This window comes from Gorilla gorilla, chromosome 10 (genome assembly GCF_029281585.2).
Source record: "Gorilla gorilla gorilla isolate KB3781 chromosome 10, NHGRI_mGorGor1-v2.1_pri, whole genome shotgun sequence".
In the NCBI taxonomy this organism is placed as follows: Eukaryota; Metazoa; Chordata; class Mammalia; order Primates; family Hominidae; genus Gorilla; species Gorilla gorilla.
Genome location: NC_073234.2, coordinates 142,302,674 through 142,374,762, shown reverse-complemented (window position 1 = coordinate 142,374,762; position 72,089 = coordinate 142,302,674). Strand labels below are relative to the sequence as shown.

Sequence of the window (72,089 nt, the reverse complement as noted above, 5' to 3'; positions counted from 1 at the left end):
GGGTTCCCAAGACCACTACCAGGTTCAGTAATTTATAAGAAGAATTCACAGGACTCAGCATAGAATCAACCCCTGAATATGACTGATTATTGAAAAAGCAAAGCATAATTAGACAATGGAAAATGTGCATGAGACGAAGTCAGGAGGAAGCCAGGTACAAACTTTCAGAGTCCTCTTCCAGTGAAGCCATATGGGAAGCACTCAATTCCTTCTGGAACATGTCTCAGCATGTCCACAATGTTGTCTTTCAGGGAAGCTCATCAGATAATCAGCACCTGGAGTTTCTATTGAGGGCTGGTTACATTAGGAGTCTCTGCCTGGCACATATCAAAATTCTAGACTTCCTCCCAAAATACAGGAGGTCACCATAAACCACATTGTTTGCATAAATAATCTTGATGCAGTGAGTCATTCTTATTAGGAAATGGCAAGAACTCTCTTGACATCCAAGTTCCAAGATGGCAGCCAAGCACCAACCTTGTAAACAAGGCATTCCAAGGACAGCAGTCTTAGGACAGTTAGCTTAACTCTCTTCTGCACACCCCAGATGTATGAGACTTCTGGGGGAAATAATAACTTTCATTTTTGCTAGATTTAAATTTAGAGGAACTACAGGTGGCCCTTATTGCCTTCACAAAAGAAGTGTGTCTTGGATTTGACACAACAGAAGACTAAACTTAGAGATGAAAAAAGATAAACCATGTCCTTCTGAGCCCCTGAATGCAGCCGCAGCTGAAACTCAAATGTACCCTGGATGTTTGTTTTGTAAACCAATAAATTCCCTCTCTTCTATCTAGAAATAATGTGATGTTTTTTCACGTGCTAAAGAAAGAGACCTAATTCTAACATTTTATACAGTTAGAACCACATATTGTTTACCATTGGACAATGTGGTTCTTAGAAAACACAATAAGATATTGAAAAAAGGTTTGAAGAAAGTAAAGAAGGAAGGCAGGAGTAAAATAATGGCGGGGGTAAGAGGGAGAGTGAAATGTAGGTTTTGTTCGTTTTGTTTTGAGACAGAGTCTCACTCTATCACCCAGGGTGGAGTGCAGTAGCGCAATCTCAGATCACTGCAATCTTCGCCTCCTGGGTTCATGCGATTCTCGTGCCTCAGCCTCCTGAGTAGCTGGGACTACATGTGCGCGCCACCAACGCCCAGATAATTTGTGTATTTTTAGTAGAGATAGGGTTTCGCCGTGCCTAGGCTGGTCTCGAACTCCTGAGCTCAAGCAATACACCCGCCTTGGCCTCTCAAAGTGCTGGGATTACAGGTGTGAACCATCGAGCCTAGCCAAATGTAGGTTTTAGTTAAATAGCCAATCTGAGAAAGCAGGAGAGCCTAAATAAAGAGCTGAAAATTTCCACAGAAATCTTATTCTTCTGCCCCCAAAGGATGCCACCCGTGAAATAAAATATGCTGTGGATTTCACTGCTGTCTCTGAAAGGAAAACACAACCTTTAAAAGATCATTAGTGTGAAAAGAAAGTAATTGGATTGTTGAATGATACAAAGAAGTAGGTTTTGATAAGGAAAATTGTTCTAAGTTGACACCCTAGGGAAATCATTTCTAAAAACAGTTAATAATGAGACGGATTTCATGCTTCAAGAGAACCCTTAATAGAGGTTTCACTGGATGAGAGACAGAGAATATTTATAACCTTAATACAAATTATCCATTTGTTAGATACTGGCGCTGTATAGTTTTTTGTTGGTTTGTTTGCTTTTTCTATCTTGGCACACAGGAGAAAAAGGAAAGAAGTGCTATAGGCCTGTATTTCAGTGAAACATCTCTTAGAAAAATAATTTGAACAGTGGAATCATTCCTTGCTTTTGAACAAGCCAGTGTTCAGAAATGCAGACATGGAAAGGAGATGAATAAAGAACGAAATCCATATTTCCTAAACTGACAAACATGCACATCTTCTAAAAGGTAAAATAATATTTTGATATACCAGTAACATTTCTCAAGTTGCTAGTGTGGAAAATCCTGAATTAGTAGTTATTCACCGTCAGTCTATGGTGGATGTCACACAGTCGGAAGGGAAAGAAGGTGACACTAGTGAGTGAGGGTGGCCTGGTGTAGCAGATGGGAAATTTAGTGTTTTAGAGACTACCTATTACTCTCCTTCAGTCCTTTCATAAGAGAGGAATACGAGCCCAACAGTGCCATTTTTTTTTCAGAATACTGGAAGTTCAGATTTTTAATAAAATTTCTGGATTTTATAAATTTTGTAACTAATTTGAAATCTTTATCACACTGACAAACTAAAGAGAATTCTACTGAGGTTCAGCCTGGCTGCTGAGAAATGGCTTTAGGACATCTTCAACACTATTGGGATTCTGAATAAAAATGCCAACTTCGACACTGAAACCATGTAACATTACTCAGTCACGGAGGTCTGTATTATCTCACTGGCTTAAATCAAGAAGGTTTTGATTCTTGTTACATCATGGCTCAGTGAGGGTGAATGGGAGTTTCTACTCCACGCAGTCATGCAGGAATCCAGGTTTTTTCCATACATGTTAAAAAAAAAGGATAAATTTCACAAACAAGTTAATAAATTATGTTTGAATGATTACTTGAACCAGAGTTTAAAACAAGTTAATAAATTATGTTTGAATGATTACTTGGACTAGAGTTTAAAACAAGTTAATAAATTATGTTTGAATGATTACTTGGACTAGAGTTTAAAACAAGTTAATAAATTATGTTTGAATGATTACTTGGATTAGAGTTTAAAACAAGTTAATAAATTATGTTTGAATGATTACTTGGACTAGAGTTTAAAACAAGTTAATAAATTATATTTGAATGATTACTTGGACTGAATGATCATTCTAAGTGTCCAGTTTATTGTTTCAAGTGAATTTGCAAAGTATAGGGACACTTTGAAAACAACAACAGATTCATCTTTATAGGCAAAATGCCTCCAAATAATTGAAGAGTATGTGATTTCTCAGCTCTACAAGATCATCATCAAAATAGTCTCACTCCAACAAAACAAAACTCCCTCAGTTCCTAAGGCAGTGGTCCTCAGTGAGGGGGCAGCTTTCCTCCCAGGAGAATCAGGGATGGTCTGGAGTCATTTTGGTTGTCATAACTGGGTAGGGAGTGCTTCTTACATCTAGTGGGTGTTGGGCAGGGATAACTGTAAACATTTTATGACGCACAGAACAAGCAACCAGGAGAAAGAATTGTGCCACCCAAAACATCAATAGTGTTGAGATTGAAAAACTCTATTTCATGCCAAACGGCAGGACCCAGAACCTGTGCACTTCGAAAGCTGTTATATCTGAATTTCCTTTTTTTTTAACTTTGCTACTTTTATTTTTGCTCTGAGTCATGAATTTTTTTTTTTTTTTATACTTTACGTTCTGGGATACATATGCAGAACGTGCAGGTTTGTTACAAAGGTATCCGTTTGCCATGATGGTTTGCTGCACCTATCAACCTGTCATCTAGGTTTTAAGCCCCGCATGCATTAGGTATTTGTCCCAATGCTCTCCCTCCTTTTGCTCCCCACCCCCACAGGCCCTGGTATGTGATGTTCCCCTCCCTGTGTCCATGTGTTCTCATTGTTCAACCCCCACTTATGAGTGAGAACATGCAAACACATTCCCTTAACACCAGGAGATACCTCTTCTAAAGAGGAAAATGGGGCTCCTGTCACCTGGAACTTCTGTTACCCAGTGATCCCCCTGCCCCATCCCCCAGTGGTTAAGATTATTGAGACTGATTATTTCAAAGGACAAGAGCAATTCAATTACTATCAAGTCATTTCATGGAGCTCTATGAAATAGCCCACTGAAAATGACCAAAAGTGAAATGCACAAATCTGAATGCTGCTGATTCAGTTTCAGAAAGGAAAATGATGCATCTCTATTTCCACAGCACAGTCTCTCCTTGCGAAACCTATTTGGTCTTCAAGGCTCAGGAATCCACCAATTGATATCCATTTCCATCAAGACGTTATTGATTATCTCACAAGAAGAGTAAACACTCATGCCTGTATCAGATAATAAAACCTGACCAAAAGAAAATACCCTAGAAGTTGTTTTCTGTCTTTTACAAAGGTTTAGTAAATCATAAGCATTCAAAAAATGTTGGCTGCATTAATGAGTGAAGATTTCCTTATATCTATTCTCAAATATGTCAAATCTTTCCACTTATTAAAAAAATCAGATCTCATGGTTTAGAGATAAAATCCTATAATTTTAAATGTTAGCACTAGTATATTGTGTGGCTTAAACAGAACTCTCTTGCTTGTCAAGGGAAGCCAAGGTGAAACCTCAGAATTAAAGATTGTGTGTTTTGTTGTCTTTGTTTTTCTGTTTTTCCAAAACAAAGGGCTATTACATTCAGCATCTTTAATTTCAGAAAACAAAATCCACTCTTGTTAATTTTAGCAGGAAAGAGCACATTAAGAAATATTAGGAAGCTCATGCATTGTCAAAGCAAGGGTAGCAGAGGTTTGCCTGAGATTCCAGAAACAACTCCAAGAGACACTTCAAACAGCCAGCCAGCATGGTAAAGAGAAATTAAAAGTGGGAAGACCAGGAAACCAGAGCAGCCATACGATGGAGGGAGCCAGGGAGATGAGGGACTGTGGAATGGGAGGGGCCATTAGTGGGAGGGGCCTTGGATGGGAGGAGCCATGAAGGAGAGGGACTATGAAATGGGAGGGGACATGGATGGGAGGAGCCATGGATGGGAGGAGCCTTGAAGTAGGAGGAGTCATAATGGCTGTAACACTTGAGAAGATGAGACCACCACTCTTGATCCAGGAATCGTGCTACCACATCTGTGACCATCTTTCACAATACTGACGCCCTGTGTCACAGTTATTTCCTAATGTAGCTTCCGTATCAAAATCTCACATAAAAGTGTCGAATTGCCAGAGCCCAAGTCGCGTTCCTTCCCAACTGTAACAATGAGGTTAAAAAATACAGCTTTTGGTGTTTGTATTCTATGTTTGGAAGCTGGATTTGCAATTGAAGAGGGCTATCAAAATGTAATGAGTGTATGTTAGGGCTTGCTATATGCCCACAATATCTGATTCCCTTTCTTCCTGGACATACAGGTAAATTTCCTGGCCTCTATTGCAGCGAGCAGAGTATGTGATTTATGATTTGGTCCCTGTTAATGAACTATCTGGCACATTCCTATGTGGAGTTCCAAGTGTGTCTCTAATATCCTCCCATGCAATATTTCTAATACTCTTTCTTCATCTATTGGCCCAAGGTGCAACGAAGCCAGACACTGCCTTTGAGACATTAGGGGCTTCCACAGTCACTGGAAGGGAGAAGCCTCGATCCCTAAGTGACTGTGTGGAGCAGAGCCTCTCACATTCCAGCAGCCGATTGGACTCTAAAGACACTTTAGCGGGCTGACTGGTAGTACAAGTTTATCTGTTACTATTGCTAGGTTTGCTTTAATTGATACAGAGTACAATGATTAAAAATAGTAATACACAAAGCTATAACCTCCAAAGGAGTAGGACAAATTCTGACATCATTGAAAGAGTAATCTCAAACCGAATTATTAACGTTTCATGAAATCTTTGGGGTTTATTTTCTGCCAACATACCCTGTAACATTTGTGATAATGTTATTACTGAAATAGTGGGAATCATCAGAAACACAGAATATATGATCTAATAGAACAAAATGTTAACCATTTTAAATAATCAGTCTGCCTATGAAAGCTTTGTAAAACTTCCATCAAGAAAATGCAGCTAACTCCTTTTTATACATGCTCTGATATGGATAATATTGTTTGCATATTTAAAATCTTATGATTGAAAAATTACTCTTTTCTTCTTTATGGGCCATTTATTTTTCTGTATTATATCAAGAAGATGCAAAACAAATGTCTAAGATGTAATTTACTCTAATATGTTACTTAATGCTGTAAATGGTTTTCTAATAAGTGCAGTAGGTGTGAACTCAAAAATGTTTTTGCCTTAAGGTCCAGAAAATGTTCTTAGAATATTTTGATAATTGACCTTTTCCTGTGATTGACATTTCTAGTTCAATTGTCCTATTGTTCTCTAGATAGTAATCACTCACCACTTTTTTTGCACTGAGGAAATGTCACAAGAGGTTGCAGAAAATATTAAATGTCACCCATGCAGATGATAATGATGTTTTCTAGAATGAGAGCCTTCTACAACCAAAAATAAATAAATAAATAAATAAATAATCATTAATGCTGCTTGGCCCTTAATTTTGATTCCCTGACCTTTTTGTATTTATTGTAAGAGTGATGAAAGGTCGCATTTTGGAATTATTTTAATTGATATCACAATTAACATATTCTTCTGGCAAAGAGCCAAGTTCTGGACACAGATGGCTTGGGTGTGATTTGAGGTTTCAACTCTTGCTTATTTCTTATACTTTGTCCATGGGTAAATGAATCATAAACCTGGCCCACATGTGAGGAAATGCATCTTAGATCTCATCTCTCCATGGAAGTTGTGGGGAAAAAAAATGTGGCTGTCTTTAATCTAACACAGGGTGTGAGGGCTAAATGTCATCCCTGACTTACTCTGTCTCCATGGGGCCCTTATTCAGTGACCAACCTGAACAACTGCACAGGGCAGCCCTGCCCATGGGAGTCCCAAAAGAGAACACTTGATCTTCTTCTCAAAGTAGTTATTCTTTGCAAGTGATTTCTCCCTGACTGACCAGGAAAGAGAACTGCACATCTTAATTTTCTGATTCCAAGTGTAGCAAGGTTACAAGATATTTGTTATTATTATAGTTTCACACTCAAATAATTATTATATAATTAATTATATAATATATTATTATATAATTAATTATATAATATATCATTATATAATTAATTATATAATATATCATTATATAATTAATTATATAATATATCATTATATAATTAATTATATAATATATCATTATATAATTAATTATATAATATATCATTATATAATTAATTATATAATATATCATTATATAATTAATTATATAATATATCATTATATAATTAATTATATAATATATCATTATATAATTAATTATATAATATATCATTATATAATTAATTATATAATATATCATTATATAATTAATTATATAATATATCATTATATAATTAATTATATAATATATCATTATATAATTAATTATATAATATATCATTATATAATTAATTATATAATATATCATTATATAATTAATTATATAATATATCATTATATAATTAATTATATAATATATCATTATATAATTTGTATTATATAAAACAAATTATTATATAATTTGTATTATATATATTATATAATATATAATATATATATTATATATTATATAATATAATTATATATTATTTAATATATAATAATATATTATATTATATAATTATATATATTATATAATATATTATATAATAATATACTATATAATTATTATATAATATATTATATAATATAAACATAGTTTCACACTCAAATAATTATTATATAATTATTATTATATAATATGTTATTATATATTATATAATAATTATATAATATGTTATTATATATTATATAATAATTATATAATATGTTATTATATATTATATAATAATTATATAATATGTTATTATATATTATATAATAATTATATAATATGTTATTATATATTATATAATAATTATATAATATGTTATTATATATTATATAATAATTATATAATATGTTATTATATATTATATAATAATTATATAATATGTTATTATATATTATATAATAATTATATAATATGTTATTATATATTATATAATAATTATATAATATGTTATTATATATTATATAATAATTATATAATATGTTATTATATATTATATAATAATTATATAATATGTTATTATATATTATATAATAATTATATAATATATAATAATATATTATATAATAATTATATAATTATTATATATTATATAATAATTATATAATATGTTATTATATATTATATAATTATTATATAATATATAATAACATATTATATAATAATTATATAATTATTATATATTATATAATAATTATATAATATGTTATTATATATTATATAATAATTATATAATATATTATATATTATATAATAATTATATAATATATTATATATTATATAATAATTATATATATATTATATATTATATAATAATTATATATATTATATATTATATAATAATTATATATTATATAATAATTATATAATAATTATATATTATATAATAATTATATAATATATTATATATTATATAATAATTATATAATATATTATATATTATATAATAATTATATAATATAAACTTATTATAGTTTCACACTCAAATAATTATTATATTATAAGAATTATTATAATAATATTATTATAGTTATATATTATTTAATAATATATTATGTATATATTATATATAATAATATATATAATGATATTATTATAGTTTCACACTCAAATAATTCTTCTGTGCTCTAGTAAATCATTTCAGAAAATGGCATCTAATGAAGCTAGTAAAAGTCCCCAGTTACTGGCCACTCCATTTTATCTTCCCCCACGAGTTAATGCCAATTTTAACTCGTGTTTAAATCAGTCAGGTGAGATGAACAAGCAAAGTCTACTTAGATAAAACTATCCAATAGATAGTATTTTATGGCTGTACTTAAGGGCAGGAATATAAATCCAACACTAACAGATGCAGTGCCTGTAAGTGGTCTGGGTCTCCGCTCCCTCATTCTGAATTACAGGGAGTTTTATAGTTCTTAATATTCTTTCTTCACCTAAAATAAAAGCCATGTCCTTTCACCAGTAGGCGATAAACACATTAGATTTCTGAGGAAGGCACAGTGCAAAATTATAATTGCCTTAGAATGGATGCCTTTGGATGACAGTCACTGAAGGGGTGGAGCAAGTCCATCTGTAAAGTTCCTTTAGCTGAACCTGATGTTTAGCCTGGTGGTCATGTCTTGGAATATAAACATCCATTTGGGCATCACATTGTCTCTGAGCTGTGTGAAATTCTCAAGCAAGCCTGGTCCCTATTGCTTTAGGGAATAGATGACCCTCTCAAGGTTCTTTGTGACATAAACATCCAAGGTCACCTCCATCACATGCATATCCTCAGAAAGAAAAGCCTTGGGGCAGACAGCACAGAAGCCATCAGATGTGAATGGGTAGAGCTGACCCCCAGTATAAAGTTTGGAGGTGAATCAACGTATCATTCTCATCTAATGTCCATGACTTGTTAAGGTGATAACCCAAGAAATCAGTGCATAGCATCTCCCTAACCACAGAGACAAATTCAAGGGTGCAAATAACCTAAACTAAGTCCGTCAGTGAAATCAAAACTTTCCTGTGCCAGGAGAGGGAATTTCAAAAGAGTTTGTTGGAAGGAGGACTGGAATTGCAGCAGACATGAGGATCAATATGACATAAGGAGGACAGAGCTCAGAGAATCAGCTTAGAGCATTACCTTGAACCAGACTCCTGATCAACCATCATCTCTGCAATCCTCATTTTTCCCCATCTGAAAAATAGGTAGAATAATTATGTTAGCCAAAATAGGAAAATTGGTACAACACATAACCACAGAACTCAGTGGCTTATCACAAAAAAGGTTTATTTTTCAGTCACAGTCTAACATGAGTCAATGATGGGGCTCTTCTCCATGCAGTCACTCAAGGGCCCAGGTTTCTCTCACTTTAGGGATTCTTCTTCTCCTGTGGGCTTCTCAGGGTCCTGCACTGGATCATCTGTGGCCATCCAATGGAAGGAGTAAGGGAGAGAATAGGAAGAACTGAGCAGGAGGTTTTGTAAACCCAAAATAGAGGTGACAACACCACTTTCACCCACTTCCCATTGACCAGAAATCAGTTTTATCAGTAGGAGATGTTGGCTAGGTGGAGGTCCAAGAAGAGAGAAATAGTTTGGTGGACTTGATGCCTCTCCGTGCTATAATAATATCCCCTACCCCATGGGGTGGATGAGAAGATCAAAGGGGAGAATGCAAGGCAGGAGTCCTTAGTCACAGCACTACTGATATTTAGGGCCAGCTAATTCTTTGTCGGGGAGAGCTGTGCTGTGCATTGTAGCATGTTAAAAGCATCCCTGGGCTCTACCCACTAGTTGCCAGTAATGTCTCTCCTGTTGTGCCAACAAAAATTGTCTTCAGACAATGCCAAATATCCTCTTAGAGTAGAAATGGACCTTTATTGAGAACCACTGACATATGGCCTAATAAATATGTTTATTTTTATTGTGTTATTTGTATTAAGTATGAGAATTACATTTGAATTTTTTTTAGGACTACTCGCCACCAAATTGGTGCTTATCAATATTAGCTATTACAATGTTGTTTTTGCTACTGATATCACCATAGTGGTTTCCACACCATGTCATTTATTTAGAAACCTTTATATAAGCCACTTATTGAAGTGTCAGGAAGGTATAAGTAACGTGTATATATCTATATATTGACTTAGTTATTTTGTAAATTTGGTAGTTTATTCACTTGGTATTGATTCAAAGCTGTTTGACATTATTTTCTGGAGAGATTATTTAACACAGATAATAAAATATTTCATGGCAATAAAGATTCTTCCTTTATAGTGATATCTGCTCTCTGATCATGTAACAGAGTCCAGTGCTGTAATATTCTATCTTCCCCAAATCCCTAAATTATTCCTGTAGGGTTAATGTATAGATAGATAATAGACAAATAGCAGATAGTTATATGAGACAAATAGATGTTTATTTTTAAGGGTAACTAACAGATCCAGTACATCAGAACAAAGAGGGTTCATTTCAAATACTGTAGAATATACATATTTTTATTTATTTTTGGCAGCACAACTCCCCTGTCTTCAACACTAGCTGGTATTAGGATATAATCTGAGGAATTGTTTATGCAAGACTTGGACCTCGAAACCAAGGACCAGTATTCTATCAGTTGCAATAGAAAAACACAGATGATTCCACCCAGCCTTTAAAGACCCCAGGTATATACCAATAGAAGCCAAATCAATCAAAGGTGATCCAGTGTATCCCAAAGCCATCAGGAAACCTCCCCTGCTTCATCATACTCTAGGAGAAAAACTCATTCCCAAAGGACACTTGCCAATCAAGGACTGTCTTAAAACTTCAGGCTCCTTTGATTCTATAAAACTCTTTTAAAACCCCTGGGAGTCTCTGCCAAAAATGAAAAGCTTTGTAAGTCCCTTATTGGTAAGATCTGAATAAACAAACTGATGACCTTTACAGGTGGTCCTCCTTCTATGGGTGGATCTTACAGAATAAACCATCACAAAAGCCAAAGAAAGGTTGGGGGCTGGGCAGAGTAAGTAGGAAATTTTCTTCAGATCCCAAAGGAGAGAAAAAAAACATGCCTAAATGTGCAGAATTATTTTCAAAAGATTTTGTTTTTAAGAGTTTCAACTCATTGGCTTCGGCCCTAAAGCTTCAATATAACAAATGGTGTTTATTAGGTAAAGATGCCTCATGTATCTCTCCTGAAAAAAGCAGCGACTCTTTCATTGCATTTCATCTAGCTGAGTTGCCTAGAGATTAAATGCCTTTTAATAATATCTGTTGAACTTTTTCTATATCTCTGTGCTGCCTTAGCCACAAAATCCATTTAGTCATTATTTGCTGCCAGACTAGAAAGAGGTTTCCCGGAGAAGAAGAAATTCTACCTGTGGACCACAGCTCTCGGCCCTTAGAGTTTCTTGCCTGCCCTTTCTGACAGCCTGCCCTGCAGATTTCAGATTTGCTTAGCCAGCCCCTAACACATGAGCCAATTCCTTGGTACCTTTCTCTCTCTTTTTCTTTCTTTCTCTCTCTCTCCTTTTCCCTGCCCCATGTCCTACTGCTTCTATTTCTCTGGAGAACCTTGACTGCCTACTAATAGGTCTGTTAGTTAGAGTCACTAGGCTGTGATCAAATTCTCATTCTGCTAAAATCTTCCTCCAAATTTGTTAAGTCACCAATTCCTGCTTAGACAGGTAAATGGGGAGTAAAAAGGGTAGGTGCCTGCTGGGCGAGGTGTCAGATCTCAGGCAACAAAAAGTGATTTACTCATGGGTAGTAAGAAGAATTTACCAACAACAGTATAGGTTTGAAAAGGAAAGGGCTTTTTTAAACTTTTATTTTAAGTTCTGGGGTACAAGTACAGGTTTGTTACATAGTTTAGTTTGCTAGGGAGAATGGCCTCCAGCTCCATCTATGTCCCTGGGAAGGACACGTTATCTTTCTTTTTTATGGCTGCATAGTATTCCATAGTGGTGATTCCTCAAAGACCTAAAGACAGAAATACCATTTGACCCAGCAATCCCATTACTGGGTATATACCCAAAGGAATATAAGTAATTCAATTATAAACATACATACGTGCATATATTCATTGCAGTACTATTCACAAGAGCAAAGACATGGAATCAACCTAAATGCCCATCAATGATAGACTGGATGAAAAGGAAAGTTTTATTAGAAAGAAATAATGCTGCAGAGGAGTTCAGCGGGAGCCTCAGCAAGAGAGAACTGAGTCCACCGCAGTGGATGTTCCTTAGGGGTGTGTATGGACCTTAGAGCAGGAGCTTAAGGGTAAGTTGGGACCATATTAACTATGTAGGTCATGATAGATGATTACATTTTTAGGCATTCTGGTGCCTTGATGTCATCAAGGGGTGCAAAATGAATTTTGATGTATATGCATTCTGGAGCTGTATAGAAATTGTAGTTACTTATAAATTTTGGGGAAAGAAGGCTGGTACCAGATGCCTGCTTTGGATAATAGGGAAGTCTAATTACTTCTGAATTCCTCAGTTAAGGAGCTTTGCCTCTGGAAGTCCGGCTTGATGAGCACCAGGTGATCTTTGCTCTCCTCAGTATCCACTCCTGGTCAAAACTCTCACTCTGAAACGAACAAGCAAACTAAGTAATGAAAATCCCGAAAACTGTGCAGCTACAACTTTTCTAAAGTTCACAATTTGTAAAATTATTCAATCAAAATTACAAACCTCACGCATTGCTACAAAAATGTAATGTATATAAATGAATTATTGTGGGGTGAGGTGTATGTGATAACATTATAAACTCTTCCTTCTCAAGCAATATATTTCACTGATTACAGGATGGTGTGGTTTTTTTTTTCATGAAAGAATAACCTACTGCTGGAAATATGAAAACTGATTTTAAAGATTCCCACTGTCCTTCATAATTCATCATTGTATATAACAAGGTGAAATTTGTGTTATCTAACTGGATTTGGTAGTGCAATTTGGCAGTTAATTATTGTAAAATTGTGTTTGTAACCAATAGTGACTGTAATTGGATGTCAAGTTTAATTGTGGCTTGAAACCTAAATGGCATGTCCTGGGAGACACCACGTCCTAGACAAGGTGCCTCAATGTTAGCCAAATACCTCCTCACATGGGCTGTGTTTTTGTTCACAAGATTGGGAAAACATATGCTATGGTTGATATCATCAATATGTAATCAACACAAAATAAGGCAGCTCCCAAAAAAAAGACGTGACCAGCCAGACCATAACATTCCAACGTGGAAATGAAAGACATCATTTTTTGCCTGCCATTAAAAGAAACCAGATCTACAGAAAGAAAGGGAAATGCAGGGGGGCAGAGAAAAATAAATGTGAGAAAAAGCCTCAGAGCTTTTTGGTTCCCTGTTACAGAGACCCCATTCCAGCTTAACTTTTGTATTCAATGTGACATCTTACTTCTCATAATAAATTGTCCTTTTAAGCTCTGCTGACTTGAGAAGGTCTCTTTTACATACAGCTGTATGTAAGTATCTTACTTAAGTAAGTATCTGGTGGACACTAGACTCATAGAATGGCTAAAACCAGATGGACCTGGTCAATTAACAATAAAAGCTCAGAAGTCATAAATGTGTCATACAGTAGTAGAGTTTGTTATCCCTGAAAATTGGAAAATTTGTACATATTTTTCCCATGGGTTCTTATTTTAACATACTTGTTACTTATAAAATGTTAGACATAGAAGGAGATTTTTTAGATTATCTAGTTCTGTAAATCACACTATCCAGAATAACTCTTGCTTTGGGGGATATTTGACCCATTTTGGAGGGGAAGACAGCCTCCCATCTAATCAGCCTTTCATTTACTGAGTGGTCCCCACTGTGTGACTCCTGATAAGGGCTGAGTTTTAGATCCCTTTGAAGATGTCAAATGAGGCCACAAATCTTCCTGCTTTCTGCCAGCTCAGACACAGGAAGGACAGCTAGACTTGACCCACTGAATTCCTGCCCTGAGATTTGCATCCAGAAGCAGGCACATGAGAACAGAGCCAGCAGGGACACGAGAACAGAGCCAGCTGGCAGCCCCAGCGTCCAGTTCACAACTGCATTGCTCCTTGGCTACGTGGTCTGCCCAGCCCCCAGCAATTCCAGCTGGCTTCCTCTTTGCTGTTAGTGGATTTGGGGAACTACCCATTAATTTTCAATAAATTCATTTTCTGTTTAAGTTACATCAACTCTGTTACCGTTATTTGCAGCCAAGTTCCCTGGCTGATACCATAACAGAGGGTCATTCAGCTCCCCTGTGTCCTGCCTGAAACACAACTCATTATCCAGGGTAATCCAGTTCACTTTTGCGTAGCTGTTGTTATGAAGCCTTTTCCCTAATGCTTTTACCCATTGTTTATAGTTTTGACTTTTGCAAACATAAATCTATGCCTTCATTCTTTGGTTACAAGTAGCATAGGTTTCTTGGAGGTTACATAAATTAGGATATTTATATGCATGAAAGAGAGAAGAAACAAGAAAAAAAAGAGAAAGGGAGAAATGACAAAGGAAATAATAAAGAAAGGTAATCTAAATGGTTCAAACGTACTATCCACACTGTGAGCAAATGCCCCAGAATGAACCCAAAATGCATGCAGTGATCCTGTTGTCCCCTCTGTCTTGGTCCTGTGCTGTCTCTGAGTCTGAGCGTCACAACATCCTGAACATGACCCTTGTGTTTTCATACTACATGGTCCTGAAGTGCCAGGCACCCTCTCCCTTTGGAGATCAGCTGAAGATCAGCCATTCAGCCCCAACACTGGAGGGAAATTGGCTGTGCTGGACATGCAGAGAGATTCCCTTGTCGTATACTTTTAAGTATCTTAAGGGATGCCCAAGGGTAATTCTGATTGCTTTTGCCATCAAGACTGAAGCAGTATTTTTCTCTGTATAGCCATGTGACTTACTTACTCCCTATCTCTCTGAAGTCTTCTCCAGTGGCAGTTTATCCAAAAAGGGTCTGTGGACCATTACGTTGAAACAGTAAACCCTGTTCCTGACCACTGACTTCAAATGTACTTTCCCTGTATACTTTTCTCAATACCATGATTTTCTGTCTGCCTTGCCATATTCATTTACTTGTGACATATGAAAATTTTTTTTTCCTCTACAAAAATATAAACTCCTTGGCTGGGCACGGTGGCTCATGCCTGTAATCCCAGCACTTGGGGAGGCCAAGGTGGGTCGATCATGAGGTCAGGAGATCGAGAGTATCCTGGCCAACATGGTGAAACCCCATCTCTATTACAAATACAAAAATTACCTGGGCATTGCGGTGCGTGCCTGTAATCCCAGCTGCTCGGGAGGCTGAGGCAGGAAAATCTCTTGAACCCAGGAGGCAGAGGTTGCAGTGAGCCGAGACCGTGCCACTGCACTCCAGCCTGGCAACACAGCGAGACTCTGTCTCAAAAAAAAAAAAAAATATATATATATATATATATGTATATATGAAGGACAGAAAACACATCATTCTTTGTATTCTATAACCTCTGCAGGTAGAGTGATGGCTGTCACAGAGCAAGTGTACGATAAACACTAAATGAGCACGTGCGTAGATACCCATTATATAAACTCAACTCACAGGCAGCCTGGGAGAGCCATCCTCTCATTCTCTCTCTTGCTTTCAGAAAAGTCTCCAATACAATATTTATTTCTTCCTGTGAATTCTGTTACCTTTCCCACTGGATTAATTGGTGAAAACATTCAACACAGACTGAACAAATTGCGCTTCCATGAGAAGGGAGAGCTGTGTATATGTGGGTGGGGAGGGCGTCAGCTAGAAAGTGGTTGCTGGAAAACCACAAACAATGTTCCATTGAGTTGCAATGATAACAGAGATGTCAGACTGACTTTACAGTTAGAGCTGCATCTTAGAGGACCTAGAAGAAGCCGGGCACGAATGTCTAGGTTGTCTTTGGAGAGTTCTATTGATGTAAACAGATCCGTCTGCTGAAATCCCAACTCTCTCACGGGCTGTGTGATAATGAACAATTTTATCATAGTTCCGTGCCTCTGTTTCTGTATCTCTAAAATAGGAATGAGGGAAGTTTCTAGAATACCTGAGGGGGCTAATGTGAGAATTACATTCATTCATGTATTCACAGATATCTATTTAGAAACTCCTATGTTGCAAACGTTGCTTTATTTATCAGAGATACAGTGGAGAATAAAATAGGAAGAACCGCTAACCTTAAAGTGCATAAATACATAAATAACAAGGGTGTTTCAGGTAGTGAGAGGTGCTGTGTAGAAGACAAATAGGGGCCGGTTTAAATCCATGTGCGTTTGTTAACCGTGGCTGTGATGGTGCTGCCACCAACCACAGCACCTTAGAGCCCAAGCAGTCATCATGTGTGGCTCATGCCTTTGTGGATTACCTGGGCACTGGGTGATCTATGCTGGGCCTGGCTGGGGTACCTTGGCTTCAAATAGTTGTGCTCTGTATGGCTGTCACGTTTCTCTTCAAACCAATCAGCCCAGGCATGTTGTGGCACAGGAATGGCAGAGGTTTGTGAGAGACCGTGGAAAATTCAAGGCCCTTTAAACATACATTAGCGCAGGCACTCTGCCCCTTGCACCTCATTCTATTGCAACACAGTTGACATGGCGGAACAGAAATTCAAGGGATGAATAAATACACTCTGCTGTTTTGTTGACAGGAATTTGAGGCTCACAATGGAACATGGCATGCGCAAAGGGATGGCTTAAGGAATTAGCACCAATGATGCAACTGATCCCAGGGGCCCTTCTGAATAGTCATGCTCAGCAAAAGCCTGAATTGCTGGAAGAATCTGAGCTAGAAAATATCTGTGTTACAAATGTCCAGGCTGAGAAAAATCCTCCAGCAGAGGAACTAATTTAGGGAAAAGGTTAGACAGTAAATGGAATACAAAATGGCCGGCAAGTCCCAAGTGTCTTGAGCCAGGGAAAGACCAGGGTTTGGTGGCAGCTGGCTGCACCCTGGGCTGGGGGTCCGGGGCCATGCTACTTCTGCATGCTTAGAGGACATGTAAACCACAGACAGGGAACCTGGTCCCGAAAAGTTCATTTTTCCCTGCTTGCTCTACTGAAAATAAAGACAGTGTATAAAATATCATGTGTATATTATATAGAGACCTCTTGAAAAGGTGATAAATTCTTGTGATTTGGGGCACAAAGGTGGGAAGCAAATCTTATTTTATTGCTCAGTAATCCATCCTGCTCAGCCTATCTCCCTTCTTAATTTCTGACAATCCAGGGGATCTTCCCAAGTCTCTGCCTGGGGCTGTGTTTGGAAAAACAAGGTCACATGAACCATTGGGTAAAAGTGAGGCAGGAATCTCTCAGCATTGCTGACTCTGTCCTTAATGGCAGAGAGAGTCTCTTCTGTAGGGGTGTAGGGTCTTGGGTGCAAACAGGTTCCTGCTCAGTCGCAGGGACGGCATTACTCTCTTTTGTATCGGTACAGATGCCCCTTGTGTGGGGCATTCTTAGGCATTCAAATTCCAACTGATGTGGTAGCTCAATTGTATCTGTTAAGAATTTGCTCAAATGTTATTTCATTGCTTGTCTAATGTTATAGCTGCTTCCTTTGCCTACTGTGCTTTGCCACATGTTGTGTGTCTCGCTCCTGTAAGAGGAACTTGTCACTGAAATTTACCTCACCACTTCCTACCGAGATCTCCGTTTTCAAAGTTATTGTGCTTATGTTGATTAGCCATTTTATTTTCTTATTGTTAACATGAGAGTAACATATGCAGGCAGCTTTCATTTTTCTAAGGAAAAACCAAACTTCATAATTTTTTGAATGGAATTAATAAAAACCAATTAATCATGGCTTTGCCTACAGTGCCATGTTCAACAACAGATGCTTCCCATAGTAATTAGGTTGGAATAATAACAGGAGAGGAAATGCCCAGTCATTCGTACTGCTAAGAGTGCTGACAAGACTGTTTCATCAATAAAACCACTGGGAGAGGAGTTCTTAGCATCCAGGGCTGGCAATGATTTACCGTGTGCCTTTAGTGGAGCCATTCCAACTTCCTGCCTCAGTTTCCTCAACAAAACATAAAGAAATAATATAGTTCCTTCTTTTTTTTTTTTTTTTTTTTTTTGAGATGGAGTTTCGCTCTTTTTGCCCAGGCTGGAGTGCAATGGCATGATCTCGGCTCACCGCAACCTCCGCCTCCCGGGTTCAAGTGATTCTCCTGCCTCAGCCTCCGGAGTAGCTGGGATTATAGGCATGCACCACCATGCCCGGCTAATTTTGTATTTTTAGTAGAGACGGGGTTTCTCCACTTTGGTCAGGCTGCTCTCGGACTCCCTACCTCAGGTGATCCACCTGCCCCAGCCTCCCAAAGTGCTAGGATTACAGGCGTGAGCCACCGCACCCGGCCCATAGTGCCATTTTTAATTTGACCACAAAACAACTATTTGGGAAAAATTGGTCTGCAAAAGGGTGGAGACAATGTGACAGTTCCCTTGTAATGGCCTGCATTTTCCTTATTTAACTGTTATCCTTTGGATTCTAGATATACAAATCCGTCCCCTGAGCAACCTCGGGTTATTTATACACATTTTGGCTGCTGTCTGTAGTTCATTGAGCTCCTTTGTGTTTCCATCTTTTATCACATAGAGACAGTATATCCTGATACAGAGATGATTTCAAATCCTTACTTCCCCACTGTCTCAATAAGAAAGTGTTATGCAGCTTTTTGCATTTAGCCGGCCCATGTAGGGAGAGTTATGTAGCATCACGCTCGTAAAACACTTAGCAGACCATCTGATGCATTGTGCATGGGGGCGCTCACCAAATAAGTTGATGTTACCATCATTATTTTGAGGCTTCCTGGTGTGTGCAGGGGCACATAACAAAAGTTGTGGCTGCCTCACCAGATGCAAGAGACAGGCCCCAAATTCTCCTGCTGTTTTCGTTTGTTTGCTTTTATGTCTTTATATATCGTGTCAGAGTGTGTGAGCAGAGTTTAAACTCAAGCCCACAATAATAACAACCAGCAGGGGATAGATCTGGATCCATCAGACTGGTGAGAGGGACCCTGTTATGGGCTGGGTCAGAGGGGCTGGAGACTGGGGTGGGCTTACCTTCAGTACTGGGTGGAAGAAATTTCAGCTCTTGCCATTCACAAGAAAGCCTTGTGCTTTGGAGGACTTACAAATGCTTCAGTGACCTTCCCATTCTGGCTGGTGGGAATTGGCACCTGTGTGAGCTCTGAGTACTTTTCCCTCACTCCCTTTGAGGTGGTTCTTCCTTGGCTAACCTCACATGCGTGTGTGAATCAGAATCCTGCTGAGAACTTCACCTGGGCTCTCTGTACAGCCCAAGAGTTTCTTCTAGGTGCAACTTTCCTCATCTTTGTTAACTCTGCTTGCAAATATCAGCTGCCATGGCCCCCCCCCCAGAATCCCTACTCCATGGCACCAGCTCAGGAAGTTCACCAGGCTTCAACTGGGTCCTCGCTCATCCAAAAGCTTCTCTAGACAATGGATGGGGGGATCCACCTTGTAGGATCCACCTTGATCATTTCCCATCTCTTAGGAATCAGTGTCCTACATTGGCTGATGCCTAATGTCTTGAAAACCATTATTTTATATAATTTTGGTTTTTTTCCAGGTGAGGTCATGAATCTAGTCTTGATTACTCCACCTTGGTCAGAAGGAGAATTTCCATCTGTGTCGTTTGCTGAGGTGAAAATCCAGATTTTTGCCGTGGCATTGGGCCACCACTGGGGCTCATTTGATACAGTTTCCATTCTGCCCAGTTCTCAGGACAGTTTTGAGGCACCACACTGTCACCTCTCTGTACCCTGTTTACCCACCCCCTCACCCACCTGATTATTCTGCCTGTCCATCATTGCTTCTCCTTTTTTCTGGTAACTTCTTTCCATGTTGTCCTTTGAGGAACTGTCATTTGACCACTCTCCTGTCATGTGGAAATCCTTTGGAATTGGCGTGATCATCAGAATGTGTCCTGCCCTTCCTATAAGGATGGCTTCAGAAATACATATGTGACTGAACACATGTAACTACCAGTCCTCCAAGAGAAGAATGTGGTCCCTAATGGTTCCTGTGGAGGGAACTTTTGTGGAGGGTTCTTATTGCAGGCATTCAATTACGTGCCTCTTTCTGAAGTGACCACTGTGGTCAGGAATAGGAAGCTCCACTTCACCTGTGTATGTGTGGGGTCTGAGTATGATTTGCTAAACTGGTAGAATAAAAGCATGGCACTGTCACATTCATTACTAAATGGAGAGAGAATACGGCCAATGCAGGAGAGAGAGAGAGACAGAGAGAGAGAGAGAATTTGGGAAAAGAAGGCAAATTCCTTAGGAGACTGTTGAGGACATTGAGGGCCTGGCTCAAGATATACCAGCAGTCAGCTAGTCCAAATTTTCCAGGTAAATTTTATTTCCTTTTTTTTTTTTGAGAAGGAGTTTCGCTCTTGTTGCCCAGGCTGGAGTGCAATGGCGCTATCTTGGCTCACTGCAACCTCTGCCTCCCAGGTTCAAGCGATTCTCCTGCCTCAGCCTCCTGAGTGGCTGGGATTACAGGCGCCCACCGCCACACCCAGTTAATTTGGTATTTTTAGTAGAGACAGGGTTTCTCCATGTTGGTCAGGCTGGTTTCAAACTCCCGACCTCAGGTGATCTACCCACCTAGGCTTCCCAAACTGCTGGAATTACAGGCATGAGCCACCGTGCCCGGCCTTACTTCCATTTCTTATTGTAAACTTTGTATGTGTGTTTTTAAGCCAGAATGGTTGGGATTTAGTTATTGGTATATAAAATAATCCTAATACGACATTCACCGTGAAGCTGTTCACACTGCCCTTTGTTAGTTAGCCCTGCTTGTACAGGCATAGTGTGGGTTGCGGATTGTGCCAGCTCCCAGAATACCCAGTCTAAAGCAGGAGTGAGGCCCCAGCCATCTCCGGAAGGGATGGCCTGTACAATTATTGCTTTTTTTTCTAAGAGTCCTGAAGCACAGCATGGAGTGTTTGGAAGTTAGGTATGCCCTTTACTTCACAAACAACAGCAATTATATTGGCCCCAAACTGCCTCCTTGTTTTTATTTGTTGAAACTGGATGAATTGAGGGGTGAGAGTGAAGGGCTCTCAAATCCTTAGGTTATGCAGAATGTGTACACTAAGACCTACTCTTAAATATCTTTTTTCCCTGCTTCCCTCTTGCTACAGAGAGAAAGCACAAAAGATTTTTAGAAAAGGTGATACTGTTGGCACAGGAGGTGGGGGAAAAAACCAGTTTTCCAACTTAGTGACTATCTGTTGCTAGTTCTCTTTCCTTCTCCCGGATCTGGTTATCGGTGGATCACTGTGTCCTCTGAAGGCTCTCCCAGAGCTGTATTGGGGATTGCAGGGATATAAGGACCACTTCATAAAAGCTCACTTTATTATTTTTTTTTTTTTAAAACGGCGTCTCGCTCAGCCGCCCTGGCTGGAGTACAGTGGTGCGATCTCAGCTCGCTGCAACCTCCGCCTCTTAGGTTCAAGTGATTGTCCTGTCTCAGCCTCCCAAGTAGCTGGGATTACAGGCACCCGCCATCATGCCCAACTAAGTTTTGTATTTTTTTTTTTTTTAGCAGAGACAGGGTTTCACCGTGTTGGCCAGGCTGGTCTTGAACTCCTGACCTCGGGTGATCCACCCGCCTCGGCCTCCCAGAGTGCTAGGATTACAGGCGTGAGCCACTGTGCCTGGCCAAAAGCTCACCTTTAATTCAGCTCTATCTAACTTGTGTTTGTCCTGTGCATTTTCTTTTCTCAAGGCATTGAGCTTTCTCCAGTGGCCGGAGCAGCTAATTAGTTATCGCAAGCTTCTTTCCTTAGGGGAGATAAAAAGGTTTTGATAAAATCAAAGTGCTTCTAATTCGGATTCAATTCCCTTGTTCTTGTTTCTTAAGTCTCCAGCTTAGAAGGGGGCTGGTTGATGCTTCCTTTTACTTCAAGCTGTTTCTTCTCTAATGTTAAATGGTAAATCCATACCTGATGTGTCTGTTATTGATAAAGTTCAGATGGTATTTCAAGTTTCTGCAGAAGCTTTCTCACTTTCTGTGTGAGCATTTTCTAAATGGAAAGATTCTTCCTTCCATAGGATACTTTCAATTTGAGTTCTAAGAAATTTATTTATTAGATTTTTCTTTTTCTTTCTTTTTCTTTTATTTTTGGTTTACTATCTGTCTTCTAGTTTTTTTTCCTCTAGGAGAAAGTGCTTACTTTAAAAGCACAGATAGGTTTCTCAAAAGGGACTTTGCCTAATGGATAATGCGGTCTTCCTTTTATAATCCACTCTTTATATTTAATTTCAGATTTCCACCTTCTACATTATTTTCTATTGGCTGGTAGATATGTGATATTCAGAAAGGTTTCCATCAGACACTGAAACTAAATCTATCATTTAGGATTTGTGTTCTGTATTCATTAGAATTCCAATAATTTCCTTCTTTCTATTCAAGTCCTTCTCCCTTTCTTTCCAGTCTTCAATTTCTTGTGAAAGAAATTTTCAATGTTTTTAAAGACCAGAAAGTGCTTTCTTAGGTTGTGAATTATTCTTCTGCCAGGCTCGTAAGCTGTTTTCACTCAAGTGACTTAGAATGGCCAGGCTTCATCTTACAGAAACCATACCTAACTTTGAAAGCGACCCATATACACACTTCACCATGGAGAGAGGGGGCTCCCTTTTGGCTTATTTTCAACAAGGCCTCTTTTATCATTACACAAAGAGATAGACCTATTCAGATTAGTATTAACTGATGACAAACCCAGTGTATCTAACTCACTCAAAGAGCTGGCCTGTCTTGAAGGAAGCTCAAGGATTTCCTGGGTTTATTATCTAGTTAAACGTGTTAAAAATTTTACAATATTTTTCACTGTCAGATAGCCTTTTGATTACTTGCTTTGTCCATGTTAAATTATGTATTTTTTAAAGACTGTTAAGAAGGATTACTTACCATCATCTCCCCAGGAACCTAGAGGACCTGTGTATCCCCCGAGCCTTCAGACACCCCCACTGCTAAGGCAGAGCTGGGACTAAAGGCTTGTGGCCATCAGCAGACCTAGCGCAGTAGCCAAGGCCCTGCACGCCTGCCTTTGGAGGCCAGACACCAGCTTAGACACAAGACTACACTGGACCCTGGGGAATGTGGAGCTTGGAATGCAAACAAGCACCTGGCGACCAGGACAGGCTACCAGGGACTAGAGAACCAGGAGGCTTCATTGGGTAACAAAGTTCTACCCAAGCATTCTCTTGCATTCCACCCGGGGAACAAGACAGCACCGGGTTTCACACTGGCAAGGCAGGAGGCTGTGTGCTGCCAGAATGACCAGCAGGGGGCGCAAAGGCCACGCCAGGCACCTGCTGGCCTCAGAGAAAACAGAAAGGGAACCAGGAAGCCCACTCCTGCTGTCCTTTCTCTGCAAGAAAATGTGCCAGGGCACTGCAGCCCAGACAGTCGGCAGTAGAGGACCCATGAAGGTCATTATCACTGCTTTTCCCTCCTCTTATTGAAGCTCTTCCCTCTGCAGCCCTGGAAGCCTGATCCTACCTACAGATGTCAGAGAAATCTCCCTCCCTCAGGGTCCCTGTCTAGTTTGTTTTTGACCCGGCCACAAATACTAGGGCAGAAAAATAATGGATGGTACAAAGGTCTTTATTGTCTTTTGTTGGTCTGTTTTTATTTTTTTGAGGTGTTTTCCCATGATAACGAGTGTAATGGAAGCATAATGTATTTCACGTTGTAAACCAAAAAGTATCTGAGACAAGACTCAATCAATTTAGAAGTTTATTCTGTCAAGGTTAAGGACATGCCCGTGACACGGCCTCAGGAGGTCGTGAGAGCACGTGCCCATGGTGGTCAGCCCACGGTTTGGCTTTGTACATTCCAGGGAGACCGAAGACATCAGTGGTCCAGAAAGGCGGGACAACTCAAAGTAGAAGCTTCCAGATCATAGGCGGATTCAAAGATTGTCCGATTGGCAGTTGGTTGAAAGAGGTTATCTAAAGACCAGATATCCATAGAAGGGAAGGTCTGGGCTCAGATAAAGAAAGGGTTGTGGAGATCAAGATTCTTATCATGCAGATGAACCCTCCAGGTAGCAGGCTCAGAGAAGATAAATTGTAAATGTTTCTTATCAGACTTTAAAAGGTGTCAGACTCTTAAGTCAATTCTCTCCTGGATCAGGAAAAGTATTTTTAAAAATGTTTATAAGCTCAATTGTTTTATTAATTTATTGTTAGTAACTTTGAGATCTGATTAAGAAATCTTTGCTAAACCCAATACAGCAAGAGCTTTATCTTAGAAGCTTTATTCTTTTAATTGGAACACCTGGGCCTACAGTCTCTCTCAAAATCAAGTAATGGGTCACTTCAGTTCCAAGTGCAACAATGAAAAGTGAAAACCATGAATTACCTCTTTCTCTATATTTTCACAGTATCTTTGTGCAAAGAAAGCAGCAAAGAGAATTAAGAGAACTGCATCATATAAAGAGTGAATTAAACCATCTAAAAGAGCAAAAAGTCATCATCACATGGACAAGAAATTAAGATGTAACATCCATCTCACTATTTGCAAAGTGGCTTATTCCTACAGACAATGCAGATATGTAAAAAGGTTTTTCTATAGTTTCATCCTTGGTAGAACCTAAAGAGATAACCCTATATTTTGAAATGAAATTTTTAAAAATCATGTAAAAAATGACCTACTGTAGCAATGACATTTTGAAGACATCTCATAGAACATGAAGACCCCCCAGTATTATGAATTGATAACATGATTGCTTTCTTGGACTGGAAGGATAATTTCCCTAATGGACATTAAAGCATTTGGATCGTTATTTTCCATCTGGAAAGTGATAGTGTCCTGATTGTCTCAAGTAAGGGCACCCCATGAAACACAGGCCCAGGTCATGTCCTTCTCCAAATTTTCCTCCATTAAAAAAATCTAAAAAATAAACACAGCAAATATGACACCATAACTTACCTAATTTTGCAAATTCATAAAGAGATCATTGATGCATACTAACGATGTGAATTTAAAAAATCTGATATGTAGTGTATGCACTTTGCAAACAAAAGTCAAAGAAAAGGTGTACTTTTCTTCATGAATGCCATTTTTCATTTTCAAATTCCACTTTTTCTTCTTTTATTGCAACCACATTTATTACATGGCATACATGCATAGTGAGATCTGGAGAGAAAACGCTGGGATCTGCGGCTCAGACTTTCTATATTCTAGGGGGAACAAGTTTCCCCTAAATTACCTAAATTATCTTTACATATATAATTATGTAAATTCCGATTTTTTGTTTGTTTTTTAGAGACAGGGTCTTACTATGTCACCCAGGCTGGAGTACAGTGGCATGATCTTGGCTCACTGCAACCTCCATTTCCTGGGTTCAAGAGATCTTCATGCCTCAGCCTCTCAAGTAGCTGGGACTACAGGTGTGTGCCACCGCACCTGCTAATTTTTGTATTTTTTTTTTTAGTAGAGATGTTATTTCACCACGCTAGCCAGGCTGGTCTCGAACTCCTACCTTGAAGTGATCTGCCCACCTTGGCCTCCCAAAGTGCTGAGATTACAGACGTAAGCCACCACGCCCAGTGAGATAGATAGATAGATAGATAGATATGTATTTGATTAAATATTAAATATTTTATATATTTAAATATATATACATTTTTTGAGACAGAGTCTCACTCTGTCACTCAGGCAGGAGTGCAGTGGTGCAATCTCGGCTCATTGCAACCTCCGCCTCCCAGGATCAAGTGATTCTCCTGCCTCAGCCTCCCAAGTAGCTGGGATTACAGGGGCCTGCCACCACACCAGGCTAATTTTTGTATTTTTAGAAGAGATGGGGTTTCATCATATTGGCCAGGCTGGTCTCAAACTCCTGACCTCGTGATCTGCCCACCTCAGCCTCCCAAAGTGCCACCACTCCCAGCCTTTTAGGATCATTTTCTGCCAGCTTTTTAGACTCATAAAAGCATGCAGCTTCACAGATTAGTTTCATAAAGATAATTTTTAAGTCGTATGCCTATTATTATACAATGCCTGTGACGTTTGGAGACAGGGGAGCCATTGATCATTAAGACACATCCAACTGAGACTTCCCTTTCCATACCAATGACAAAGGATGGCATTTGCCAAAATGGCAAAGATGATGCTGACAGTTTCATGAAGTGTCCGCATAGCCAACAGGATGGCTTGTAAAAGATTTAGTAAATAACTCACCCCCAATCCTGAAACATCTGCAGCAATCTTCAGGGATCCAAGTAACTCCTCAGTGGTCTTGAGTCTTTCTTATGGCTCCAGAACTCTGCATGTCTGAGCCAGTAGCATCTTTCACTGTTGGCCCCATGCAAAACTCTTGCCCCTACGCATATACATAATCAAGCTATTAATGCAAAAGAGCAAAATGGGAGCCATGGCCTCAGCCACTAAAATGCTAAGTTTTTAGGTAGTTTGCGCTCCTGATTAGAAAGTGAGAAATATTTGTCCTGTTTGTCTTATTATCAAATGGGGACAATCTGGAAAAAAGCTTTTACTCAGGTTCATAGGAAAAAGGAAAGTTAATTTTTTAGAGATTCAACTTCTTTATGCCTTTTCAGATTAAACTTTTTTTGTGTGTGTGTGAGATGGAGTTTCAGTCTGTTGTAGCTGTAGTGCAATAGCACAGTCTCGGCTCACTGCAACCTCCCCCTCCCAAGTTCAAGCGATTCTCCTGCCTCAGCTTCCCGAGTAGCTGGGATTACAGGGGTGCACCACCACACCTGGATAATTTTCGCATTTTTAGTAGAGATGGGTTTCACCATGCTGGCCAGGCTGGTCTCGAACTCCTGACCTCAGGCGATTGGCCCTCCTCAGCCTCCCAAAGTGTTGGGATTACAGGTGTGAGCCACTGCAAGCGGACGATTAATCACTTTTTAAAATTGTTTATCTTACTTTCAATTTCTGCAAAAAGAGCATTAAGTGTGTGGAAGAAAGTTAATGCATGTCTATAAATCTAAATGTCAAATTACACAGATATTTACTTTTTCTTGTTTTCAGCAGCTGGAAACCTGGGAGCAGAAGCCCAGCATAAAGATCTCTGAAAGCCGGGATGCGTGGATTCCTCTCATTTCCCAAAACCGTGGGGTGGAAATGTGAATATCAGCATGATGCACAGATCTCTGCAGATGTCCAGCGAACTGAATTTCTAGACGCTATAATCTACGTTCTTTCCCAACCCCCACTTCATTTTACATATCGCAGGCCATAGATCCTGTGTGTTGAAAAGCAATCAGCTAGAATACAAGAGTGGTTATAACCTGTGCTGCCCAGCGATCAGGAAAAGAGAGCGGATGAAACTTCCATGACTTTCTGTTAGTCTGATTGATATCCATGCCAAATGTAAGATTAGTTAAAAGGCCTTATTGCTTCCCACCAAAATGTTCCTTCACTAGCTATATACTACACTGAAATGTAAAGTTATGGGTATGTTTAACAGTTTAATTTGTCAGTGGGCATCCAGCTCTTCTATTTGTGTTTTTACTTTGAGCTTAATTGGAGCAGACAAATAGAGGTGACCTCTAACTGTTTTCTTCCTGAAGCCATTTTCAGGGCAGAAGTGCTTTACCCACTTCGTTGAGAAACCACCTTTGCATGCAGTACCCTGAGTTGTCTTCAGCACACCAAGCATCCACAACATGGGAAATACCGTGCTTTAAATGTTGCTTTAATCACAGTGCCCATGAGTAAGGGCATGTCCTGTCTCTTATCCATGAAAATACTCCCACAAAACGAAGTCACACCCAGTATCTGTTAACGGAGATACTGAGTGGGTGAAGAAGACTCATTCCCTAATGCAATTCAGGTCACACAGGGTAAAAAAGAAAAACAAATCCTTTTCTGTTGAGGATAGAGATGGAGAGAAAATGGAAAATGCCTTTCAGAACGCACAAGCCTAGTTTTCTAATTGTGTTTCAGTGAACATGCAGGTGAACTTACCTGTGTGGCTTGGTATTATGGTGGGTTTTCAGCTTCTTCTCCACCAAATCCTTTGAAAAGCAGCAGTGGCAGAGACAAATAACCCAATTAAAAACAATAATAGCAACAATACAAAAAGAAAAGATAAAGAAGAAAGCAGTGGTTTTCTTTGGCTAGCTAAGGAACTTTCTACTAGGTGTTAGCAATCTCTTTGTAAACTTTTTTCTTTACAGCAAATGCTTCATTCTCTAGACAAATGTCAAGAATTTTCAACCATCGCCAGACTCAATTCTTCACCCCTATTTTAACAATTAAAGAATCAGCCGAATGCCTGTGTTTGAGAGTCAAGCCCCTGAAACCTGTGATTTGTACGTTACTCACACCCTCTAGTCCTATTAGCAAGAGATGCTGGGAGAACTTCTTGGTCATCAATTTGATGAGTTCCAAGGGGAATGTGGGTTTTGGTTGTGATGTTCATACACATAGAAATCTGGCTGAACACACGTACCTAAGAATCCTCCATCTTTCCTTGCTTGCTCTACAGAAAATAAAGACAGAGGGTGTGTAAAATATCATGTATATATTATACAAAGACCTCTTGAAAAGGTAATAAATTCTGGTGATTTGGGGCACAAAGGCGGGAAGCAAATCTTGTTTTATTGCTCAATAATCCATCCTGCTCAGCCTGTCTCCCTTGGTAATTTCTAATCCAGGGGATCTTCCCAAGTCTCTGCCTGGGGCTGTGTTTGGAAAATCAAGGTCACATGAACCATTGGGTAAAAGCGAGGCAGGGATTTTTCAGCATCATTGAGGATGGGTGACTCCTATTCAACATAGTATTGGAAGTCCAGGCCAGAGCAACAGGCAAGAGAAAGAAATAAAGGGTATCCAAATAAGAAGAGAGGAAGTCAAACAATCCTTGTTTGCAGATGACATGATCCTATATCGCAAAAACCCTATAGTCGAGACCCAAAAGCTCAATAAGCTGATAAACAACTTCCGCATGTCTCATTTATAAATGGGAACTAAATGCTGAGAACTCATGGACCCATAGAGGGGAACAATCACACTCGGTCCTATTGGAGGGTGGAAGGTGGGAGGAGGGAGAGGACTGGAAAAATAACTAATGGGTTACAGTAGGCTTAATACCTGGGTGACAAAATAATCTGCACAACAAACTCCCATGACACAGGTTACCTAATAACAAACCTGCACATGTACCCCTGAACTTGAAATGAAAGTTATATTTAAAAAATAACAATACAATAGATGACCTGAACACTTCTGTTTTGAATAGCTCAATCATCAGCCATCTGTGGTCATGAAAATGTCCCAGGTAATTCCTCTATGTCCTTCCAGGTCTATTTATTAAATATGCCAATGTCTCGATAGAACACACACTGAGGCCTTACTAGCCCAATATCTGCTCTTCTAGCCATCCCATCTTAATAAATTAAAATACTGTCTTATTTTCTTATTCTAAAAATCTTGATTTGCTTAATATTATATGTGCTTAATATCAACAATATAATACTATTATTTCAACAATAATTTCTATTTTAAAAACTTTTGGGATTTGAGTAATTTCTTTTTTTTTGACAATTATTTTTCCAGTCCCCTGTGTTCTTGACAACTGCCTCTTGAGCTTGAGAGCTCATTCGTATTTTTCCTGATCCACTCATTTGCATGACTTTATTGAGCATAGTTGTTGCTTTTCAATCTCCGTACATGTCCTATGAAAGTTTCAACTTTGCTAGGATTATGGATGTGAATGCTTTTATAGTCACTGAAGAGATGGATTTTCTCACTGCTAAGTTGAAACAGCATTTTGCTCATTTCTTTTTTTTTTATTTTTTAAATGGCAGTTTTAATCTGCAGCTGTTTCCTAGGGGATTTTCTTTTTGTACTTATTAATCCTGGTTTTATATTTGAGCCTGGGTGGCCAAATATGTTTTTCAGAAAATACTCGTATGAATACAGGTGTTTTCTTTGAGACTTTTTTTTCATACTTTTCCAATGAATGTTCAGCCACCAGATAACAAAATACAGGAATTGCATGTGACTTACAGATATTCCCCCACCTTTGCAAAATTCATGTCGAAAATTGACCTTTTCTCACTGTTTGTTAATATTGTTAAGTAAGATCTCTTATGCAATGCCAACATAAGATGTCACTGACAAAAGGAAGGAAACAGAAAGTGAGGATAAGTTGTTCAGTTTCTATTAATAGGCAGTAGAGTATGGAAAAGTAGAGAAAACCTGAAATTCAATATGGATTCCATTAATTAAAATAAAATGGCTAATCTCTTAGAGCTGGAGGCTATTATTCTTAGCAAACTAAGGCAGGATCAGAAAACCAAATATCACATGTGCTCAGTTATAAGTGGGAGCTAAATCATAAGAACTTATGAACACAAAGAAGGAAACAACAGACACTGGGGTCTACTTCAGGGACGAGAATGGGAGAAGGGAGAGGAGCAGAAAAGATAAATATTGGGGCCAGCACCCTGGCTCAGGCCTGTCATCCGAGCACTTTGAGAGGCCAAGGTGGGCAGATCACCTGAGTTCAGGAGTTCAAGACCAGCCTGGCCAACATGGTGAAACCTCATTTCTACTAAAAATACAAGAAAATTAGCTGGGTGTGGTGGCACACACCTGTAATCCCAGTTACTCAGGAGGCTGAGGCAGGAGAATCGCTTGAACTCGGGAGGCGGAGGTTGCAATGAGCTGAGATGCGCCACTGCATTCCAACCTGTGCAACAGAGTGAGGCTCTGTCTGAAGAAAAAAAAAAAAAGAAAAGATAACTATTGGGTACTGGGCTTAATACCTGGGTGATGAATGTACAACAAACCCCCATGACATATGTTTACCTATGTAAAAAACCTTCACAAGTACCCCAAAACCTAAAAAAAAGTTAAACAAAAATAAAAGAATAAAATTTTAAAATTTAAAAAATAAGTAAAATTTAAAACTAAAAAAAGCAATGGCTAATCTCAGTGAATTAAACTTCTATGTAAAGAAAGCATCCCTTAAATAAAACATAACATTTTTACAAATAAAAAATATTTTTACATGTTTTGAAAAGACTTCTAGAAGTCAAAAACAACAGAAAAAAACCACAAGAACAAAAAACAAAAAAGCAAACAACAGTAAAACCAACAACAAGCAGATGTTATTATAAATGTCTATAAAAACAATGAGCAGTGTTTATTACAGATAAGGGCAGCTACATTCTTATTTCCTTCCATGGGAGACTGGGGGGTTGTGCTATTTTTGGTACTTTCCTCTTGGCCAACAGGAGCGTCATGTTGGAATCATTCCTGAACCACTCTCTCCTGGCTTCCTTCATGCTCTGTGGGATCACTGAGGTGGTCTTTATAGTCTCAATTTCTACCCTCGATATAAGGGCATCAATTTCACACAAGCCTAGTCTCACACCAAAGGCAATAACTGTCCACCGTACCTTACCAATATCAAAGAATTAAACATCTGTCCAATTCTTTCTAATTGCAAACAGCTATTTGTCATGAGATGGGTATCAAGGCCCTTGGCTGAATTTATTTCTATGAATTAGCACTGAGCCAGTACCAGGCTGTATATAAAACCGTTCCTAATACTTCAGCAATGCCTATGTGGGCTGTGTTAAAAGCATACCCTGTCTTATTACATATTTGCATTTGATTTTCAGGCCTCTGCCACCAGAGATCTTATTAATAATCCCCTGACAAATTATTCGGTGCTGAATTACCCTCTATTGCTGAGCAAACTCACAGCTCCAACTCTCTGAAAAACAGAAAACATGTAGGAGAATTCAAACATAAGGAAGTTTTGTTCGTTTGTTTGTTTGGTTTTGAGACAGGGTCTTGCTCTGTCGCCCAGGCTGGAGTGCACTGCTGTGATCATAACTCACTGCAACCTCTGCTTCCCAGGCTCAAGCAATTCTCCTGCCTTAGCCTCCTGAGTAGCTGGGAATACAGGTTTAGACCATCACACCTGGCTTGGTGGTCCAAAAAATTAAAAAAATTGTTTTAGTTTTTTGTAGAAATGGAGTCTTACTATATTGCCCAGGCTGGTCTCAAACTCCTGGGCTCAAAAGATCCTCCCACCTTGGTCTCCCAAAGTGTTGGGATTACAGGCATGAACCACCATACCAGGCCCATATGAAAACATTTTATATATGCAAGTCCCCCAGCCCCATATCTTCACAGACCCACTTGATGTTATCTCTGTCAAACAGGATGGAGTTGGTGTATGGGCCGCCGTCCTCTGGGAGGATGGTGATGTAGGAAGTGAACTTGACTCTCTTCCTCTTTGGGCCTGAAGAATTCGTAAGTTCATTTTTAATTTCTTTCTCATAGACGTAGTCAACAAGTCTAAATAGTTGACTATGAAAAGTCTTCTGGAAACTGCCGTTCAGAAGGAAGTTCCTTTCCTCGAACTGCAGGCCCCGTCTATCATGGTTGTGCACTCCTCCGATGGCAGTGTAATGTCAACAGGGTTCTCCAAAAGTCCCACTTCATTCCCAAGCCAGACCCAGTCGTGGGAATGGGGGACGTTGCCCTGCTGACTCATAGCAAACCTTTTGTGTCTGTATTTCCAGGAAAACGCCACGCAGTTGATCAAGAAGACCAGAATGGCCGGGAAGAAGACGTAGAGCAGGGCATACATGCCAATCTCCAAGTCCCTTAGCCCCCTTGAGGTCACTAAGATTATTGGGCTCCAATGACTTGTCTTGAGTGGGGAAGCTTGTGAAGCTGTCTGGACCACCATTTTTGAGTCATTTATTGTTTTCTTCCATGGGAGACTGGGGGCTTATGATTTTGTTGGTACTTTCCTCTTTCAACATGACCAACAGGTGACCATGTTGAAATCATTCCTGAACTGCTCTCTCCTGGTTTCCTTCACACTCTATGGAATCATTGAAGTGGTCTTTACAGTTTCAATTTGTGCCCTTGATATCATTGCCGTGTCTTTGGTATTCATTGTTACTTGGTTCAAATTTGACCTCGGCATTTCCTTTACTCATGGCAAGGACACTCTTCCTCTTGGTCTTCAAACAAGGTCACTAATCATCATGTTTACCTTAATCAAAAGCCCTTGGCTTTCACCCTCCACAACCACAAAGCATCATCTGAACTCAGGACAGACACCACCACTTCATGTAATAATGAGACAGTAACCATCTCATTGGACCTTAAAGGTGACATTGAAACATCACCATACAAAAATTCAAAAAGAAAGAAACCAAAGCTTTTTGTTATGATAAATATATTTCATATTTGCAAAATTTATCCACATAAATGTTGATGCCAAAAATTATTTCAATATACAGAATTAGAAAAATAACCTCTAGTGCTCTGTAAACTTAAACAGTTCTTGACATGCATTGGACGGTCATTAGTGATGCTCTCTATCCCACTGATGTGAAGAACAATACATTTTAATAATTGCATGGAATTAGGAAGTACATATTGACTTATTTCATGTTCTATGACTGAATTTTATTTTGTCCCTTCTTAAAACGTTTTGAAGATTAGGAAATACATCCAAATTATTTTAAAGTGCAACTAATTTAGACCACTACTCAAGATAATGTGATTTATACAGATTGAAAACCAATGCAGATAAGGCAATACAGTCCTAGCCTGAGCTGTTTGGCAAAAGGATGCATTATAATTCCATCCTGCTTGAAAGACATAATGCTCCTGATACCTTTTTTAAATGATCTGCTAAAACTCTAAAGATGTGGGAGCATTTTAGAATTGGCAATAATTATAGTGAATGGGTAGCAATTTGGTATCTACTTATAGTACCTGAAATGGAATTTCTAAGTGTCAAAAACTGCCTGCTTTGGTAAAAGTGGAAAAATAGAATCCTTTTGCCACGGTCTAACAGTAGACTGTCAGCTGCACAGATAAACTTGCTGCAAAGTAAATGGCATTTGGACCTGTGATGGGCATATAAAAAACATCTGAGAGGAAACTTTTTCCATGTCATGGAGCATGGCTGTAAAGGACAGGACAGACTGAACAAAAAGCAGAGAGAAGCTTCAAGAATTTCCATCTCAGCTGCAAGTACTTGATGCTGATCTTCCTTGCAGGATATGAAAACTGAGAGGGACAAGTTATCCTCTGATATAATTTGGCTGTGTCCCCACCCAAATCTCATCTTGAATTGTAGCTCCCATAATTCCTACGTGTTGTGGGAGGGACCTGGTGGGAGATAATTGAATCGTGGGGGTGGTTTCCCCCATACTGTTCTCCGGGTAATGAATAAGTCTCATGAGATCTGATGGTTTGATAAGGGGTAAATCCTTTTGCTTAGTTCTTATTCTCTCTTTTCTGCCACCATGTAGGAAGTGCCTTTCACCTTCCACCATGATTGTGAGGCCTCCCCAGACACACGGAACTGTGAATCCATTAAACCTCTTTTTCTTTATAAATTACCCAGTCTTGGCTGAAAGCGGTGGTTCATGCCTGTAATCCCAGCACTTTGGGGGACCGAGGTGGGCAGATCACAAGGTTAGGAGTTTGAGACCAGCCTGGCCAATATGGTGAAACCCCATCTCTACTAAAAATACAAAAATTAGCCAGGCATGGTGGCGGGCGCCTGTAGTCCCAGCTACTCGGGAGGCTGAGGCAGGAGAATCGCTTGAACTCAGGAGGCAGAGGTTGCAGTGAGCTGAGATAGTGCCACTGCACTCCAGCCTGGCTGACAGAGTGAGACTCCATCTCAAAAAGAAAAAAAATATTACCCAGTCTTGGGTAAGTCTTTATCAGTAGCATAAAAATGGACTAACACACCCTCACCAACCGAAATCTCAAGAGTTTCTGGGAGTCACTCATCTTTAGGAACTTGAAGGATATCCTAGGAAACCACTCTACTGTATCTTTAGATAAGTCAGACAAGAGCCACACGCCCAGCTCTGTGTTGATGACCAGTCACACAGGAAAATCCCCGTCCCTTAGCCAAGAGGGAGCTAAGAGAGGGGAAAGAGGATATTCAAAAATAAAAGTGAAAACTTGTGTCTCTGCTCCATACGGTCTAACAAACAAAAAGTACCAAATTTGAAATATGTACAGAAAATATGTATATATGTATACACATATATATGTATATGTGTACTGTATAGGAAAACAAATCATAATGACAAGGATGTTTTATTTTTAATCACAACTTTATAACAAAACACTTAAAATTTTGTAATTGATGTTTATACCAAAATATGTTCCTAATTTACTGCCAAAAGTATGCATTTGCTGAAATAGTTTATTAAAGCATTTTGTAATTGTTTGATTTCACCTGCCAATAGAAAGATTTCTAAAGAGAACAGCTTACTGCATTTTATTTCTTTGATTCAAATGGTAATAATTTCATACATTTATAAAAGGGCATGAATTAGTTTCTTGGTAATAATTTAAAATTTCAAAAAGAATGCACATCTTGTTGCTGAATATTCAAAGTGCATGAATCATCACATTAAAAAATTAATATGTATGCTGATAAAATGGAGTAAGTGTAGGCCGGGTGTGGTGGCTCACGCCTGTAATACCAGCACTTTGGGAGGCCAAGGCAGGTGGATCACCTGAGGTCAGGAGTTCGAGACTAGCCTGGACAACATGGTGAAACCCCATCTCTACTAAAAATACAAAAATTAGCCAGATGTGGTGGCAGGCTCCTGTAATCCCAGCTACTTGGGAGGTTGAGGCAGGAGAATTGCTTGAACCTGGGAGGCGGAGGCTGCAGTGAGCCGAGATTGCACCTGGGCAACAGAGCGAGATTCCATCTCAAAAGAAAAAAAAAAGGAATGGAGCAAGTGTAATAAAACAGTTTAAATGATAGTGTTTAGTTGTCCCTCCCTACTTCATTACCTTCAAGTTTAACATAGATATTTATGGAATGATAATGAGTAGACTCTGGAGAGATTCCTAGGTACCCCAGGAAGGCACAATGGAAAAAGGAATTTAAAAATTTTAATGGCCTAAAGGCATCAGTCTAACCAATTCAATATCCACTTGAAATTTAGTTCTAGAATGGAATGTACCATCAATAAAGCAGCTATGGAGAAAATGAATGTTAGGCAACTAACTTGTTGGACTAACACTTTAGAGTAACAATTTAGTTTCATTAAGAGTATCTATTGATCAGTCTCCAAAATATTACTCTATATACGTTAGCTAGAAAATATTTTCAGTAGTCGTATAAGAAATAGTAGGGCACAAAACTCTAGTAATTTTATATTTTGTGCCAAAAATGGAATTTTAAATATTTTTAAATGTTTTTATTCACTGTCCAACACCAAGTACAACAAACAGTTCAACTCCAAAATTAGACAATAAAGACGACCAAAGGTTCCTTGTCTTCCATAGGTAATACACAGAAAGTGAGGGTTATGTTTGAAGAAAAATATTGTTTTTATTTATGTTTTCACTGAGCTTTTCCTGCCAAATTAGGTTACATTGGTGATGTTAGTTTGTTTTTGCTCACCAAAATCTTGTGATGTGGAACTGGCTTGTATGTTTATTCTCATTTCACTGATAATAAAAGGCTCAGAGAATTTAGAAGGTTTGCCTACTCACCCATCTCACAAATGACCCTGGAAAAACCTGATCCCCAAAATCTCTTGGGCCCAAGCCTTAAGTCTGCAGAGGCATCACATGGCCGTGATATGAATTTTGCTCCTTAGAGCTACCTTCTTCATCAAGGCCACTAGATTCCTTGAAGTCAGACATGCCTGAACTGTGAATGTGTCTAAATGTCCCGGTCCACACTTTATGAGTAGCCAAGTGCAGCCAATGTCTTATTAACAGACAGCTGCACTCCCTGGGCTCAAGGGATCCTCCCACCTCAGCCGCCTGAGTAGCTGCTCTTCACTCTTAAAGACTCTTTGACTACATCAGGTCAGGTCAGCCTGGAATCCAGGATAATCTCCCGATTTTAAAATCAACTGATTAGCAACATTAATCCCATCTTCAACCTTAATACCTCTTTGCCATGTAATGTAACACATTCACAAGTTCTGGGTATTGGGATGTGTACATCTTTGGGGGGATTTTTATTTTGTTTACCACAGGAGATAACTAAAACTTTCTGTCAGTCATTTCATTTTGCTGCTTGGCAGTGGAGCACTGCTTATTTCATCCAGGGCCAGTCCTGTCCCTCAGTGACAAGCCCTGTGCATTGACCAGTCTCAGGCCCAAGGCAGGGGGGTCATGCAGCCATCCTCCTAGCTGCAGTGTTTGTGGAAGGATGAACACATAATCTAAGCAGAGGTTCCTGAGTTCTTCCTTGGGATTTTCCAATCTGGAGCTGACAGGAATGACCCCTTCTTCCTCCCTGATAGAATGTACTGCTACAGTATGAGTTCAGGGCTTCCTGTACTCAATTTTCCTTTGGCTTAGAAAGAACATCTCTGCAGTGCAGAGAATGGAATCAAATTATAGAAACAAAATAGAAGAAAGATCAGGAGAAAGAAGAAGAATGTTGTCTGGTGATGCTGACATCCCAGAGTCCAAGGGAGTCTGTTCTCTTGGTAGATCCATTTGTGCATAGCATGGCTTCATGACAAAATGAATTACCCAGTATTGCTTAAACTAGATTACGGTGAGCTTTCCTGATTTTCAACCACAGTCCTGAGAAATCCAGACAGAACATCAAGTTTATTTGTTGGGGAACATCAGAGTTGCCAGGAAAAGCCAGAGAAATACTGTTCCGGGGCATGATGAAAAAAACAAATCTCAATGGAGGATTTCATTGTCTTCTAAGACTAGGGAGGCAGGGATTAAATCCTTCTCACTCAAACTCTTGAGAAATAGTTTAGATACAAAAATCAAATGCTTATTTTCTATCTTGGTTTCGGAAATCAATGTCACAGGCAAAGCACTGGCCTTAGAACTAGATCTTGGCTGGGTGCAGTGGATCTTGCCTGTAATCCCAGCATTTTGGGAGGCAGAGGCAGGTAGATCACTTGAGGCCAGGAGTTTCAGACCAGCCTGACCAACATGGCAAAACCCCAAAACCCCATCTCTACTAAAAATTTAAAAATTAGCCAGGTGTGGTGGTGTGCATCTGTGTTCCCAGCTACTCAGGAGGCTGAGGCATGGGAGTCTCTTGAAGCCAGGAGGCATAGGTTGCAGTAAGCTGAGATTGTGCCACTGTACTCCAGCCTAAGCGACCGAGCAAGACTCTGTCTCAAAAAACCAAACCAAAACAAAAAAACACCTAGGTCTAGCAGGGGACACAGGCAATGCAAGCCCATGAGCTCAGAAATAAGTCTGTGCTCCACTGGAAAAGAGATTTACTGAGGCAGAGAAATGTAAATGCTTACAGTGTGAGAACTGGGCCACAGGAGGTGGGTTTGAGTGTCAACCACTCCCATCATCACTGTATAATGTAAACTGTGCGTCTAGACTCTTAGTGCACTCATTTCCACACCTGCAAAATGATGATAACATCAAAAAATAGTTTACAACATTATTGAGGAGCAAAGACAGTTAATTCACGCAAAATATTGCTTAGAGCAACTATCTTAGAGTTGGCACATTTGGGGCACTCTGTAATGCATTGGTTTTTAATCATCGCCTATTATTATCTACACAATCCCAATTTTTACTAGATTGATTCCCAAGCATGACTCTACTCTCTTCTACCCTTGTTATTATTATTGCTATTTTTAATTTGACTAGCTACCCAATCAGGAAGATGAGTAGAGCAGCCATCAGCCACAAGCCAGGTGTTCTGAGAATCCAACATCCACATCAGAAGCTAAAGACTTTATTTGACATAAGCTCCTTAGCCTCTCATTCATTCTCTGTTTACACAACAGGATAGACAGGCACATGCCTTCATCTGAGCTTCTATTCTGCCTTGGAAATCAGATACTCAGCGCCAGGCTGTCATCGTTTTCATTTCTCTCATTACGCCCACATGCTGGGGAATCCATTGACTTAAAACATACCATTTCTTGAGCCAATAACTATTTCTAATGCCAAGGAGGGAAAAAAGCACTAATCACTTTTTTCTTTATGGTGTTTAGGGAAATTTTATTTGTATTTTTATTTTTTCTCCTCTAGTGTGTTTACAGCATACCTGTTTTTAATAGTCTTTCTGAAATAATAGTTATGGAAATACTATTATAAAAAAGTGAACTGCTGTTGCTGAAAAGAATTTTATGACAAAGTTAGAAGGCAAGAAGTTGCATATGCACGTCCTAAATGGCCTTCAAAGCAACAAGCAAACGCTGCTCTATAGGCAGCTGTGCTGTGTTGAAGTTTAACATATAGTGACATGGTTTGGCTCTGTGTCCACACGCCTATCTCACATCAAATTGTAATCCTCAGTGTTGGAGGAGGAGGGTCCTGGTAGGAGGTGATTGAATCATGGAGGTGATTTCTAATCATTTATCACCATTCCCCTAGTGCTGTCCGTGATACAATTCTCACAAAATCTGGTTGTAAAAAAGTGTGTGGCGGCCAGGCGCGGTGGCTCACGCCTGTAATCCCAGCACTTTGGGAGGCCGAGGTGGGCGGATCACGAGGTCAGGAGATCGAGACCATCCTGGCTAACACGGTGAAACCCCCTTTCTACTAAAAAATACAAAAAATTAGCCGGGCTTGTTAGCAGGCGCCTATAATCCCAGCTGCTCAGGAGGCTGAGGCAGGAGAATGGCGTGAACACGGGAGGCGGAGCTTGCAGTGAGCCGAGATCGTGCCATTGCAATCCAGCCTCCGCGGACAGAGTGAGACTCTGCCTCAAAAAAAAAAAAAAAAAAAAAAAAAAAAGAGTGTACGGCACCTTCCCCTTCTGCCTCTCTTTCTTTTCTATGGGTCATGTGAAAACGTGCCTGCTTCCGCTTTGCATTTCCACCGTGACTGTAAGTTTCCTGAGGCCTCCCCAGAAGCAGAGGCCTGTGCAGTCCACAAAACTGTGAGCTAATTAAACTCCTTTTCTTTATAAATTACCCAGTCTTAGGTACGTCTTGATAACAGTGTGAGAACCAACTAATATATGTAGCCAAGGGAGGTTATGTACCATTCTAGCCTTCCTGTCAAAGCAGCATTAGAAACCATTCATAGGCAGGTTTCTGGCCCCTCTTCTCGTGGCAGGTGAATTTTGCTTTATATAAGAGAAGAGTACAAGTTGGCATGTGTTCTGTGTCTGTTACTTGCAGCGTCTCATTACTACTTGCCTCTATGCAAATCTTGAAGTGTGGATTATCTACTCCAGGTACCTACTCTAGTGTCCTACATTCAAACCTTGTTACTTGAACTGCCAAGTGGGGTGGCAGTGGGGTGGTGGGGGTCTTTCAGGTGTCCTGCTCTGCATCCAATCTTTCTCAGAAGCACTAGATGGAGACCAGCAAGAAGGAGATGGTCAGTATAAACAAACTTCCCTTGTGTCTGTGGTGCTTAGGGATTCTTCCCTATCACGCAATTCCACACTTGACCACCAAGGATCATTAAGATACCTGGCATTTTCTACTAACAAGCTTCTCTGTCACCTTTCCCTCCATGCTCTCACTGACTGTGGAATATGGAAGGATGGCATCCCATTGTCTCATACAACAGGAAGTCCAGAGATTGGTGGCATCCAAATGGTTCAGCAGCTCAGTGATGTCACTTACTGTCTTTGCATTCTGCCATATTAAGAATTTTTGCTTTGTGATGTTGAGCTTGTTACCTCGTGGCTACAAGATACTGATCTAAGCAGATGGTTAAATGACTCGTTGCTACCAAGGCATATGTTATCCAGAAATAAAATATTGCCCAGAAGCCCCCGCAAGCTTTCCCTTGCATCTCGTTTGCTAGAACTGGGTGACCTGCCAGTCTCTTAACCAATTAGAAAGATACAATCATGACCAGTTTAAATTTGAGGATTGGACAAAGGATGGAGGCTTACTTCCTTGAGGGCAAGAGTTTACTGCCTACAAAATACAAAATGAGGATTCGATGAGCCAGAGTGAAAAGGGGTGAGACAATATAAAAGCAGGTCTATGTATAGCCTATCAAGGTAAAGAAACAACGTCACAGATACATGACAGACTCCTGCATGCCACTTCGTAACCTCATTACTTTCCTTCTCTTTTCAGCAGCAAATGGTTATTGACTAAAGTGAAAAACATTGTAGAATTTACCAAAAATTTAGGGCAGTATTTAAGTTAGATGTAGTACTGAGGTTTTTTTTCCAGGGTTTCAGAATCACCAAAGCTGTTGTTGGTCCATTTGTTGATTATGAAGATCTTTCAAGTAGGGTTTATTTTTTTAAAAGAATGTTTCTTCAACGTGACCACTTCCCTGAATGTAGCAATATTATTCCCCTTTTTAGGAGTTTTCAGAATGGGATGAATTGTGAATCTAATATTGTTGATTTTATTATCTGCTGCTTTATTTTTCCCAGCTGTTTTTTCTCTCTGTGCCTCATTTGAAATACTTCTTGTTGCTATGTCCTCAAGTTTACTAATCCTTGATTTTGTAATAGCTATTCTGCTGTTAATTCCATCCCATGTCATTTTCTTCTTAGTCGTTGTAATATTCTTCTCTAAAGGTTTGTTTTGTGTCTTTTAAAAATTCCTTTCATGTGTCTACTGAATCATTATCTTCTCAAACATATGAGCCCTATTAATGATAACTGTTTTAGTACCTTTGCCTGATCGTTCCATCATTGGTGTCATTCTTTCTGCCAGACCGTGTAAAAGTCACATTATGTTGTGGGATTTTCTTATTGCATAAATATTCATGCACTTTGCTATGAGACAATTTGGCCTTTTTAATACTTGCTTTTAAGCTTTGTTAGTAAGGATCCAGGCTTACTTTACCTTAGCGTTAATTTGGTCCCACTACGAATGCACTATCCTTCTTAATACTCAACCTGATGCTCCATGTAGTAGTCAGTTTCTCCATTTTCATTGGTGGAAACATAAACCATTTCTGACACTGTGTGAGAATAATATTTCCCCCTGCATCTCTCTCTTTTTTAATATACCAGTCACCATTATTTTATTTATTTATTTTTTATTTTTTTTTATTATACTTTAAGTTTTAGGGTACATGTGCACATTAGTTGGTATAAGAACTTAAATAAAATAATGGTTTTCAGCTTAAAGGAGCTGATGGAGCTGAAAACCATTATTTTATTTAAGTTCTTATACCAACTGTATAAGATATGAACTGTCATTCCCAGTTTTTAATTGATGCATAATAGTTGAACATATTTGGGGGTACATGTGATATTTTGATATAGGCATACAATGTGTAATGATCCAGTCAGGGTAATTAGGATGTCTATTACCTCTATCAGTTTCTTTCCTTACATTAGGAATATTCCCATTTTTCTAGTTATTTTGAACTACACAAGAAATTATTGTAAACTATAGTCACCGTACTCTATTAAATACTAAATCATATATTCTTTCTAATTGTGTTTTTGTACTCATTGACCAGCCTCTCTCCATCCACGCTTCCCTCTCACCCTTCGGCCCTTCCCACAGCTCGGACCATTTCTCTGCATTCATACATTGATCAGCACTTAGCCGCAGACTTGAAAAGAACTCTCTGTGGGAATGAGAAATGTCTCCTCTCTCCCTGTAAAACAAAAACAGAAACAAACAAACAAAAACCGCCTCTTTTGTCTACGGCATCCTATGAGCTCCAGCTGCCTTGGTCTCTTTGGATCTCCATGTCTATCTTCTCAGATCTGAAAACCACTGGGCTCTGCTTGGATTCCCCTCTCTGAGTCGTGCCTTGGTAATGTCCTCCAGGAAATAAGCTGGAACAATGATAGGACTCAATTAATTTGCTTTCCTTAATACAGGGATTAATATGCTGTACCATCTAATGCCCAACGACTGAAAGCAGCTGTTTTGTTTTATTTTATTTTAATCATTTCTTTAGTTATTTCAAGTAAATGGTTACGTTTAGTCCCTGTTATTCTATCTTGACCAGCTACTGACACATCTCATGAGCTCCTTTATTTTTATCATTTTATCCCTGACTTTTGGAGATTAAAAGACATCATCAGCACATGCTAGCTTAGAAAATGATCCAGGCACTCCTAATTCATTAAGTGATTGCCACAAAAGGGATCAAGACCTGTTTGCCTTGGTAAAGCCTGACATATGGTACCAATGTGCTTCTTGCATCACTGCTCATGCAGAGCCTGATGCTGATAGAAGCATTTTTAATTTTGTGCCATTGGCACAAACACTGAAACAACAAGCTTAAGTGTTCAGGGTGTGCACAGGAAATTCTTCAAAGGAAAAAAGAGAAAGAAAAGGTCTATAGGATTCACATTTTCCAAATTTTTGTTGAATAATATTTATTTAAAGAACTATGTTGAAAACACTTGGCAGAAGCATGCTAATGCTGCCCACAGCAAAGAGAAGTTGAATTTTAAAACTTACACTCTAGTGAATACCTCCAAAGAGGAGCCAAGCAACTGATGATCAAGCCAGGCTCGCATGGTTCATGGAGGCAAGCTTGGTGCAGGAGTAATCCCTTAAATATCATAGGATGATTCAACAGAATACACTCCTTTATTGGACTTTGAATTCATTCTACTATGGGGAAAGCTATTTGGAATCCATGGGTATAAAAGCCTTTGTCCTGAACAACCTGGGATGTTGAGCTCCCAACTCTCACCAGTGTTATGAAGACATTATAGTTACTCCATACTCTAAACAACTCTTACATATAAAATCTAGATTCTCACTACTGATAAATTACAATAATGCTATTCACTACATGTAAATACATTTAACAATTATGCGATAGGCGAAATTTTCAAGACCATTATATACACAGAGAGTCTTATAAGGTGCTAGTGAAAATAAATAAGCAGCAGTTAAAAGCAAAAATCTCTGCAGGGACAGGACAGGTAACATCAATCAGAGAAGCAGATCTGATGTTATTTAATTGGCAATGTAGGGTATGCGCCCAGCTGGGATTAGAACGTCCCTTCCTAGGGGCAGCCAGCACTGACTGCAGGACGTTGACACCAGTGTCTGTGTGTGTGTGTATTTTAAATTGTGGTAACAACATTTGACATAAGATATATCTTCTTAATTTTTAAAGGTATACAATATACCTGCAGGCACAATGTTGTATAGCAGATCTCTAGAGCTCTTTCTTCTGGTATAACTAAAATGTGCACCCACTGAATAGCAGCTCCACATTTTCTCCTCTCCCCAGTTCCTGGCAACCACCATTATGCGCTCTCCGCTTCTGTGAATTTGACTATTTTCGATATTCCTTGAATATAAGTGGAATCTGTGCAGTATCTCTTGTTGTATGACTGGCTTATTTCACTTAGCATTATAGAGCTCCTGATTTTTCAAGACAAGTTGGAAATAGAGCCTTTCATTGACATCTGCAAACTTTTCAATTTCAGCCAGCAATTATGAATGAATTATTGATGCGTATGTAAATGCTTCACTGACGAAAACAAGCCATTCTCATAAGCTGCTGCTTAGAACCTAAAGAAACTTCTGAAAATATGACTCCAGATGCCAGTGGAAAGAAAAAGATATGGGTTTGTTTGCTTGTTTAACTCTAATAAATTAACTGGTACAAATCTAGGCCTCATTGCCGTCATGATGCAAACATAGTGCTTGTTGGCTTCCCAGAAATAGAAAACTGGTTCATCTACCTCAAATATATTTACAGTTACTTTACTTCCTTTCATATTTTTCTTTTCTGTGTGCATGGTTAAGAGTGCTTAAACTCTGTTAGCAAATTTCCAACATAGAATACAGTTTTATGAACTGTGTTTCTTACGTTGTATATTGGAATTCTAGACTACATTTTTAGCCTTTTGTTACTATGGAACATTTTATGATTTCATTGTGAATTAATTTATTCATTTTTCTTTTTGTCATCTCCAAAGTACCGATTTTCCAGTGATGTTCTTGCACACAGACATCCTTTTATGTGGCACTCTAAACCGGCAAGCCTCCCAGCATTCCTCCTTTCTTATTAAATAATGTCATGGGCTTTTCTCTTCCCTCTTCTGGCCAAACCCTATGTCACCCCATCTCCACCCTAGCCTCACTCACTTGGGTATGCACAACGTGCCCAGGTTTTCATCTCCTTTCATCTTTTGTGTCTGCTTTACATTTATGAGGATCACCATTGGGCTACATCTCTTCTGATGATAGCCCTGGCAGTCCTGGGCTTGCCTCCTCTCAGGTTAGAAAGCCCTGCTTTAAGAAAGCACCCCATTCCCTAAGAATTTTAGTGTAATCCTAGCAAAGTCTTTGCATGGTGTTCTCCAAAGACCACCAAGATGGCTAAATAGTAGAAACGAGAGTTTTATTGGTGATATCAGTTTGCAAATCAGGAAGAAATATCTCTAGCGTGTGCTAAAGCTGCTCTCTCTCAGAAGAGGGAAGGGGTAGGTTGGCTTTTATACCTCACACAATGGAGTCATATATATACAGAAGGTTTCCAGGAAAAGCGAAAAGCTACACATATTTATGCAGGGAACTGAGTGCACACACAATGGGTTAGCATATATGTTACATATATCCCATGTTCACTTTGGAGAGGGGTTTTAGCATTCAAATGATGTGGAATTTGGCTTCTTACATCAAAAGGTAAACTATAGGGCTTGATGACAGTTTATGCGCAGCCTGTATAAACCAGCTTAAAGTCTGCAGTTGCTTACTGGAAAATAATGTTTGCAAGGCCAGTCCTCTGTCCAATCAGAGTTGTAGAGGTCTGGTTTATAAATCAGAGTTAAGTACAACACTGACTTAATTTGCCTGACAGCTCCTACAGTTAGGGAGTTTAGTGATAGTGTGGTCTTTCTTGGAGCCCTAGGAATTTAGGAAGTTGCCAGGCCAGCCAAGCCCTGAACCGTGGAACCATAGGTAACTTGTTTCATTAACATTAGGGTCATCTTTGTTGATAAGGGGGTGTCTAGGTTGGTCTCTCAGATCACAGTGGTAAAACTTGGATATGTCCATTTCTGAACTACTCACTTTGGCCAGGAAGATGGAGTGCTGGCTGGCCATGTTTCATCTATGGCCACCCTGGAATCCAGCCCTTCAGAAGCCATGGGGTATCAGAGGAGTTGTTCGCAAAGAGAAACAGAAGGAAACGTATATAAGGAAAGAATATTAAATGCTCACTTCACCATGCCCAGTCTCTGTAAAGAGGTCATATTATGCAGGATAAAAGATGCTGGGGAATAAGAAGATTTCATATTTATATTGCATATAGGCATAGTTCTATGTACCGTACATATATTAGTTCATTAATCCCCTTAAAAATGAGGTAGGTGACATTCTTATCCTCAGATAATACATGAGGACACTGAAAAATGGAATGCCTAAACACTTTGCCTAAGATCACACAGGTAACATATGGTAGACCTGGGATTTGCACTCAGGAGATCTGGCTCTAGGGCCCATGCTCTTCATCACCACTGTCTCTAATACAGGGACCATGGTTCCTGTTCTGGCCACTAACTCTGGGACCTCCAGCAAGTCAATCACTCCGAATGGCAAAGCCCTCTTGAGAAAGCATGATAGTAATTGCTCAGCCAACTTCATGAGATTATTATAAGAATACAATTCAATAGTCACATCAGTCGATTAATAAATGTTGATGTCACCAAGCAATGTCTGACACTAGATGTCCAGGTGAATGAATAAGGACATCACCTTGTTCATTCGTAATGTGCAAAACAGAATAAAAATGTAAGACAGTATGCTTTTTTTTCCCCTCTGCTCTTAACAAGCATTCCTTTGGTTCCTTGGATAACAGTCCATGAGGGTCAGTTAACTAAACCAGGACAGTATTTCCAAAGTGAATTGAAGACATAAGTAAGCATCCTTTCCCCTTCAGTGCTCACTAGGGGTCATGATTGAGTGGTGTTCAGCCATAACTGGGCTTCTTTTACTCGACTTTATAAGGTGCTGTTAGTCACATCTATGGAGGCTGTCAAATTCTCTCTCTTGACATCTTGACAATTGCACTGACATATAACATAGCACATGGACATTCTGAAGCAAGACTGACCAGTAGTCATCTGATCAGTGGATTAAATATGACCACAGAAATGGCAGAGAAGACAGGCCAGCCTTCCAGGGTAGCTGTTTGTAAGTGCTGATGGTTCCCACTGTTTTGGTCCCATCTTAGAACACTATTCTTTCCAGTAAAGAGGTTTTTTTTTTTTACAACGAAGACAGCAAGGGTTGCAGGAAGTTAAGTTTTTCCTAACTCAAGAGTTGACAGTAGCTGACATTTGATGAAGCCTTGACCTATTCTTTGAAAAGTGTGTGTGTGTGAGCTCCCTGCAAGGTGTTGGCAATTAGCCTGGAAGCCCAGGTGGACATATTTGCACTCTTTCCAATTCCGGAGATACCTGACTCCTCCTTCATTCTTCATGCTCATCTGGAATCATAGAAGCTCTCAGTTGTTCTCTGCTTGTGACATGCAAAGTAATGCCACCCCCACCCCATCCCGAATATTTCCATGTCCTAATCTCCATAGCCTATGAATTTGTTAGTTTGCATGGAGAAACTAAGGATGCAGATTGAATTAAGGTTGCTAATCAGCAGACATGGATGATATGGTTTGGCTGTGTCCCCACCCAAATCTCATCTTGAGTTGTAACTCGCATAATTCCCACATGTTGTGGGAGGAATGTGGTGGGAGGTAATTGAATCGTGGATGTGGGTCTTTCCCATGCTCTCTTCCCGTGCTGGAGATATGATGGTTTAAGAAAAAAACGAGAGTTGCCCTATACAAGCTCTCTTTTTTCCTGTTGCCATCCACATAAGATATGACTTGTTCCTCCTTGCCTTCCACCATAATAGTGAAGCTTCCCCAACCACGTGGAACTGTGAGATCTCCATTAAACTTCTTTCCTTTGTACATTGCCCAGTCTTAGGTATGTCATTATCAGCAGTGTGAAAATGGACTAATACAATGGAGATGCAGAAATTATCCTGCATTACTCAGATGGGTTTGAATGTAATCACAGAAGTGCTTATAAGTGGACACAGGAGGCAGAACAAGAAAGATGACAGCATGAGAAAGACTATCGCTGACTTTGCTGGCTTTGAAGACAGAGAAAGTGTCCGTGGGCCAAGGAATCTATGCAGCCTCTAGAAGCATGGAAAGGAAAGGAAAGAGATTCTCCCATAGATCCTCCAAAGGGAAGGTGGCTGCAGACTGCTTTATTTTAGTCCAATGGGGCTGACTTCAGACTTCTGACCTCCAGAGCACTTTGAGTGGCTTTATTTTAGTAATCTCTCTGATCTGTGAAATGAAGATCACGTTAGAGTCTGACCCATAGAATGATTTGAAAGGTCAAGCGAGATGTGTGGAGGAAGTGCTGAGCACAGTGATTGGCACAAGGTAAAAATTAATATCAATAACTATAGTCATCATCGCCATCAACATCATTATAAGAGATGAGATGCCCACAATTAATTTAGATCAAGTGTATTATTTGATTTTTTGGAATCTTGGAATGTGGTTTTAAAAGTCAAATTCTTTCTTCCATTGACAGTATGGCCAATTTTGTTATGAGCTTAACTCCAGAGGGAATAAAAAATCTTACTCTGGTACATTTTTTAATTCTGAAGAGTTGACAGATTGGGAGCTACATGTATTCTGGGACCACTTTATAATTTTTTTAAGTGCTGGGTTTTAAGTTTTATTTGTTTTTGAGTTTTTTCTTCCAGGAATATAAATAATCTTTCTATCATTTACTTGTTTTTTTACTCCAAAGATGGGCAGGATGAGTTGCAACATAAGGACTAAGCCAGGTGGTTTTGAAGTATTGGCCTGTTACCCTCGTGTCTTAAAAATTCACGGAGGCAGAGCTTGCAGTGAGCCGAGATCGCGCCACTGCACTCCAGCCTGGGCGACAGAGCAAGACTCCGTCTCAAAAAAAAAAAAAAAAAAAAAAAAATTCACTTGAAGTCTTGAGCAGAGTGGGGTAGATGGAAAGCCTTCCGGTTTTATGCACTTGTGGATTTATGAACTGAAATGAACTTCCAACATACAGAGTGGAAGATGGGCTTCCGAGATGCCGGAGCTGGGGCAGAGTGGCTGCTCAGGGACCACTAGGCCTGATGTCCCCTGATCTTGGTCCAAGAAGGAGGAGCCCCTGATGTTTCTAAACATTTGCTTAAAGGGAAGCACATAGGTTAGTGATGCAGACCCTTTTAGAAAGGTAAATAAAACTTTCCTACAGCAGGATTTCTTCCAGCACGATAGGGAATCAAGATTCCATGCCCAGCAGCTTCCTCCCCTTGCCATCAGAGTCCTGATTCTTTCACTTCTGCCGAACTCCCTTAATTCTAAATGTCAGATCAATGTGAGTTTCTTTTCTTCTTGTGATGCCACCAAGAAGTTTGTGAGGACAGAATGTGACCTAGATTTGCATTTATTTTTCTTCTTATTTGTGCCATAAATGAATGGCATTTGCATGTGAGTTGAAGCTAACTCTTAGGTATTGTTAGTTGCATGACAAGAACAACCACCAAAATTGTCTGACAGTACATGGGAGGGACAGCTGGACCCTCTGAGAGATTCAGGCCTCATCTCTCATCGATCTCTTTAGCTTCACTACCTCTCATGGTGTCTGTCCAGTGAGCTATGTTTTCAGCAAATGTCAACTGAAAGGATGAATGGATGGCATCCTCATGGCCAAAGTAAAAGTGCTGCAGGAACTCAGTGAGCATCAGTCTTCCTTAGCATCCTACCTATGTCCACTCAATCCTATCCCACCTGAATTTGTGGGGCGAATATTATTTGCAAGGCACTGCTGTTTTTGATGCTGGCTGGGTGTGTTATAACCTATTAATTTGTTGGCCTTTTGGCCTGTCCTTATTCTCAAGATGGCATGTCCAGGAGAGCAGGGACCTTGCCAATCTTGTGTATCATCATCGCTCACCACTCTGCCTGGCACTTAGAAGATATTTTATAAATATCCAATAAGTATTATTAAAATGAAAAGCATGTGTTCCCTTCCCCTAAGGAGCCCATGTGATCTATCAGTAGAGAATATCAGTGCCACAAGACGATGCCCACCATTGTGGACTAACAGGGATCTTGGAGTCAAGTGTAATTGGTTTCTAATTCCGGCTCAGCCACTGCTCCCTGGGAGATCTTTGTAAATTCTACCGTTTAAGGCAACCTTGGTATCAGAGCTCTTCTTTTTGTAGCTGTTGCATATTAACCCAGGAAATTCACTGCTATTTCAAAGCCAGTGATTTTCTCCAGAGGTGACATCAGATTCTATTTCTAGGAAAGGAGCTCCCTGCATATTTCCAGGCAAGCAGCAGGTAACTTTAAATTTCCTCTGAGAGCACATCTGTCAGAAGACACTCAGCCTCGCCTTACTCATCACAGACTAAGTTTGGAAACAAGATGTTTCCTTGGGTGTAGGGAAGGCTTTCAAATGTGAAATCTCTTTTATAATTCTTTAGCATCTCGTTAGTGCCTAGTGAAGCTGAAACTGAAAGCTGAAAAACTGAATGCTTGCAGAGAGAAGTTGGCAAGCACTATTGTCAAGGTGACCATAATTGTACTTTTCTTAGTCTTATGGAAGAAAGAGTACATCCCCAGCTGATAATGTATGATAGGCTTCTGGGACCCTAAGAAGCCACAAATTATTGATAAACAATACAATTACTAACACATAAATACACAAGCCCACCAGTTATCCAGAACCATATATGTTTATATACCACCTTATATCCAGAACCGTATATGTTTATATATCACCTTATATCCAGAACCGTATATGTTTATATACCACCTTATATCCAGAACGTATATGTTTATATACCACCTTATATCCAGAACCGTATATGTTTATATACCACCTTATATCCAGAACCGTATATGTTTATATACCACCTTATATCCAGAACCGTATATGTTTATATACCACCTTATATCCAGAACCGTATATGTTTATATACCACCTTATATCCAGAACCGTATATGTTTATATACCACCTTATATACAGAACCGTATATGTTTATATATCATCTTATAGTCACACTATGAAAGCCATAGCTGTGTTCTTCCTTCCTGTGAAGACATTCAAAAAAACTTGGCAAAGAGAAGAAGTCATGCTTTCCAGGTGATATAGTTGGAAGGAGAAAGGCATTTTGCAAACTTAGAACTAGCACATCATCAGCTAACTAGTTCCTTTGTGGAGAAATAGAGGAGGGGTATTTGCTACTCTTTCATAAGGGCAACCCCCAGGCCCTGAGGCCCTGCATGATCATGCTGAGTGGCACTTCATTAATGGCCAGTGGTGAATAGATTTGGCTCTGGAGCTAGAAAGCATAGCGGAACCCCTGGCTCCACCATGCTCAAACCGTGTGGCCTTAGGTAAGTTACTTCACCTCTCCATGACTCTGTGTTTCTCATCTATAAGTGTTGTCATAAGTAGAATTACCTGATTCAAAAGCTCGTGTGGATGAAATGAGCCAATACCTCTCGTGTGCTTAGCATCTGGCACTTAAGTGCTCACTAAATGCTAGCCATTCAAAATCATTAGTTTGACTGCAATCGCCTAAGGAAGAACCACATAAATTTCATGATAGTAACTGTCTTGGTACATTTCCCTACACAAAGAAGGTAATTTATATATCTATATCTATATCTATCTATCTGTCTACATATATATATACATATATATATTTGGAACAAAAACATTTCATGAAGTCTGAAGAAGACTTGGATCCTAATCCCTAAAGTATCAAAACAGGTCTTCATCCAGTAAAACCTGTTCAACAAAGATGATCTGATGACATACACTAATTACTGATACCAAAGATTATGTTAGGATTTTTCACACATACTCACATGTTATTATTATGCTACATCTGCCACATTCTCATGATGCAAAGTAATTGTTGGACCTAATTACAGAACTTTACATTCATCCATGCTGATTTTACTCCACTAGGCACAAGGTTCCAGATTGCCAATGAATTTTTTTTCCAAATTCTGGATTCTAATACATTTCTTTCTGTATTACCCAAAAGGCATACAGTCCTGGGACACACAAAATATAGTTTATTTTCATATTACCATAATTTATATTATCACTTCAATTGACACCTTCGCCTTTAGCTAATGCACAATCTCTACTATATAAAATAATTTCTTAGAGGTGCTTTGTAGGGATCTTTAATAGTCCTTTTAAGACCTACCCTGGAGGCCAGGCGTGGTGGCTTACGCCAGCAATCCCAGCACTTTGGGAGGCTAAGGCGGGCGGATCACCCCTGAACAGCATGGAGAAACCCCATCTCTACTAAAAATACAAAATTAGCTGGGCATGAAGCGCATGCCTGTAATCCCAGCTACTTGGGAGGCTGAGGCAGGAGAATCGCTTGAACTCGGAAGGTGGAGGTTGCAGTGAACCAAGATCATGCCATTGCACTCTAGCCTGGGCAACAAGAGCAAAACTCCATCTCAAAACCAAACCAAACAAAACAAAAACAAAAAAAAAATCCCTGGAAATCAAACCAAATTTCCTGTGTTGTTGAAGAGTGATGACACCACGAACAAGGATCTTATACAGGATGCTAATAAGTGCTTCACACTTTTAGAGGTGCCTCATGATGATTTCAAAGTAATGCAAAGAAGAACACAGCTCCTTGGAATTCTCGACTCATTGTGGAGTCATGGTATAATGTATTATTAATGTACACATTAAAATTATGACAAGCACATCGCAGCTAATTAATTAGATCCCCTCAATTTACATAGGTCCCAGGTTTCCGACAGAATTGGGTACTGCCCAGCAAAGTATTAACATTGCTTGAACATGGTGGCCTGCAGACCACAGGGGTTTCCCCTGAACAGCAGGCTAAACTGTAACCTCCTGTCATGGTGTGCTGAGAAGAAACCCCCATCATCATGCAGTAGCAAAAGTGACAGTTGAGCCAAGGGCTATTGTCTTCCAAAGTGATATATTTAGCATGCTAGGCAGGGGATAATGTAAATAAAGTCCTATGGATGAAATTTGTATTAACCAGGGTTCTTCAGAGAAAGAACAAATAGGAGACTAGATATGGATAAATAGGTAGATAGATAGATAGATAGATAGATAGATAGATAGATAGATAGAAGACAGATAGATAGATAATTGTGAGGAATTGTCTTTCATGACTATGGGCATTCTGCAAGCTATAGATCTAGGAAAGCTAGTGTTGCAACTTCCAATCCAAAGTCAAAGGCCTGAGTCCCAGCCCAAGGTTAAGAGCAGCCCAATGTCTCAGCTCAGACAGTCAGGCTGAGAGAACCAATTCAACCTTCCTCAACCCTTTTCTTTTATTCAGACCCTCAAAGGATTGAATGACACCCACCCAGTCATATTTAAGAAGGCTATCTGCAGTCGGCCAAGTCAAACGCTAATCTTATCCAAAAATACCCTCACAGACACAGTCAGCATATAGACACAAACCGCATTCAGAAATGCTATTTACTAAACTGAGCACCCCATGACCTAGTCAAGTTGACACGAAATTAACCATCAGTGAACTCAACCAAGAAGACTGCAACAATGGGACAAAGCCCACCATGGGCTGAATCACCTCTCTTAGGTTATGACAGTAAGGTTCCCAGCTCATTGGGCTCTATTTTAGGCTCTCTGTAGGAAAGAGAAAAGACCCAGGGAATTTCCAGGGCAATTCTTCTTCAGGGTACACACACGAGGACACCAACACCAGATGCAGTGATTCATGTCTCCCTTCTGCCATGACGAGTGTAGGAATAGCAAATAATATGCAGAGTCAAAGGCAACCAAGGGCACCAACTCATTCACATTTTGATGTATTCATATTCCTCCATTAACATTTTAAATGCATTCATATTCCTCTGCAGAGAAGAGGAATATGAACGCATCAAAATGTGGATAAGGTGCTGCAGTTCTTTTCAAACCCTGGTTTGTTGCCAATGCCTTTCCACTTGTTTAGCTTCTGCAAGGCTCACATCATACACAGATCGCATCGACATTCCAGGCAGCTATTGAGCTAATTTCATCTTGAAAAAGTGGTCTCCACAACCAAGAAATAAGTCATGCTTAATTGGAACTTCCAAATTAAAAAACATAAGCATTTATCATGCAATATCATTTGTTTCATATCAACACTATCAATAACTTCAGGGGCAGTCTCCTTCAAAAGTTCCCAGGTCTAATTTTAGACTATGAGAAGAAATTAACCGCTCTTACAACTTTTATGCTGGAGGACAAAACTTTAAGGCTCTTCTGTCTACCTTGAAGTTCTTACAATAGAGGTAAACTTAAATTCAACCTCTGACTAGGAGAAAATGAAATGTGAGGAAACACAGAACTCAGCATTGTTAAGGTTTTCAAAAATCAACAAATAGATGGAGGCTAAGGGGCTCCTTTTAACAAGTTAAAGGAGGAAGGATGTTTCTGAGGACCCAGCTCTGTTTCCTAAGAGCTAACCTCTGAGGTCTCTGCAGCAAAAGGAAAAGACCAACCAAAGTATTTAAAAAAAATAGGCAGAAACACAAAAGATTGTGATTCAAACAGACCCTCGGAAAGAAATTGAGAGAACCATGGACTGGATCCTACTTGAATTTAGAGACATAAAGCTGGCCAACTAGAATAAGAAACAGGAGACATGTTCTTAGGGCAGAATTAAAATGTGTTGATATTCAGAATAATGTCAGGGGGTACATGGATAAACATTTCATTTTAATAGTTAATTATTTTTATGCATATTAAAAATACTAAAGAGCATGATATTATGTGATCGTATTTATGACTTTGAATTAAGCTAGCATTTGTTGTTAAGTTATAAAGTTAGTTTACTTAAAGAAAACTATCAAGAAGGTAAATGCAAGAGGTCCATGGAATTGGCAATCATTATGGTGGTGGCATATGAATATGGTTTAGGAAATATTCTTTTAATAGGAAGGACTCGAAATAGTTACTTTTTCTTCAGATTAGGATCCAGGCCTCCCCCATTCTGGGCAGAGGAAAGTTGATCCCAGGAGAATTTCTGCTGTAGGTTTTCACTCCTTAGTGTGGGCTTCTGGCTTCCAGACACTCAGAGATTGGTTGTTCAGTCATAACAGATTTGGGAAGGGGCACAATGACACATGGGATAGTTAGGAGATGTATGGACGTGGCCTGAATTGCAGAGTGTGATGGTGAGGCCGGAACTATCTTCTCAAACTGCCACAACATCGAGAGGAACCAAAGCAGCTTTTCCAGTGACAATGGCCGTGAGCAAAACTTTTATGACTTAAAAAGAATATAGCAGGATAGCAAATATGAAAATTGTAGGAGGGGCAGGAGAGTGACTAACTCAGCTACCATGCTGCCTTTCTTTCCTATGCAATTTAAAAGAGTTGTTACACTCACAGCAAAGAGACTATTACGAGCCATTGGATGGTATTCTGTCCTAAACTGAGATGACCAAGCAGGCTTGCTGGACTAAGACAGTTTCAGTCAGCCACCAGCACAGCAAGGGCAGTTACTACAAGCTCGAGATTTCCTGCTTTACTCAGCCTCACCACCCATAGAATCTTGCAAATACTCACAGAGACATCTAACACAGCACAATCAGATCATATTTTTTGTTAATTGTTTTTTTCTTCCTTCCTCCCTCCCTCCCTCCCTCCCTCTGTCCCTCTCTCTCTCTCTCTCTCTCTCTCTCTCTCTCTCTCCCTCTCTCTCTCTCTCTCTTTCTCCCAGGCTGAAGTGCAGTAGCCCAATGGCTGGTCACTGGTGCCTTGACCTCCCAGGCTCAAGTGATCCTCCCAGCTCAGCCTCTCGAGTGGCTGAGACTAAAGGCACGTGCCACTATGTGAGGTTAATTTTTTTATTTTTTGTTTTTTGTAGAGACAGGGTTTTGTCATGTTGCCCAAGCTGGTCTTGAACTCCTGTACACAAGCTATCCTCCTGCCTTGGTCTCCCAAATTGCTGGGATTACAGGTGTGAACCTCTGTACCTGGTCTTATTTACTATTTTTTCAAAATGTCCACAGAACATTTGTTTTGGAAATGGCCATATTCTTGTCTAAGCTGAATATTAAGTTAAATGAAGTTCTTGCTTTTGCTCAGATTTAAAAGAATAACGGCACACATAAAGAAAGAAAGGCCGACCACTGAATAGAAACAACTCCACACCAGAATTTGCCACCAGCAATGTCCCACCACCTCTGCTTCCAGTGCCCATGGAATCTTTCCCCTAAACTCTCACATCAGAGAAATTTTAAAAGGTAACAAGTGTCAGTTAATCTTTTCATCCTGAGTGGGCCTGAATCATTCTCTCTCAAAGCACTCAGTCTTTCTCCACATAGTTTTGCCACAATTTGTAATTATGAATATAGTTTTGCTTTATAATTTTGAACATTGGGAAACATTAGGCTGCAAGTATTATGAGGGTATGCACCATGTACTTTCTGATCTCCATCCCCAGGCCCTGGAATAGTGTTGGACACTTGAGAGGAATGTCAGAATGAAGGATAAGTGCATGGGTTCTGCAACCAGACTCCCTGGCTTGGAATCCAGGCTCAGCCAACTTGTTTCATTGACAATTATGTTTAACTACACTAACTCCATATCTTTTAACAACACAACTAACAGAAAACCTGATAGAGTGAGTTACACCAATAAATGTCCTGTTTTATCCCCACATAAATAGAAGTCTGGAGTAATGGAGGTGCAGGCTTTGGCTCCGTAACCCAATGAGATCAGGTGGCATCTTTGCAACAGGCTTGGACACGCACTAATGGTAACAAGATGCCAGTCACTATAGCAGGCAATGTGTTCCTGTTCAAAGCAGGAAGAAGTGGAGAGCAGATGGGAGATTGAGTACGCTGGTCCCTATTAATTGAAAAAGTAAAAGCTTCCCCTGAAGCATGCTTGTCACACTGAATACTATGTTTATCTGGACATATGTGTGTCCCATAGCCACCCCTGCCTGCAAGGAACTCTGGGAGAGGAAATTTCTCTAGGGGAGGCAGCAAGAGAGTAGGGATGCTTTGCTCACTGTAGATCAACAGCTTCCATGTGAGCCACTATTTCCAGTGTAACCTTGGGCAATGCACTTTACAAGAGGTGCTTCAATTCCCTCATCTTAAAAATGAGGATAATAATAGCTCTTGTCATATAGGGTTGCAGTGGAGATTAAAACAGTTAAACTATGTAAAGTACTTCTAATTGTGTTGGTACATACTTAAGTACTCAATGATTGTAGCTATTATCATAATAGGCATTCAACAATATTAATTCAAGAAATGAATTAAGGAATGATTAAAGATTCAAGATTCATGATTAAAGGTTCAAGAAGGGATTTCTGTAGATGTGCCTATTTTTATATGTTTCTGAAGGGAAAGAACAACAGCCAGATACAATGGGCAACAGAGTTCACAAATGGCAGTACATCAAACACTTAATAATCTGCTCTCACCAGATTTTACAAAACAGATGGATATTGTAGTGGTTTTCTCATTTGTAGTCCTAGCATTATCTCAGTGGCTAAGTAGGTTCCACATACCACTTTGCAAATTAGGCCCTTATTATTCTACTTCAAATCCTAAAAAGATGAAATTGAAGGTGTCAGAATTACAGATATTTATATTATCTAAAATATACGAAGTGCTATGTATTAGGTGCTGATCTAAATACTTTACACATGATTGCTTATTTGACATTCTTACAACCTTGATGAGGTAGACATTATCATTCTCAAATCTGAAGATAATTTGTTTGTTATTGGTTTTGAACATGCAATCAATAGCTCCTTATGAAAAGCAAATAACAATTTTAGAATCAATGTTTGAAAACAATGGCAATCAAGCTAAGAAAGGAAAGACATTGACATTTAGTATATACATAACAATCACATTCATTAATTCACTTATACAATAAATGTTCCGTGAATATATATCTTTTGCCCAGAGTCATTCTCAGCATGTAGAGGACAAATCTAAATAAAGTATAAGACAGGCCTTTACATTTTAATAGTCCAGGCTTCCCAGGGAGATTATATATACACATGTGAATATTAGTGGAGGATGGGATCAGGGGAATGTACCAAATGGTTCACAAGGGTATGAATGTAGAAACAATAATATTGTGTATAATTAACTGAGGAGGTTCTGATGGTCTCACAAGGATTGGCTCAAATCAATACCTAGCAATAGTGATTGCTTTTGTCTATGCAGTCTCTCTCTCCATATCTTTGAACACCACCACTGTGGTTTTCCTTCAGATACTATTTTTTTCTGTTATCAGCCCATGTATCCTGAATGAGACTGGGTTCATTTCATCTACCCAGGTTTTAAATTGGGCATGTGATGCAAGCCTGATAAATAAAAATATCAGAATATTCCATATATCCACAATGATTGATTCAAGTGTGATCAGGCAACCCAAGACATATTAGTGAGATTAAATCTCAAAACATTGTCTGGAACTATTTCGAAGACAAATAAATATATAATATATCTTTCCCCTGGGCTTTCTAAACTGTGTGGATGCAGGTTAGCAGGTGCTAGGAGCCTTTTAAGATAAAGGGATTTCTGGGAGTAAATTCCAAATCAAGAAACACAGGGTCAAGAGGTAGAAAGAGTCACATTCTTGTGAATCAATACCTGAGATGCTGGGTCACACTGAATCTGAAGCCTGTTACCCTGTGATGTGTGAACCAATGTGTTCAAGTATTGTGAATTGAACTTTCTATCATTTGCAACTAATAGCACCTTGACTAAAGATTCTGTTCAAAAGCATCAAGCTAGGCATTAGGAAACAGAAAAAATACAAATATTAGACTTTTTTCAATGTAAGTTTTTAACCAAAAGAGAGAAACTGCATTAATTATCACAAACTAAGAGTCAAGCTCATGGTTCATTTGGTAGAATGCTCAGAAGATTCTTACCTCAGTGGTGGGAAATAATTAGCCTTAGAATAAAAGCTGCCCCAGTTTTACCTGCCAAATTATAAAAACCATGTCAAAAATGGTTAAATAACTTTATTGCAAAACAGATTGTAAAAATAATTATAAAAAAGCAAAAATATCCAACACTTAACAAGGTAAAATCACAACGTCTTGCACTCAGTAAAAAATTACCAGACATGTTAAAAAAAAAAGGAAAATATTATCCGAAAAGAAGAGAAAAATCACAATAGAAATCAACCCAGAGACGTTCTCCAAGATGGCCAGCTAGATGCAACTGGGGAGTGCTGCTCCCACAGAGAGAGACCATGGTTTTGACTATACCAACACAGTTTGTACAGATTTTCAGAGAGAAAATGCCACATGTGAATGGAGAAAAGACTCAGTCACTGAGGCTGAACAGAGAAAAAAACTGGGAACCCTGTGTGGGATGCCTGAATGCTATGTCTAGTTCCTGGCCTCAAGCAGTACCTGAAGAAGGGTGAATGAAGGGACTGGGGAACTGCTCACTCTTAGCACAGACCTCTGGGATCCTAGCTGCTTTTAGGCATCCCACACCCCCATGAATGGATGAGCTGGCAGGGACATCTCCCCAGAGATTAGATGGAGTTGGATCTGCAGCAGGCATGCAGCTAGGGACCTTAGAGTGTGAGTCAGCTCTGGTGGAGCCCAGCTATAAGCACCCACCCCCAAGGGCTGCCAGTCTCCCTCTGAGAGGCCCGGGTATCAACTAACCGACAGAGACAAAGCATGATCTCTTTCTCTGCGGGGCTGAGGCATATCTGTCCTGCAGATATGTTTTCCCACTAGCCACTCCCAGGGACACTGCCTGGCTACGCTTTAAGGGCATGTTCACTGTACAGCCTCCACTGCCCAGCCTGGGTAAATTTGCTACACCTGAGTGCCTTCCAGCAGCCTTGAGCCCTTCAGATCTCCAACTGCACCTGGAAACCAACTCAGACCATCTAAAGGAGGGAATTGTGAGCAGGTCCTGGTGCCCCATGGCTGCAGCTTGCAACTCAAGAGTGCTGAGCTGGGACTTCAATCAGGGAGGAGCCCACACGCTCAGAAAACTGAGAGGTCTGAGTCACACAGGTTTGTGGGCTGGTTTGGGACTTAGGCATGCCTCCCTACACAGGGCTGGGGTGGTAAAGGTGTGGCCTATCAGACCTCTCCCAAAGGGAGCCCCATGGCCTGAAAAACCTGACAACAACAAAATTGTAGGCACAATGCCAGTTATCAGAGGTGACTCCTCCAAAACCCATAAGCAGATGTGGTGAGAGGGTCACCTCCTTCCCCTTCACACCTGAGACCACAATTGCAAATGCAAGGATACACAAAGGAACTAAGTTTCAGAAGTGAAGGACAAATAAAATCCTCCTCTGACAAGTAAATGCTGAAGGAATATATTTCAACTAGACCAACCTTACAAGAAGTCTTTAATGGAGTGCTGAACATGGATTTGAAACAATGACACCTGCTACCACAAAAGCATGCTTAAGCACATAGCCCACAAGCACAATAAAGCAACTATACGATCAAGTCTATATAATAACCAACTAACAACATAATGACAGGATTAAAATTACACATATCAATACTAAACTTCAATGTAAAAGGGCTAAACACCCGCACTTAAAAGACATAGAGCATCAGGCAGGATAAAGAGACAAGACCCAACCATCTTCAAGAGACCCATCTCACATGTAATGGCACCAACAGGATCAAAGTAAAAGGGTGGTGTAAGATCTATTATGCAAACAGAAAACAGAAAAGAGCAGAAGTCACTATTGTTATAGTAGCTAAAACAGATTTTAAGCCAATAAAATTAAGAAGGACAATGAAAGGAATTACATAATGATAAAGAGTGTAATCCAACAAGAAGCCTTAACCATCCTAAATAAATATATATATTCACCATTGCCACCATTAGAGCACCCAGATTCATAAAACAACTTCTTGGCCTATGAATAACTTAGACAACCAGACAATAATAGTGGCTGTCTTTAATACACCATTGACAGCATTAGACAGATCATTGAGGCAAAAAGTTAACAAAGAAACTCTGGACTTAAACTTGACATTTGAACAATTGGACCTAATAGACATCTACAGAACATTCCACCCAACAACCATAGAATATATATTCTTCTCGTCTGCAAAAAAGAGCATAGTCTAAGATAAACTACATGATCAGTCTTAAAGCAAGCCTCAATAAATTCAAATAAATTGAAAGCATATCAAGCACACACTTGAATGACACTGCGGTAAAAACAGAAAATACCAAGAAGATCCCTCAAAACCACATGGCTACATGAAAACAAAATAACTTATGAATAATTCCTGGATGAAGATTTAAATTAAGACAGGAAAAACATTATTTGAAATTAACAAAAATAAGGACACAACTTACCAAAATCTCTGGGATGCAGCCAAAGCAGTGTTAAGAGGAAACTTAATAGCCCTAAATGCCTTCATCAAGAAGTTAGAAAGTTATCAAATTAACAATCTAACTTTGCATCTAAAGGAACTATAAAAAAAAGAACAAACCAACACCAGAGCTGTTTGAATAAAAGAAATTACTAAAATTAGAGAACCTAATGAAATTGAGAAACAAACATCCATACAAAGATGAATAAAACTAATAGTTGGTTATTTGAAAAAAATAAATAAGACTGATAGGCCTCTAGCTAGATTATCAAATAAAAAGAAAGAAAAGATTCAAATAAGCACAATCGGAAACAACAAAGGAGATATTACAACTGATTTTACAGAAATAAAACAGATTGTTAGTGCTGAGACCAGCTTGGTCATGAAGACCCTAACCCAGCAGCACTAGAGGACTTAAAGACACACACACAGAAATATAGAGTGTGGAGTGGGAAATCAGGGGTCTCACAGCCTTCAGAGCTGAGAGCCTTGAACACAGATTTACCCACATATTTATTGACAGCAAGTCAGTCATAAGATTTACCAGAAGTATTCCTTACGGGAAATAAAGGAATGGGCTGAAATAAAGGGATGGGCTCTGGCTAGTTAACTGCAGCATGAACACGTCCTTAAGGCACAGATTGCTTATGCTATTGTTTGTGGTTTAAGAATGCCTTAAGTGGTTTTCCGCTCTGGGTGGGCCAGGTATTCCTTGCCCTCATTCCAGTAAACTGACAACCTTCCAGCGTGTGTGTCAAGGCCATCATGAGCATGTCACAGTGCTGCAGAGATTTTGTTTATGGCCAGTTTTGGGGCCAGTTTATGGCCAAATTTTGGGGCCTGTTCCCAACAGTTAGAGATTACTATGAATAACTGTATACACAAATGAGAAAGTCTAGAGAAAATGAATAGTTTCCAGGAAGCACACAGTCTTCCAAGATTGAATCAGGAAGAGATTGAAACCATAAATAGACCAATATCAACTTGTTAAGTTGAATCAGTAATAGATAACCTACAAATCAAAAAAAGCACTGAACCATATGGATTCACAGCTGAATTCTACCAGATGTAAAAAGAACTGATACCAATCCTACTGAAAGTATTGCAAAAAATCGAAGAGGAGGGGCTTCACACTCACTCATTCTATGAAACCAACATCAGACTGATACTAAATTCTAGCAAACACAAAGTAAAAAAAGAAAACTTCAGACCAATATAAAAAATCCCTCATGAACATAGACACACAAATCCTCAACAAAATATTAGCCAACCAAATCCAGCAGCACATCAAAATGTTAATATACCACTGTCAAGTAGGCTTTACTCCTGGGATGCAAGGCTAGTTCAATATATACAAATCAATAAATGTCATTCACTACATAAACAGAATCAAAAGCAAAAACTATATAATCATCTCAATAGAAACACAAAAAAAGCTTTCAATAAGATCAAACATCCCTTTATAATAAAAACCCTCAACAGACTAGACATCAAAGGAACATACCTCAAACTAATAGGGCCATCTATAACAAACCCATCCCCATCATCATGCTGAATGGACAAAAGCTAGAACCATTCCCACTGAGAACTAGAATAAGACAAGAATGCCCATTCTTATCACTCCTATTCAACATAGTACTGGAAGTTCTAACTAGAGCAATCAGACAAAATAAGGGATAAAAGGCAACCAAATAGGAAAAGAAAATATAAAATATAAAACTCTCTTTGCTGACAATATAATTCTATACCTAGAAGATACTAAAGAGTCTGCCAAAAGGTTCCTATAATTTGTAAGTGACTTTAGTAAAGTTTCAGGATACCAAGTCAATGTACAAAAATCAGTAGCACTTCTATACACTAACAACATTTAGGCTGAGAGTGCAATCAAGAACCCAATTCAACCTACAATTACAGAACATACACCTAGTCAAAGAAATGAATGATCTCTGCAACAAGAACTACAAAACACTGCTGAAAGAAGTCAGAGTCATTACAAATAAATGGAAAACCATTCCATGTCCATAGACTGGAAGAATCAATATCACTAAAGTAGCTATAATGTCCAAAGCAATTTATGGATTAAATGCTATTTCTATAAAACTACAATGCCATTTTTTACTGAATTAGAGGAAACTACTCTAAAATGTATATGGAACCAAAAAAGAACACAAATAGCCAAGGCAATCCTAAGCAAAAAGAACAAAGCCAGAGGCATCACACTATTTGATTTCAAACTATATTATAAAGCCACAGTAACAAAAACAGCATGGTACTGGTACAAAAACAAACACATGGACCAATGAATAAGAATACAAAACTCAGAAATAAGTCTGCATATTCACAATTATCTGATCTTTGAGAGAACAGGCCAAAACAAGTAATGGGGAATGGAATCCCTATTGCTGAATAATAGACGGTGCTGGAATAACTGGGTAGCCATATGCAGAAGATTGAAGCTGGATGCCATGCATTTTACCATATAGAAAATTAACTCAATATGGATTTAAGATTTAAACGTAAGACATAAAACTGTAAAAATTCTGGAGGACAAACTAAGAAATACTCTTCTCAACATTGGCCTTGGCAAATAATTTTTGGCTAAGTCCCCAAAGGCACTGCAACAAAAAGAAAAATAGATGAGTAGATCAAATTAAAACATTGGGCCTCTGCACAGCAATAGCAACTCTCAACAGAGGAAACAGACAATCTGCAGAATGGAAGATGATATATGCAAACCACACATCGAACAAAGGTCTAATATCCAGAATTTATAAGGAACTTATAAAGCAACAATTAAAAAACAAATAATTCCGTTAAAAATGAGCAAAGGACATGAACAGCCATGTCAAAAAAGAAGACATGCAAGTGGCCAACAAACACACTAAAAAATGCTTGGCATCACTAATCATCAGAGAAATGCAAATCAAAGCCACAATGAGACGCCATCTCACACCAGTCACAATGACTATTATTAAAATGTCAAAAATCAACTTATGCTGATGAGGCTGAGGAGAAAAGAGAATGCCTATACAGTGTTGGTGGGAATGTAAATTAGTTCAGCCACTGTGGAAAGCAGGCTGGAGATTTCTCAAAGTACTTAAAACAGAGTTACCATTCGACCCAGCAATCCCGTTACCTTGCATATACACGCAAGAAAATAAATCGTCCTACTGAAAGACACATGCACTTGTATATTCATCACCATACTACTCACAACAGCAAAGAAATAGAATTAATCCAGGTGCCCCTCAATGGTAGACTGAATAAAGAAAATATGGAACATATACACCATGGCATACTATGCAGCCATAAAAAAGAATGAAATTAACCAGGTGCAGTGGCTCATGCCTCTAGCCCAGCACTTTGGGAGCCCAAGGTGGGTGGATTGCTTGAGCTTAGGCATTTGAGACCAGCTTGGGCAACATAGTGAAACCCTGTCTCTACAAAAAAAAAAAAAAAAAAAAAAAGAAAGCAAAACAAAAATGAGGCAGGCATGGTGGTGTGCACTTGCTGTCCCAGCTACTTAGGGATGGGGGCTGAGGTGGGAGGATTGCTTGAGCCTGGGAGTTGGAGGTTGCAGTGATCCAAGGTGATGAATGATCAAGAATAAAATCACGTCCTTTGCAGCAACATGGGTGTAGCTGGAGGCCATAATCCTAAACAAATTAAGGCAGAAACAGAAAACCAAACACTGCATCTTCTCACTTATAAGTGGACATGGAGCACACATGGACATAAAATATGGGAACAATAGGCACTGTAGACTACCAGAGGGTGGAGGTGGGGTGGGCTAAACTACCTATCAGGTACTATGCTCACTATCTGGGTGATGGGGTCCTTAGCCCAAACCTCAGCATCACACAATGTTCTCATGGAGCAATTCTGCACATGTATGGTCTGAATCTAAAATAAAAGTTGAAATTAATTTTTTTTAAAAAAAATCAACCCAGAACTTACACAGATGAAGGAAATGGCATACAAGGACATTAAAATAGTTATTATAATTTTATTTTAAATGTTTCAAAAATTAAGTGGAAACATGGAAGAAACACAAAAAGACTCAAATCAAGATGCTAGAGGTAAAAACTATAATATCCGAGATAAAAATATCCAGGATTAACATCATATTAGATAATACAAAAGGCATTATATTATTTATGGTAAATGTATATAATTTTGTATAAATGTATATAATTTGTAGTAAACTTAAAGATACATCAGTAGAAAGGATTTAAAATGAAACAAAAAAGAGAAAAGAGAATTTAAAGATGATGGTAATAACAGAGTAGAAGGAGGAGGATAAAATGAAATAGGAGGAGAGGGAAAGGGAGCAGGAGAGGAGAATAGGAGGACAGAAGGAGGAGGAGAAGGAGGAGGAGGAGAAGGAGGAGTAGAAGGAGGAGGAGGAGAAGGAGGAGAAGGAGGAGAAGGAGGAGAAGGAGGAGAAGGAGGAGTAGAAGGAGGAGAAGGAGGAGTAGAAGGAGGAGGAGAAGGAGGAGGAGGAGAAGGAGGAGGAGAAGGAGGAGAAGGAGGAGTAGAAGGAGGAGAAGGAGGAGTAGAAGGAGGAGGAGAAGGAGGAGGAGGAGAAGGAGGAGAAGGAGGAGTAGAAGGAGGAGGAGAAGAAGGAGGAGAAGGAGGAGAAGGAGGAGTAGAAGGAGGGGGAGAAGAAGGAGGAGGAGAAGGAGGAGGAGAAGGAGGAGGAGAAGAAGGAGGAGAAGGAGGAGTAGAAGGAGGAGGAGGAGAAGGAGGAGAAGGAGGAGTAGAAGGAGGAGAAGGAGGAGTAGAAGGAGGAGAAGGAGGAGTAGAAGGAGGAGAAGGAGGAGTAGAAGGAGGAGGAGAAGGAGGAGGAGAAGAAGGAGGAGGAGAAGGAGGAAGAGGAGGAGGACAGAAGGAGGAGGAGAAGGAGGAGGAGGAGAAGGAGGAGGAGGAGAAGGAGGAGGAGGAGAAGGAGGAGGAGAACAGAAGGAGGAGAAGGAGGAGGAGGAGGAATGAGGAGAGCATCAGTGAGCTGCGGGGCAACTTCAAGCATCCTGACGTATATATAAATTGATTTTCAGAAGAGGAGAGGGGAATAGACAAGGAGAAGTGGGGGAAACATTGAAGGTATAGTTGCTAAAATATTTTGTCCTCTTCTGCCCTAAGCTTCTACCAACTCAGCTGTGTCCTGCTTATTCCCACAATCAGGCTGCAAGACTGAATAATGATTTTATGTGTTTATCCCTAATCATTCCCCTGTGTGTGAATCTATCTGTATTTCAGTCAGCCTCTGCTTAATTACAACTGTAACCTGCTAACAGTGGTTCTTTGATGTTTAAAAGATAGTTTTTATCCAGCCTAGGCTAAATTAAAATTTAATATAACATCAAGTTGCCATAGAGCTAGCAAGCAAATGACAGCTGTTTAATTAAAACCTAAATCAGATTAGCTAAGCCTATTGAGATGAATACTCTGGAGGAAAAGTATAAAACTATTAAAATCCAAGAGATGAATAATGAGTTTGAAATACGAATTAACCCTCCTGTGTGGTTACCGTGAATTGGCAGGTGCTGGTGACTAAAATGAGCAGTGAGAGCCTTGGGTACTTGCCTAGAAGCTTGAGATAATTATTAATAGCAAAAACAAACTAACTCAAACTAACTCAACTAACTAAAACAAACTAATGACCTGATTTTTTAAAATGAGCCAAGGACATCAATAGACATTTCTTCAAACAAGGCATACACATGTCCAACAGGTGTATGAAAAGATACTCAATGTCCCTAATGATTGGAGAAATGTAAATCAAAACTACAACAAGGTATCATCTCATACCTGTTAGGATGACTAATATATATGCATATAGATATGAATAGATGGGTAGATAGATGTGTGTGTGTTTGTGTGTGTGTGTGTGTGTGTGTGTGTGTGTTTGGTGGCATGAGCTGGCGAGGGTGTGGAGAAATTGCAACTTTTGCATACAGCTGGCGGGAATGCAAAATGGGGAGGCCTCTACGGAAAACAACATCCAAGTTCCTCAAAACTTTAAAAATAGAACTACCATGTGGTCCAGCAATCCCACTTCTGGGTGTTTATACAAAAGGATAGAACTTGGGATCTCAAAAAGATATTAGCATCCCTATGTTGGATGTTCACCGCAGCACTGTTAACAATAGCCAAGATGCAGAAACAACCTAAGTGTCTGCCAACCGATGACTGAATAAAGAAAATGTGCTACATTCATACAATGGAATAGGATTTAATCTTTAAGAAGAAAGGAAATTCTGATGTTTGCAACAACATAGGTGAACTGGAGAACATTAGAGTAAGCAAAATAAGTCAGTAATGGAGGGACAAATACTGCATAATTCCACTTACATGAGATACCCAAAATAGTCACATTTGTAGAATCAAATAATGAAATGGAGGTTGTCAGGGGCTGGGGGGAGACAGAAATGGGGAGTTACTAATCCAGAGGCATAAAGTTTTAGTTCAGTGAGATGACTAAGCCCTAGAGATCTGTTGGGCAACATGGTACTTACAGTCAACAATACATTATCATACACTTAAAAATGTATTAAGAGAATAGATTTCATGTCAATTGTTCTTACCACTATAAAATAAAATAAAACTACCAAACAGCAACAGCCAAAACAGTACTTACAGCTCATTCTGTTTTGAGGACTAGTTAACACATAAATCATTGAGAAAATTGCCTGGCATATGGCAGCTGCTCCATATACAGGTTTCTTACTTTTACCCCATATTTGTTCCAGGAAAATTTCTACTTCTTCAAAACCTCACTTCAAGGCTGGGCGTGATGGCTCATGCCTGTAATCCCAGGACTTTGGGAGGCTGAGGCAGCTGGATTACTTGAGCCCAGGAGTTTGAGACCAGCCAGGGCAACATGGTGAAACCCCATCTCTATAAAAAAAAATGCAAAATATTATCCAGACATAATGGCATGCACCTGTAGTCCCACCTACTCAAGAAGCTGAGGTGGGAGAATCACCTGATCCCCAAAGCTTGTGGCTGCAGTGAGCCATGATTGCACGGAGCTTGAGGCTGCAGTGAGCTGTGATTGCACGTCAGGATGAGCGAGAGACTGAGATTCTATCTTAAAAACAAAAACACATCTTCTGTCCTAGGCAGGTGAGCAGCTTCCTTAATGATGTTCTCATCTGATTTGCAGCTTAAGTGCAGCATAAGACACATCAGTCTCTATGCTGTACCGAGATCTCCTTGTGTGCGAGGAAGGGATCTAATTTTATTTTGTGTGTGGAACCCTCCTACAATGCGTGAAACAGAGAAAGTGCATGGATTACTTAATACATGCTAAACTATTGGGAAACTCTCATAGGCTAAATGGGGTGATCTTGCTTAACTGGCAAGTGAGTTTAGGGGATGGAGGAGGGTGAGGACACTGGTTTGGAAAGACAAGTTCTGAATGACTCTTGGGGTCCTTGAACACGGACCTGCAAAATTCCACCCCACACCTCAAAACTAGCACTCAAAACAGGTTGGCTAGTTTCAAAACTTCCATGTAAATGCAAATGTAAGAAAATAAAGGCTTTATGTCCTTATGGGAAAGGCTGACAGGAAAGAGAAAATAATAATGCCTCTCTTTTCCCCTTAAAACCTTTGTAATTACTATGTGTCAGAGAAGGCTGACAAAAGTTAGGAAGAAATAGAATTCTGTAAAACATACTTTCCTATTTCTAGTACTTTTCTCCACATGAATCCTCCAAGGACACACAGTGGTGTTAGAGCAGAGCTTGTGCATATCTATCCTTCTCATCCTTCAATTAAAAAATGTGAATTTTAAGCTTATGACAGGATTTTAATTTGAGTTTATTGTTACTTTATTTCACAAGTTTTTCACCATGCCTTTCTTCAGGCAAATAAGTCAGGTGATATAAGTTCATTAATTCAGCTTAAATTATGAATTAGGTAGTCCTCTCTAAACTATAATAATAAAAACCATTCTGATATGCCATCCAACACTTATGAATAGCATTTCAGGATTCAAAATCTATACATAAAACTGGTGTCTCCAAAGGTACTTCTTCCATATTATAAGACATTCAGCTCTATTGTTTTGCGATCTATGTCTTTGATTACATAGGTGAACTCCTGTTAAGGGGGCTTCTTGTACAGATTATTTCATCACCCAGGTATTAAGCCCAATACCCGACAGCTATCTTTTTTTCTTCTCTGCCTCCTCCTACCCTCCACCCTCAAGTAGATACCAGTGTCTGTTGTTCCCTTTATGTTCACGAGTTCTCATTATTTAGCTTCCACTTACAAATGAGAACATGTGATATTTGGTTTTCTGTTTCTGCGTCAGTTTGCTAAGGATAATGGCTTCCCCCTCCATCCATTTTCCTGCAAAAGACATGATTTCATTCTTTTTATGGTTGTATAGTATTCCATGGTGTATATGTACCACATTTTCCTTTTCCAATCTGTCATTTATGAGCATTTAGGTTGATCATGAATCTAACCTCTACGTTCATTTATCCTGATGGAATTTGGAAATAGATTTCAACAGTGGTGCTGAAAATGCTGAAGTCATATACCCCCACAGAGAGAAAAACGACAGTGTAGCTTATTATTTCAGGATGGGGACACTGTCCACACCTAGATGACTATGGTCAGGTTAGACAAGCCCTGCTCCCAAATATGCTCTGACTCCTTCAGTGTCAGGGGCTTCCCACCACTGACCAGCTCCTGCAGCAGAGTGTGGAATTCAGACCTAAAGCCAATCAGCCTCTGGGATTACCCTGGCCAGAGAGGGTTGAGGCTGAGATTTAGCTTCTGATGGGCTCCATATTCTTTCCAATGTCTCCAAATACCACGGGAACCAATTTTGTCAGCCTCTTATCCAAGTTGCCGTAGGTACAAGAAAACATTCAATATGCACTGGCACCAATTCAATCACTGCCTAATTTAAAATGGAATCTTCCTTCAGAAACTCAGTTTCATTTATAGGCAAGAACAGCTCATTCGGCTTGCTGCGGGTCTAAACCAACATGCCTATGTGTACAAACTGCTGTGATCCCTTTCCTAACTTATTTATGCTGCCAATCTTCTCCTACCTCTTATACAAATCCTCCTTTTTTTCCTACAACACATCACACCTTTCAAACCCCCCTCACATCTATGGCACCCACCACCACCCTGGGAGGTAGGCAGTAAAAATGATATTGTCCTTTACTAGATGAGATCCTTGAGGTTCAGAGAGGTCACCAGGCTTAGGCAATCACATAGCATGTTAAGAACACTTCTGCAATAGCCCCAAGTACTCTCCATCTATTCTTCCCCAAGCAAACACCTTCATCCTCATTTAAAAACCCTTCTACAAAGACATAACTGTTATATATATATAATATATATATAGAATATATATGTGTATATATATTGAATATATACATATCCAATATTGGAGCACCCAGATTCATAAAACAAACCCTTATTGACCTACAAAAACACTTAGCCAAATAATAAAAGTGGGATACTTCAACACCACACTGACAGCATTAGACAGATCATTGAGACAGAAAACTAAGAAATTCTGGACTTAAACTCAACACTAGACCAATGGAATCTAATAGATGTCTACAGAATCCTCCACCCAACATACACAAAATCGACATTCTTCTCATCTTCACACAGAACATATTCTGAGATCAACCACATGCTCAGCCATAAAGCAAGTCTCAATATATTTTTTAAAAGTGTAATTATATCAGGCACCCTCTTGGACTGCAGTGCAATAAACATAGAAATTAATACCACAGAGATCTTTCAAAAACACACAATTACATGGAAATTAAATAACGTGTTCCTGAATAACTTGGTGAACAATGAAATTAAGGCAGAAATAAAAAATTTCTATGAAATTAATGAAAATAGGGAAACAACATATCAAAATCTTTGGGATGAAACTAAAGCAGTGCTATGAGGAAAGTTTATAGTGCTAAATGCCTGTATTGAGTAGTTAAAAAGACCTCAAATTAACATTCTAACATTGCACCCAGAGGAACTAGAAAAACAAACAACAACAACTACAACAACCACCACAAAGCTAGCAGAGGAAAAGAGAAATAACTGCAATAAGAAAAAAGCTGAATGAAATTTATAGGTAAAAATCCACACAAAAGATCAACGAAACCAAAAATTGGTTTATTGAAAGAATAAAGAAGAATGATAGCCTACTAGTTAGATTAACAAAGTAAAAGAGAGAAAATCCAAATAAACACAATTAGAAATGACAAAGGTGATATTACAACTGACCCCAGAGGAATACAAAAGATCCTCAGAGAAAACTACGAACACTTTTAAAAGTGTAATTATATCAAGCACCCTCTTGGACCACAGTGCAATAAACATAGAAATTAATACCACAGAGATCTTTCAAAACCACACAATTACATGGAAATTAAAAATCTAGAGGATTTAGAAATTAGAAAT

The 72,089-nt window shown here is 39.3% G+C and overlaps 1 long non-coding RNA gene and 1 pseudogene across 1 annotated transcript; one reads left to right on the top strand and one right to left on the bottom strand.

The window, feature by feature from the left end:
• Nucleotides 1-23,635: 23,635 nt before the first annotated feature.
• On the top strand, nt 23,636-27,991 carry LOC101133612 (uncharacterized). The gene is made up of 3 exons (XR_008670243.2): nt 23,636-23,807; nt 24,764-24,878; nt 27,379-27,991. It is a non-coding gene; the product is annotated as an uncharacterized lncRNA (long non-coding RNA).
• A 4,477-nt stretch (nt 27,992-32,468) lies between these two features.
• On the bottom strand, nt 32,469-33,480 carry LOC101134887 (transmembrane protein 132B-like; annotated as a pseudogene).
• Nucleotides 33,481-72,089: the final 38,609 nt, after the last annotated feature.